Source organism: Leptodactylus fuscus, chromosome 4 (genome assembly GCF_031893055.1).
Source record: "Leptodactylus fuscus isolate aLepFus1 chromosome 4, aLepFus1.hap2, whole genome shotgun sequence".
Lineage (NCBI taxonomy): Eukaryota > Metazoa > Chordata > Amphibia > Anura > Leptodactylidae > Leptodactylus > Leptodactylus fuscus.
This window is the reverse complement of record NC_134268.1, coordinates 220069535-220141623: the sequence shown is the minus strand read 5'-3', so window position 1 is coordinate 220141623 and position 72089 is coordinate 220069535. Positions and strand designations below refer to the sequence as shown.

Below are 72089 nucleotides of genomic sequence, written 5' to 3'. Positions count from 1 at the left end.
ACTGTATATACAGCCGCCATATTGTTATATAACCTGTGCCTCATGTAGTGATTACAGGACCTACTACACCCCACTGTATATACAGCCGCCATATTGTTATATAACCTGCCTCATGTAGTGATTACAGACCCTACTACACCCCACTGTATATACAGCCGCCATATTGTTATATACCCTGCCTCATGTAGTGATTACAGACCCTACTACACCCCACTGTATATACAGCCGCCATATTGTTATATAACCTGCCTCATGTAGTGATTACAGACCCTACTACACCCCCACTGTATATACAGCCGCCATATTGTTATATAACCTGCCTCATGTAGTGATTACAGGACCTACTACACCCCACTGTATATACAGCCGCCATATTGTTATATAATGTGCCTCATGTAGTGATTACAGACCCTACTACACCCCACTGTATATACAGCCGCCATATTGTTATATAACCTGCCTCATGTAGTGATTACAGACCCTACTACACCCCACTGTATATACAGCCGACATATTGTTATATAACCAGCCTCATGTAGTGATTACAGACCCTACTACACCCCACTGTATATACAGCCGCCATATTGTTATATACCCTGCCTCATGTAGTGATTACAGGACCTACTACACCCCCACTGTATATACAGCCGCCATATTGTTATATAACCTGCCTCATGTAGTGATTACAGACCCTACTACACCCCACTGTATATACAGCCGACATATTGTTATATAACCTGCCTGATGTAGTGATTACAGACCCTACTACACCCCACTACATATACAGCCGCCATATTGTTATATAACCTGCCTCATGTAGTGATTACAGGACCTACTACACCCCCACTGTATATACAGCCGCCATATTGTCATATACCCTGCCTCATGTACTGATTACAGGACCTACTACACCCCCACTATATATACAGCCGCCATATTGTTATATAACCTGCCTCATGTAGTGATTACAGGACCTACTACACCCCACTGTATATACAGCCGCCATATTGTTATATACCCTGCCTCATGTAGTGATTACAGACCCTACTACACCCCACTGTATATACAGCCGCCATATTGGTTATATACCCTGCTCATGTAGTGATTACAGACCTACTACACCCCACTGTATATACAGCCGCCATATTGTTATATAACCTGCCTCATGTAGTGATTACAGGACCTACTACACCCCACTGTATATACAGCCGCCATATTGTTATATAACCTGCCTCATGTAGTGATTACAGACCCTACTACACCCCACTGTATATACAGCCGCCATATTGTTATATAACCTGCCTCATGTAGTGATTACAGGACCTACTACATCCCCACTGTATATACAGCCGCCATATTGTTATATACCCTGCCTCATGTAGTGATTACAGGACCTACTACACCCCACTGTATATACAGCCGCCATATTGTTATATACCCCGCCTCATGTAGTGATTACAGACCCTACTACACCCCACTGTATATACAGCCGCCATATTGTTATATAACCTGCCTCATGTAGTGATTACAGACCCTACTACACCCCCACTGTATATACAGCCGCCATATTGTTATATAACCTGCCTCATGTAGTGATTACAGACCCTACTACACCCCCACTGTATATACAGCCGCCATATTGTTATATAACCTGCCTCATGTAGTGATTACAGGACCTACTACATCCCCACTGTATATACAGCCGCCATATTGTTATATAATGTGCCTCATGTAGTGATTACAGACCCTACTACACCCCACTGTATATACAGCCGCCATATTGTTATATAACCTGCCTCATGTAGTGATTACAGGACCTACTACACCCCCACTGTATATACAGCCGCCATATTGTTATATACCCTGCCTCATGTAGTGATTACAGACCCTACTACACCCCCACTGTATATACAGCCGCCATATTGTTATATAACCTGCCTCATGTAGTGATTACAGACCCTACTACACCCCACTGTATATACAGCCGACATATTGTTATATAACCTGCCTCATGTAGTGATTACAGACCCTACTACACCCCACTGTATATACAGCCGCCATATTGTTATATAACCTGCCTGATGTAGTGATTACAGACCCTACTACACCCCACTACATATACAGCCGCCATATTGTTATATAACCTGCCTCATGTAGTGATTACAGGACCTACTACACCCCACTGTATATACAGCCGCCATATTGTTATATACCCTGCCTCATGTAGTGATTACAGACCCTACTACACCCCACTGTATATACAGCCGCCATATTGTTATATACCCTGCTCATGTAGTGATTACAGACCTACTACACCCCACTGTATATACAGCCGCCATATTGTTATATAACCTGCCTCATGTAGTGATTACAGGACCTACTACACCCCACTGTATATACAGCCGCCATATTGTTATATAACCTGCCTCATGTAGTGATTACAGACCCTACTACACCCCACTGTATATACAGCCGCCATATTGTTATATAACCTGCCTCATGTAGTGATTACAGGACCTACTACATCCCCACTGTATATACAGCCGCCATATTGTTATATACCCCGCCTCATGTAGTGATTACAGACCCTACTACACCCCACTGTATATACAGCCGCCATATTGTTATATAACCTGCCTCATGTAGTGATTACAGACCCTACTACACCCCCACTGTATATACAGCCGCCATATTGTTATATAACCTGCCTCATGTAGTGATTACAGGACCTACTACATCCCCACTGTATATACAGCCGCCATATTGTTATATAATGTGCCTCATGTAGTGATTACAGACCCTACTACACCCCACTGTATATACAGCCGCCATATTGTTATATAACCTGCCTCATGTAGTGATTACAGGACCTACTACACCCCCACTGTATATACAGCCGCCATATTGTTATATACCCTGCCTCATGTAGTGATTACAGACCCTACTACACCCCCACTGTATATACAGCCGCCATATTGTTATATAACCTGCCTCATGTAGTGATTACAGACCCTACTACACCCCACTGTATATACAGCCGACATATTGTTATATAACCTGCCTCATGTAGTGATTACAGACCCTACTACACCCCACTGTATATACAGCCGCCATATTGTTATATAACCTGCCTCATGTAGTGATTACAGACCCTACTACACCCCACTGTATATACAGCCGCCATATTGTTATATAACCTGCCTCATGTAGTGATTACAGGACCTACTACACCCCACTGTATATACAGCCGCCATATTGTTATATAACCTGCCTCATGTAGTGATTACAGACCCTACTACACCCCACTGTATATACAGCCGCCATATTGTTATATAACCTGCCTCATGTAGTGATTACAGACCCTACTACACCCCACTGTATATACAGCCGACATATTGTTATATACCCTGCCTCATGTAGTGATTACAGACCCTACTACACCCCCACTGTATATACAGCCGCCATATTGTTATATAACCTGCCTCATGTAGTGATTACAGGCCCTACTACACCCCACTGTATATACAGCCGCCATATTGTTATATACCCTGCCTCATGTACTGATTACAGGACCTACTACACCCCCACTATATATACAGCCGCCATATTGATATATAACCTGCCTGATGTAGTGATTACAGACCCTACTACACCCCACTACATATACAGCCGCCATATTGTTATATAACCTGCCTCATGTAGTGATCACAGGACCTACTACATCCCCACTGTATATACAGCCGCCATATTGTTATATACCCTGCCTCATGTACTGATTACAGGACCTACTACACCCCCACTATATATACAGCCGCCATATTGTTATATACCCTGCCTCATGTAGTGATTACAGACCCTACTACACCCCCACTGTATATACAGCCGCCATATTGTTATATAACCTGCCTCATGTAGTGATTACAGACCCTACTACACCCCACTGTATATACAGCCGACATATTGTTATATAACCTGCCTCATGTAGTGATTACAGGACCTACTACACCACCACTGTATATACAGCCGCCATATTGTTATATAACCTGCCTCATGTAGTGATTACAGGCCCTACTACACCCTCACTGTATATACAGCCGCCATATTGTTATATAACCTGCCTCATGTAGTGATTACAGACCCTACTACACCCCCACTGTATATACAGCCGCCATATTGTTATATAACCTGCCTCATGTAGTGATTACAGACCCTACTACACCCCACTGTATATACAGCCGCCATATTGTTATATAACCTGCCTCATGTAGTGATTACAGGACCTACTACACCCCACTGTATATACAGCCGCCATATTGTTATATAACCTGCCTCATGTAGTGATTGCAGACCCTACTACACCCCCACTGTATATACAGCCGCCATATTGTTATATAACCTGCCACATGTAGTGATTACAGGACCTACTACATCCCCACTGTATATACAGCCGCCATATTGTTATATAACCTGCCTCATGTAGTGATTACAGACCCTACTACACCCCACTGTATATACAGCCGACATATTGTTATATAACCTGCCTCATGTAGTGATTACAGACCCTACTACACCCCCACTGTATATACAGCCGCCATATTGTTATATACCCTGCCTCATGTACTGATTACAGGACCTACTACACCCCCACTATATATACAGCCGCCATATTGTTATATAACCTGCCTCATGTAGTGATTACAGACCCTACTACACCCCACTGTATATACAGCCGCCATATTGTTATATACCCTGCCTCATGTAGTGATTACAGACCCTACTACACCCCACTGTATATACAGCCGCCATATTGTTATATAACCTGCCTCATGTAGTGATTACAGACCCTACTACACCCCACTGTATATACAGCCGACATATTGTTATATAACCTGCCTGATGTAGTGATTACAGACCCTACTACACCCCACTACATATACAGCCGCCATATTGTTATATAACCTGCCTCATGTAGTGATTACAGGACCTACTACACCCCCACTGTATATACAGCCGCCATATTGTTATATACCCTGCCTCATGTACTGATTACAGGACCTACTACACCCCCACTATATATACAGCCGCCATATTGTTATATAACCTGCCTCATGTAGTGATTACAGGACCTACTACACCCCACTGTATATACAGCCGCCATATTGTTATATACCCTGCCTCATGTAGTGATTACAGACCCTACTACACCCCACTGTATATACAGCCGCCATATTGTTATATACCCTGCTCATGTAGTGATTACAGACCTACTACACCCCACTATATATACAGCCGCCATATTGTTATATAACCTGCCTCATGTAGTGATTACAGGACCTACTACACCCCACTGTATATACAGCCGCCATATTGTTATATAACCTGCCTCATGTAGTGATTACAGACCCTACTACACCCCACTGTATATACAGCCGCCATATTGTTATATAACCTGCCTCATGTAGTGATTACAGGACCTACTACATGCCCACTGTATATACAGCCGCCATATTGTTATATACCCCGCCTCATGTAGTGATTACAGACCCTACTACACCCCACTGTATATACAGCCGCCATATTGTTATATAACCTGCCTCATGTAGTGATTACAGACCCTACTACACCCCCACTGTATATACAGCCGCCATATTGTTATATAACCTGCCTCATGTAGTGATTACAGGACCTACTACATCCCCACTGTATATACAGCCGCCATATTGTTATATAATGTGCCTCATGTAGTGATTACAGACCCTACTACACCCCACTGTATATACAGCCGCCATATTGTTATATAACCTGCCTCATGTAGTGATTACAGGACCCTACTACACCCCCACTGTATATACAGCCGCCATATTGTTATATACCCTGCCTCATGTAGTGATTACAGACCCTACTACACCCCCACTGTATATACAGCCGCCATATTGTTATATAACCTGCCTCATGTAGTGATTACAGACCCTACTACACCCCACTGTATATACAGCCGACATATTGTTATATAACCTGCCTCATGTAGTGATTACAGACCCTACTACACCCCACTGTATATACAGCCGCCATATTGTTATATAACCTGCCTGATGTAGTGATTACAGACCCTACTACACCCCACTACATATACAGCCGCCATATTGTTATATAACCTGCCTCATGTAGTGATTACAGGACCTACTACACCCCACTGTATATACAGCCGCCATATTGTTATATACCCTGCCTCATGTAGTGATTACAGACCCTACTACACCCCACTGTATATACAGCCGCCATATTGTTATATACCCTGCTCATGTAGTGATTACAGACCTACTACACCCCACTGTATATACAGCCGCCATATTGTTATATAACCTGCCTCATGTAGTGATTACAGGACCTACTACACCCCACTGTATATACAGCCGCCATATTGTTATATAACCTGCCTCATGTAGTGATTACAGACCCTACTACACCCCACTGTATATACAGCCGCCATATTGTTATATAACCTGCCTCGTAGTGATTACAGGACCTACTACATCCCCACTGTATATACAGCCGCCATATTGTTATATACCCCGCCTCATGTAGTGATTACAGACCCTACTACACCCCACTGTATATACAGCCGCCATATTGTTATATAACCTGCCTCATGTAGTGATTACAGACCCTACTACACCCCCACTGTATATACAGCCGCCATATTGTTATATAACCTGCCTCATGTAGTGATTACAGGACCTACTACATCCCCACTGTATATACAGCCGCCATATTGTTATATAATGTGCCTCATGTAGTGATTACAGACCCTACTACACCCCACTGTATATACAGCCGCCATATTGTTATATAACCTGCCTCATGTAGTGATTACAGGACCTACTACACCCCCACTGTATATACAGCCGCCATATTGTTATATACCCTGCCTCATGTAGTGATTACAGACCCTACTACACCCCCACTGTATATACAGCCGCCATATTGTTATATAACCTGCCTCATGTAGTGATTACAGACCCTACTACACCCCACTGTATATACAGCCGACATATTGTTATATAACCTGCCTCATGTAGTGATTACAGACCCTACTACACCCCACTGTATATACAGCCGCCATATTGTTATATAACCTGCCTCATGTAGTGATTACAGACCCTACTACACCCCCACTGTATATACAGCCGCCATATTGTTATATAACCTGCCTCATGTAGTGATTACAGACCCTACTACACCCCACTGTATACACAGCCGCCATATTGTTATATAACCTGCCTCATGTAGTGATTACAGACCCTACTACACCCCACTGTATATACAGCCGCCATATTGTTATATAACCTGCCTCATGTAGTGATTACAGACCCTACTACACCCCCACTGTATATACAGCCGCCATATTGTTATATAACCTGCCTCATGTAGTGATTACAGACCCTACTACACCCCACTGTATATACAGCCGCCATATTGTTATATACCCTGCCTCATGTAGTGATTACAGGACCTACTACACCCCACTGTATATACAGCCGCCATATTGTTATATAATGTGCCTCATGTAGTGATTACAGACCCTACTACACCCCACTGTATATACAGCCGCCATATTGTTATATAACCTGCCTCATGTAGTGATTACAGACCCTACTACACCCCACTGTATATACAGCCGCCATATTGTTATATACCCTGCCTCATGTAGTGATTACAGGACCCTACTACACCCCCACTATATATACAGCCGCCATATTGTTATATACCCTGCCTCATGTAGTGATTACAGGACCTACTACACCCCACTGTATATACAGTCGCCATATTGTTATATACCCTGCCTCATGTAGTGATTACAGGACCTACTACACCCCACTGTATATACAGCCGCCATATTGTTATATAACCTGCCTCATGTACTGATTACAGGACCTACTACACCCCCACTATATATACAGCCGCCATATTGTTATATAACCTGCCTCATGTAGTGATTACAGGACCTACTACACCCCACTGTATATACAGCCGCCATATTGTTATATAACCTGCCTCATGTAGTGATTACAGACCCTACTACACCCCACTGTATATACAGCCGCCATATTGTTATATAACCTGCCTCATGTAGTGATTACAGACCCTACTACACCCCCACTGTATATACAGCCGCCATATTGTTATATACCCTGCCTCATGTAGTGATTACAGACCCTACTACACCCCACTGTATATACAGCCGCCATATTGTTATATACCCTGCTCATGTAGTGATTACAGACCTACTACACCCCACTGTATATACAGCCGCCATATTGTTATATAACCTGCTTCATGTAGTGATTACAGACCCTACTACACCCCACTGTATATACAGCCGCCATATTGTTATATAACCTGCCTCATGTAGCGATTACAGGACCCTACTACACCCCCACTGTATATACAGCCGCCATATTGTTATATAACCTGCCTCATGTAGTGATTACAGGACTTACTACACCCCACTGTATATACAGCCGCCATATTGTTATATAATGTGCCTCATGTAGTGATTACAGACCCTACTACACCCCACTGTATATACAGCCGCCATATTGTTATATAACCTGCCTCATGTAGTGATTACAGGACCTACTACACCTCCACTGTATATACAGCCGCCATATTGTTATATAACCTGCCTCATGTAGTGATTACAGACCCTACTACACCCCACTGTATATACAGCCGCCATATTGTTATATACCCTGCCTCATGTAGTGATTACAGACCCTACTACACCCCACTGTATATACAGCCGCCATATTGTTATATACCCTGCTCATGTAGTGATTACAGACCCTACTACACCCCACTGTATATACAGCCGCCATATTGTTATATAACCTGCCTCATGTAGTGATTACAGGACCTACTACACCCCACTGTATATACAGCCGCCATATTGTTATATAACCTGCCTCATGTAGTGATTACAGGACCTACTACACCCCCACTGTATATACAGCCGCCATATTGTTATATAACCTGCCTCATGTAGTGATTACAGGACCTACTACACCCCACTGTATATACAGCCGCCATATTGTTATATAACCTGCCTCATGTAGTGATTACAGGACATACTACACCCCCACTGTATATACAGCCGCCATATTGTTATATACCCTGCCTCATGTAGTGATTACAGGCCCTACTACACCCCACTGTATATACAGCCGCCATATTGTTATATAACCTGCCTCATGTAGTGATTACAGGACCTACTACACCCCACTGTATATACAGCCGCCATATTGTTATATACCCTGCCTCATGTAGTGATTACAGGACCTACTACACCCCACTGTATATACAGCCGCCATATTGTTATATAACCTGCCTCATGTAGTGATTACAGACTTTACTACATCCCCACTGTATATACAGCCGCCATATTGTTATATAACCTGCCTCATGTAGTGATTACAGGACCTACTACATCCCCACTGTATATACAGCCGCCATATTGTTATATAATGTGCCTCATGTAGTGATTACAGACCCTACTACACCCCACTGTATATACAGCCGCCATATTGTTATATAACCTGCCTCATGTAGTGATTACAGACCCTACTACACCCCACTGTATATACAGCCGACATATTGTTATATAACCTGCCTCATGTAGTGATTACAGACCCTACTACACCCCCACTGTATATACAGCCGCCATATTGTTATATACCCTGCCTCATGTAGTGATTACAGACCCTACTACACCCCCACTGTATATACAGCCGCCATATTGTTATATAACCTGCCTCATGTACTGATTACAAGACCTACTACACCCCCACTATATATACAGCCGCCATATTGTTATATAACCTGCCTCATGTAGTGATTACAGGACCTACTACACCCCACTGTATATACAGCCGCCATATTGTTATATACCCTGCCTCATGTAGTGATTACAGACCCTACTACAACCCACTGTATATACAGCCGCCATATTGTTATATACCCTGCTCATGTAGTGATTACAGACCTACTACACCCCACTGTATATACAGCCGCCATATTGTTATATAACCTGCCTCATGTAGTGATTACAGGACCTACTACACCCCACTGTATATACAGCCGCCATATTGTTATATAACCTGCTTCATGTAGTGATTACAGACCCTACTACACCCCACTGTATATACAGCCGCCATATTGTTATATAACCTGCCTCATGTAGTGATTACAGGACCTACTACATCCCCACTGTATATACAGCCGCCACATTGTTATATACCCTGCCTCATGTAGTGATTACAGACCCTACTACACCCCACTGTATATACAGCCGCCATATTGTTATATAACCTGCCTCATGTAGTGATTACAGACCCTACCACACCCCACTGTATATACAGCCGCCATATTGTTATATAATCTGCCTCATGTAGTGATTACAGACCCTACTACACCCCCACTGTATATACAGCCGCCATATTGTTATATAATGTGCCTCATGTAGTGATTACAGACCCTACTACACCCCACTGTATATACAGCCGCCATATTGTTATATAACCTGCCTCATGTAGTGATTACAGGACCTACTACACCCCACTGTATATACAGCCGCCATATTGTTATATACCCTGCCTCATGTAGTGATTACAGACCCTACTACAACCCACTGTATATACAGCCGCCATATTGTTATATACCCTGCTCATGTAGTGATTACAGACCTACTACACCCCACTGTATATACAGCCGCCATATTGTTATATAACCTGCCTCATGTAGTGATTACAGGACCTACTACATCCCCACTGTATATACAGCCGCCACATTGTTATATACCCTGCCTCATGTAGTGATTACAGACCCTACTACACCCCACTGTATATACAGCCGCCATATTGTTATATAACCTGCCTCATGTAGTGATTACAGACCCTACCACACCCCACTGTATATACAGCCGCCATATTGTTATATAATCTGCCTCATGTAGTGATTACAGACCCTACTACACCCCCACTGTATATACAGCCGCCATATTGTTATATAACCTGCCTAATGTAGTGATTACAGACCCTACTACACCCCCACTGTATATACAGCCGCCATATTGTTATATAACCTGCCTCATGTAGTGATTACAGACCCTACTACACCCCACTGTATATACAGCCGCCATATTGTTATATAACCTGCCTCATGTAGTGATTACAGGACCTACTACATCCCCACTGTATATACAGCCGCCATATTGTTATATAACCTGCCTCATGTAGTGATTACAGACCCTACTACACCCCACTGTATATACAGCCGCCATATTGTTATATAATCTGCCTCATGTAGTGATTACAGGACCTACTACATCCCCACTGTATATACAGCCGCCATATTGTTATATAATGTGCCTCATGTAGTGATTACAGACCCTACTACACCCCACTGTATATACAGCCGCCATATTGTTATATAACCTGCCTCATGTAGTGATTACAGGACCTACTACACCACCACTGTATATACAGCCGCCATATTGTTATATAACCTGCCTCATGTAGTGATTACAGGACCTACTACACCCCCACTATATATACAGCCGCCATATTGTTATATAACCTGCCTCATGTAGTGATTACAGGACCTACTACACCCCACTGTATATACAGCCGCCATATTGTTATATAACCTGCCTCATGTAGTGATTACAGGACCTACTACACCCCACTGTATATACAGCCGCCATATTGTTATATACCCTGCCTCATGTAGTGATTACAGACCCTACTACACCCCACTGTATATACAGCCGCCATATTGTTATATACCCTGCCTCATGTAGTGATTACAGACCTACTACACCCCACTGTATATACAGCCGCCATATTGTTATATACCCTGCTCATGTAGTGATTACAGGACCTACTACACCCCACTGTATATACAGCCGCCATATTGTTATATAACCTGCCTCATGTAGTGATTACAGGACCTACTACACCCCACTGTATATACAGCCGCCATATTGTTATATACCCTGCCTCATGTAGTGATTACAGGACCTACTACACCCCACTGTATATACAGCCGCCATATTGTTATATAACCTGCCTCATGTAGTGATTACAGGACCTACTACACCCCACTGTATATACAGCCGCCATATTGTTATATACCCTGCTCATGTAGTGATTACAGACCTACTATACCCCACTGTATATACAGCCGCCATATTGTTATATAACCTGCCTCATGTAGTGATTACAGACCCTACTACACCCCCACTGTATATACAGCCGCCATATTGTTATATAACCTGCCTCATGTAGTGATTACAGGACCTACTACACCCCACTGTATATACAGCCGCCATATTGTTATATAACCTGCCTCATGTAGTGATTACAGGACCTACTACACCCCACTGTATATACAGCCGCCATATTGTTATATAACCTGCTTCATGTAGTGATTACAGACCCTACTACACCCCACTGTATATACAGCCGCCATATTGTTATATAACCTGCCTCATGTAGTGATTACAGGACCTACTACACCCCACTGTATATACAGCCGCCATATTGTTATATAACCTGCTTCATGTAGTGATTACAGACCCTACTACACCCCACTGTATATACAGCCGCCATATTGTTATATAACCAGCCTCATGTAGTGATTACAGGACCTACTACACCACCACTGTATATACAGCCGCCATATTGTTATATACCCTGCCTCATGTAGTGATTACAGGACCTACTACACCCCACTGTATATACAGCCGCCATATTGTTATATACCCTGCCTCATGTAGTGATTACAGGACCTACTACACCCCACTGTATATACAGCCGCCATATTGTTATATAACCTGCCTCATGTAGTGATTACAGGACCTACTACACCCCACTGTATATACAGCCGCCATATTGTTATATAACCTGCCTCATGTAGTGATTACAGGACCTACTACACCCCCACTGTATATACAGCCGCCATATTGTTATATAACCAGCCTCATGTAGTGATTACAGGACCCACTACACCCCACTGTATATACAGCCGCCATATTGTTATATAACCTGCTTCATGTAGTGATTACAGACCCTACTACACCCCACTGTATATACAGCCGCCATATTGTTATATAACCTGCCTCATGTAGTGATTACAGACCCTACTACACCCCCACTGTATATACAGCCGCCATATTGTTATATACCCTGCCTCATGTAGTGATTACAGACCCTACTACACCCCCACTGTATATACAGCCGCCATATTGTTATATAACCTGCCTCATGTAGTGATTACAGGACCTACTACACCCCCACTATATATACAGCCGCCATATTGTTATATAACCTGCCTCATGTAGTGATTACAGGACCTACTACACCCCACTGTATATACAGCCGCCATATTGTTATATACCCTGCCTCATGTAGTGATTACAGACCCTACTACACCCCACTGTATATACAGCCGCCATATTGTTATATACCCTGCCTCATGTAGTGATTACAGGACCTACTACACCCCCACTATATATACAGCCGCCATATTGTTATATAACCTGCCTCATGTAGTGATTACAGGACCCACTACACCCCACTGTATATACAGCCGCCATATTGTTATATAATCTGCCTCATGTAGTGATTACAGACCCTACTACACCCCACTGTATATACAGCCGCCATATTGTTATATAACCTGCCTCATGTAGTGATTACAGGCCCTACTACACCCTCACTGTATATACAGCCGCCATATTGTTATATACCCTGCTCATGTAGTGATTACAGACCTACTACACCCCACTGTATATACAGCCGCCATATTGTTATATACCCTGCCTCATGTAGTGATTACAGACCTACTACACCCCACTGTATATACAGCCGCCATATTGTTATATAACCTGCCTCATGTAGTGATTACAGACCCTACTACACCCCACTGTATATACAGCCGCCATATTGTTATATAACCTGCCTCATGTAGTGATTACAGACCCTACTACACCCCACTGTATATACAGCCGCCATATTGTTATATAACCTGCCTCATGTAGTGATTACAGACCCTACTACACCCCACTGTATATACAGCCGCCATATTGTTATATAACCTGCCTCATGTAGTGATTACAGACCCTACTACACCCCACTGTATATACAGCCGCCATATTGTTATATACCCTGCTCATGTAGTGATTACAGACCTACTACACCCCCACTGTATATACAGCCGCCATATTGTTATATACCCTGCTCATGTAGTGATTACAGACCCTACTACATCCCACTGTATATACAGCCGCCATATTGTTATATAACCTGCCTCATGTAGTGATTACAGGACCTACTACACCCCCACTGTATATACAGCCGCCATATTGTTATATACCCTGCTCATGTAGTGATTACAGACCTACTACACCCCCACTGTATATACAGCCGCCATATTGTTATATACCCCGCCTCATGTAGTGATTACAGACCCTACTACACCCCCACTGTATATACAGCCGACATATTGTTATATAACCTGCCTCATGTAGTGATTACAGACCCTACTACACCCCCACTGTATATACAGCCGCCATATTGTTATATAACCTGCCTCATGTAGTGATTACAGGACCTACTACATCCCACTGTATATACAGCCGCCATATTGTTATATAACCTGCCTCATGTAGTGATTACAGGACCTACTACACCCCCACTATATATACAGCCGCCATATTGTTATATAACCTGCCTCATGTAGTGATTACAGGACCTACTACACCCCACTGTATATACAGCCGCCATATTGTTATATAACCTGCCTCATGTAGTGATTACAGGACCTACTACACCACCATTGTATATACAGCCGCCATATTGTTATACAACCTGCCTCATGTAGTGATTACAGACCCTACTACACCCCACTGTATATACAGCCGCCATATTGATATATAACCTGCCTGATGTAGTGATTACAGACCCTACTACACCCCACTACATATACAGCCGCCACATTGTTATATAACCTGCCTCATGTAGTGATTACAGGACCTACTACATCCCCACTGTATATACAGCCGCCATATTGTTATATAACCTGCCTCATGTAGTGATTACAGGACCTACTACACCACCACTGTATATACAGCCGCCATATTGTTATACAACCTGCCTCATGTAGTGATTACAGACCCTACTACACCCCACTGTATATACAGCCGCCATATTGTTATATAACCTGCCTCATGTAGTGATTACAGACCCTACTACACCACCACTGTATATACAGCCGCCATATTGTTATACACCCTGCCTTATGTAGTGATTACAGACCCTACTACACCCCACTGTATATACAGCCGCCATATTGTTATATAACCTGCCTCATGTAGTGATTACAGACCCTACTACACCCCACTGTATATACAGCCGCCATATTGTTATATAACCTGCCTCATGTAGTGATTACAGACCCTACTACACCCCACTGTATATACAGCCGCCATATTGTTATATAACCAGCCTCATGTAGTGATTACAGACCCTACTACACCCCACTGTATATACAGCCGCCATATTGTTATATAACCTGCTTCATGTAGTGATTACAGACCCTACTACACCCCCACTGTATATACAGCCGCCATATTGTTATATAACCTGCCTCATGTAGTGATTACAGACCCTACTACACCCCACTGTATATACAGCCGCCATATTGTTATATAACCTGCCTCATGTAGTGATTACAGACCCTACTACACCCCACTGTATATACAGCCGCCATATTGTTATATAATGTGCCTCATGTAGTGATTACAGGACCTACTACACCCACTGTATATACAGCCGCCATATTGTTATATACCCTGCCTTATGTAGTGATTACAGACCCTACTACACCCCACTGTATATACAGCCGCCATATTGTTATATAACCTGCCTCATGTAGTGATTACAGACCCTACTACACCCCACTGTATATACAGCCGCCATATTGTTATATAACCTGCTTCATGTAGTGATTACAGACCCTACTACACCCCACTGTATATACAGCCGCCATATTGTTATATAACCTGCCTCATGTAGTGATTACAGGACCTACTACACCCCCACTGTATATACAGCCGCCATATTGTTATATAATGTGCCTCATGTAGTGATTACAGGACCTACTACACCCACTGTATATACAGCCGCCATATTGTTATATACCCTGCCTCATGTAGTGATTACAGACCCTACTACACCACCACTGTATATACAGCCGCCATATTGTTATATACCCTGCCTCATGTAGTGATTACAGACCCTACTACACCCCCACTGTATATACAGCCGCCATATTGTTATATAACCTGCCTCATGTAGTGATTACAGACCCTACTACACCCCACTGTATATACAGCCGCCATATTGTTATATAACCTGCCTCATGTAGTGATTACAGACCCTACTACACCCCCACTGTATATACAACCGCCATATTGTTATATAACCTGCCTCATGTACTGATTACAGGACCTACTACACCCCCACTGTATATACAGCCGCCATATTGTTATATACCCTGCCTCATGTAGTGATTACAGACCCTACTACACCCCACTGTATATACAGCCGCCATATTGTTATATACCCTGCTCATGTAGTGATTACAGACCCTACTACACCCCACTGTATATACAGCCGCCATATTGTTATATAACCAGCCTCATGTAGTGATTACAGACCCTACTACACCCCCACTGTATATACAGCCGCCATATTGTTATATACCCTGCCTCATGTGCAGCCCCACTGTATAGGTGTTTGCTCTGTGCTGTGTAATGGCGGTCACACACTGTACACATCATGTCCCCACTACACACAACCCTCCCTGCTCTGTACACTGAGTATTTCCCAGTTATTTCTCCCCTCCACAGACTCAGCACAACCTCCCCCCTCTGTATACAAGGAGCAAAATGGCGACATCTCCTCAGAGCATCTCTAATATACACCACAGTACAGAGCAGCAGTCACCGCATATAATCACAGCGACACCTAGTGGTAGGAGGAACTGACTGCAGCTAATGCTCCAGTATACCCCACAGTACAGAGCAGCAGTCACAGCACAGGAGCACAACGACACCTAGTGGCGGGAGGAACTGCTGCAGCTAATGCTCCAGTATACCCCACAGTACAGAGCAGCAGTCACTGCATATAATCACAGCGACACCTAGTGGTAGGAGGAACTGACTGCAGCTAATGCTCCAGTATACCCCACAGTACAGAGCAGCAGTCACTGCACAGGAGCACAACGACACCTAGTGGCGGGAGGAACTGCTGCAGCTAATGCTCCAGTATACCCCACAGTACAGAGCAGCAGTCACTGCATATAATCACAGCGACACCTAGTGGTGGGAGAATGGACCAGCCTTACGGAGGATAGGCATATATAAAAAAAAACAAAAACACTTAATAGTCTTCAGTAGTTGATCCCTTTTTAATGGCTAACTCATAATGATGACAGATTACAATGTTTCGGAACCTCTAGGGTCCTTTCTCAAGTAAATGTAAAGCCATTTCTGAAGTAGCATGCTTCATTTCGTCCACTGGGACAGGATTTATATTGCACTCCAATGCCCGGAACGCGTCGTGCCAAATAAAGTTGTCTTCTGAATGTATAATTGGGTGAGCGCTGGTTACTGCCTATCCTCCGTAAGGCTGCTCCATTCTTCCATTTCTTCTGACCTCCCTGTGACTGTTATCAGCAGCTCCCTCCAGTACCAAATTGGTTTCTTGGTTATCACGTCCATTGGTTGTTGTGTCACACATAACCAAATCCGGTGAGCGGACGCCTGTTCTGTCTTCCTATCGTTTCCCTATATACTAAGGGTGTTACTCAAGGAACGGCTCGGTGCCGGTGGTTTTTTTCCTTTTTGTCACCTAGTGGTGGGAGGATGAACTGACTGCATACCTCCCAACTTTTTAAGAACCGAAAGAGGAAAAAACTCTGCGAATTTAGCCCCGCCCACTTTTGTGTTGACTCCGCCCACTCATTAATTTTTCATGTGCCCGCACACAGTATAATCCTCCTACAGTCACCCGTAAATTATATGTCCCCCCTCTATCTCTCCCCCAGTTTCATATACACCCTTCATCTGCCCCCAGTTTCATGTCCCCCCTCCATCTCTGCCCCCAGATTCATCTCCCCTCCATCTCTGCCCCCAGATTCATCTCCCCCCCATCTCTGAACCCAGATTCATGTCCCCTCCATTTCTGCCCCCAGATTCATGTCCCCTCCATTTCTGCCCCCAGATTCATGTCCCCTCCATTTCTGCCCCCAGATTCATGTCCCCTCCATTTCTGCCCCCAGATTCATGTCCCCTCCATCTCTGCCCCCCAGATTCATGTCCCCTCCATCTCTGTCCCCAGATTCATGTCCCCTCCATCTCTGTCACCAGATTCATGTCCCCTCCATCTCTGTCCCCAGATTCATGTCCCCTCCATCTCTGCCCCCCAGATTCTTGTCCCCTCCATCTCTGCCCCCAGATTCATGTCCCCTCCATCTCTGCCCCCCAGATTCTTGTCCCCTCCATCTCTGCCCCCAGATTCTTGTCCCCTCCATCTCTGCCCCCAGATTCATGTCCCCTCCATCTCTGCCCCCCAGATTCTTGTCCCCTCCATCTCTGCCCCCAGATTCATGTCCCCTCCATCTCTGCCCCCAGTGTCATGCCGTCCTCTCCTTCATCTGCCCCCAGTTTCACGTTCCACCTCCACATTACACTTACCTTCTCCTCGTTCCCCCGCTGCTCTCTCCCTCTCACTGGCGCACAGTTGTAGACGCGATGTGACATCATCACATCGCGTCTACAAGCCAGTAAGCCGGCGGCAGCGGCGAAACAAGGAGCTGACCTGTGTCAGCTACTTGCTTCAGCCGCGTATGTAAAGTATACGAAAAATCACCAGGCATAAATTAATACAAAATCTTTAATTCAATAAAAATACACATATAACAAAAGCACATATAACAAAAGCACATATAACAAAACAATACATATAGAAGATTCAGGGAAACTGATATACCTAAAAACAGAGGCACAAGATGGTATGGAAAGATGTTACAACGAGTATTGTAGCAGCATAAAGTGACACAGAGTACATACAATTAGCTGGGTGTGCAAGTAGAACACTGAAACCCCTTGAGGAAGATATATAATGACACATTAAGATGGCCCTGTGTAACAGTTGGTAATAAAGGGTTAATTGTGCAAAAAGGATACCTGCATGTTATAACCAAAAAGGTCAAAGACTTGCCCCAAAAATCAATTGTGCAGTATATATGCCTGCATGCAGAAAGTAACTCACATGAAAGACCTCATAGAGGGGTTAACTGTACAATATATGTGACTGCATGCATGAACCTATAGACAAAAGGACTTTTGCCCAACAATCCAGGGTTAATTCTGCATTCTATGTATCCATATGAATGGGTATGTGAGAGATTCCCCAAATACTTCCAGGGGTGAACTGCCAAGTTGCATAATCACCTCACCTAACCCTGCTAGACAATAACCCAATAAACACCATAAATCTAATGTATAAACACTACTGCTACATACCATACCGTACCGTACCGTACCGTACCAGCTGTGCCTGACACCCAACACGTGTTTCACCTAGACGGCTTTGTCAAGGGATATGGAGTCAAGTCGTCATAAGAGTATTTATAATAAACCTGAATCCCAAACAGCTGTACCTGATGTCAGAAGGATTAGATCCACCCACACAGAAAGAAAAGAAAACGCCCAATGCATTGTAAAAAAAAAAAAAAAAAATGCATTGGGCGTTTTCTTTTCTTTCTGTGTGGGTGGATCTAATCCTTCTGACATCAGGTACAGCTGTTTGGTATTCAGGTTTATTATAAATACTCTCATGACGACTTGACTCCATATTTGATCTCTGTTAAGAACCACATAAGGACCGCCGGCCGTAAAATTACGGTCAGCGGACCTGGTGCCTAAAGACCGGACTATTGCCGAAATATGTCCGGTCTTTAGGTACCATTTTGGAGGGGATTGAGGCCCCCCCATCCTTTCTGCTTACTGTATGACAGCTGCGTCTTGAAGATTGTTCAACATAGTTGTTCAGGGGAAGGATACAAAAAGTTGTCTCAGAGATTTAACCTGTGAGGAACATAGTAAGGAAATGGAAGACCACAGGGACAGTTCTTGTTAAGCCCAGAAGTGGCAGGCCAAGAAAAATATCAGAAAGGCAGAGAAGAAGAATGGTGAGAACAGTCAAGGACAATCCACAGACCACCTCCAAAGAGCTGCAGCATCATCTTGCTGCAGATGGTGTCACTGTGCATCGGTCAACTATACAGTGCACTTAGCACAAGGAGAAGCTGTATGGGAGAGTGATGAGAAAGAAGCCGTTTCTGCACGTACGCCACAAATAGAGTTGCCTGAGGTATGAAAAAGCACATTTGGACAAGCCAGCTTCATTTTGGAAGAAGGTCCTGAGGACTGATGAAACAAAGATTGAGTTGTTTGGTCATACAAAAAGGCGTTATGCATGGCGTCCAAAAAAAAACAGCATTCCAAGAAAAACACTTGCCACCCACTGTAAGATTTGGTGGAGGTTCCATCATGCTTTGGGGCTGTGTGGCCAATGCCGGCATCGGGAATCTTGTTAAAGTTGAGGGTCGCATGGATTCCACTCAGTATCAGCAGATTCTTGAAAATAATGTTCAAGAATCAGTGACGAAGTTGAAGTTACGCCGGGGATGGAGATTTCAGCAAGACAATGATCCAAAACACCGCTCCAAATCGACTCAGGCATTCATGCAGAGGAACAATTACAATGTTCTGGAATGGCCATCCCAGTCCCCAGACCTGAATATCATTGAACATCTGTGGGATGATTTGAAGCGGGCTGTCCATGCTCGGCCACCATCAAACTGAACTGAACGTGAATTGTAAAGAGGAATGGTCCAAAATCCCTTCATCCAGGATCCAGGAACTGAATAACAGCTACAGGAAGCGACTAGAGGCAAAAGGAGGAGCTACTAAATATTAAGGTCACTTTTCTGTTGAGGTGCCCAGACTTTTGCACCGGTCACATTTTGGTTTAATGCATATTGCACATTTTCTGTTAGTACAATAAACCTCATTTCTATCCTGAAATATTACTGTGTCCATCAGTTGTGTCAGTCACCGTACACATAGGGCTCACAATAATTTGCTCTCTAGCAATATGGTATATATATATATATATCTGTCGCTTGTATAGCGCTAACATATTCTGCGGCGCTTTACAGACAGTGTCAGTCTCCGTACCATATCGGGCTCACAATCTCAGTGTCCTAGTGACACTATGGCGCGGAGGTTTTATACCAGTGAGGAGGGTTACGCCATTCTTTGGTCCGATGCATCAGATGCGTCTGACACTAAAACATTTGTAGACAATGACAATAGAAGTGTCACTTCAGATTTGTCTTCAGGGGACGTTCTTCCTGATGACATTGACCCTTCAGATGGTGAAGGTGCAGGAACTAGCAGTGCGGCAGCAGACAGTGACACTTCCCACTAGTTGATGTGCGTTCCCTCCAGTGGGCACCTGCTCCATCTTTTGCCCCCAGAGTGCCCCCATTTACTGCATCTCCTGGTATAACAGTGGTGATTCCCAATTTACCCACATGAACTACTTTAGTTTATTTATAAGCGACGGCCTCCTCAATGAAATTGTCCTTCACACTAACTTATACGTTACCCAGTACATAACACAGAAACCTTCCTCTGCCCATGCCAAAGATTGGACACCCACAGATCTGGCGGAAATGAAAACATTTGGGGGCCTCACCCTAAATATGGGTATTGTAAAAAAGCCCTCAATCAGGTCATATTGGTCAAAAAGTCCCGCACAGTCAACCCCAATATATTCTTGTTCTGTACACTTGTATTGTGACAACTTTTATTCAGGTGTGGCCCTATTTAGTCACTTGCATCGTGCAAGCACAGGAGCATGTGCAACCATGTGCAAAAACCCAATTGGTTTTCCGCAGCAGCTAGTGGGGGAGGGCAGACAAAAGGGGGAGTCCTGTTCTTAGGCTTGTGAAGAGTTAATGGCGGTGAAATACAGAGATCAGAGAGATGTCTATGTGTTCAGCACAATATATCCCACAGGAACAACGGCCGTGAGGGAAAGAGGGGCCACAGCAGACAAACATAGGCCGATAAGTGTGTCCGAGTACAATAAACTCATGGGGGGGATTTAAGGGATCAGATCTTACAGCCCTATTTAGTAAAACGAAAAACGAAAACCTGGTACAAAAAAAGTGGCCATTTACCTCATTCAAATTGGAATCCAAAATGCCTTTCTACTTTATAAAAAGAAGGGAGGCAGCGACAAATACCTGGATTTTCAGGAGGAAATAACTCACAGCCTCATTTTTGACCCCATAGAGAACCCCGAGTCTGAAGAGGTCAAACGACTAACAAAGGCATTGTATCAGTCTACTACCCCCAACAACAACACGAGCTAATACGCAAAAAACCCCACCGTGTCTGCTCCAAAAATGGGCGAGGCAGAGATCCCCGTTCCCATTGTCCCCATGCCCCTCACAACCAGGCCGCTGTATTGTTCCTTGTTATGAGAGATACCGAACTGTTCTTCACTATTAGAATGACATATTCCACTTCTAATGTTGTGTTTGCCACCAAGCCCCATCTTTTGCATAAACCTGCAAATTCCTATTGTTATAAACTCTAAATTCCCTAAATTATACCCCTAGGTGAATACATTGGGGAGCAAAAATGCTAATTAAATTTTTTGCATCTTTTTCAACATTTCACAAAAAATCGGGAAACTAAGAAGACGCGAAAGCACTTACTGAATGCCTGCAAACTATTCTAGCAAAATCTGGCCTACAAATTCCAATTAGCGCTCCATCCGCTCTGAGAGCGACCGTGTGCCCGTACATTAGGGTGCCAGCACATATGGGGTATTGTCGTGTTCGGGAGAAATCGTGTAACAAAATGTGGGGTGCAGTTTCTCCTTTAACCCTTAGTAAATGTGTAAATTCCAGGGCTAAATGAATATATTAGTGACAGAAACTGAAAAATGTAAATTTGACCTTCATTTTGTTTTAATTGCTGTGAAATGCTGAAAGGGTTAAGAAACTTTCTACCTGCTGTTTTGGGTTCTTTCAGGGGTGCAGTTTTGAGAATGGGGTGACTTATGGGGGGGGGGGGTTATTATAGAGGCCTTTCAAGTTCCCTTCAGAACTGATCTGGTCCCTTGAAAAATGTGTGTTGGAAATATTCTTGAAAATTTTGAAAATTACTGCTTGACTTGTAAGTCTTATAATATCTGAAAAAAATGAAACAGTGATTAAAATGTGATTGCTACATAAATCAGAGACATGGATAATTAGATTTATGAAACATTTTGGGTTGTATGACTTTCTATTTGAAAGGCTTGCAATTTCAAAGTTTGAAAACTGCATTTTTTTTTCCAAATTTTTCACCAAATTTCCTATTTTTTCATAATCAAAGACAAAACATATCGACCAAAATTCACTTCTGACATGAAGTACAATGTGTTACGAAAAAACAATATCAGAATCACTTGTGTAAGTTAAAGCGTCTCAAAGTTATTGCCATTTAAAGTGACATGTCAGTTTTGAAAAAAAAAGGCCTGGTCCTTAAGGGGTTAAAGAGATAAAGGCATAGATCACATCATGGAGAGCAATCAATACTGGATTTTTGTAATCCTCGACCCCCGGTATAAGAAAAAAATATCGTCCTTCGTTCTGGTAGGGGAGGGGAAAAATCGCATAAATGATTGCCACAAGCACCTGGTGCAGAATATGATGGAAATGTTTCCGTAAACCCTGGCTGGCGGCAGAGAGGAGATTTCCCCCAAAGAGGCTAACAACTGCCATCTGGTCCACAACCACCAGGGCAACACTGAACAAGGTCTGGGACACGATAATGCCCCCCCCCCCCCCCCCGGCAAACTGCCGCCACTGAGGGGCCTAGTGTCACCAGGAGGGACAAGTATAGGCGCATGTTGCGTGAGTACCTGGCCGACCCCAGCCCTGTCCTCTCCGATCCCTCCGCGCCTTACACGTATTGGGTGTAGAAGTTGGACCTGTGGCCCTTGGGGTGAGTGGAGGCTTCCCCCAGCTGAGGTTTGGGAGAGGTTGGCGAGGGGGTGCAAGTACGCCCTGCAGTTAGCCTTTTTGGTGGCATAGAGTGTACACAATGAACCCCAATTATCACTTGCTGAGCCACTCTTCTACTTGTAACCACATGATAGCACCTGCGTGTCTAGGCTCTCTTGAGTTAGAGATAGATTGGGGCCCCCCCTGCATTATAAGTTTATGCCCCATTCAGCCTCAGCCCATAAACAGAGATGTTATTTTGTGCCCATTAGTTCCAATTCAGCCGTGCCACCCCCAGGATTAATTCTTTTACCCCCCTCTTGTAGTTGTCACTTGCCCCAGCAGCGTATACAGTGTCAGGCCCACCATTCAGCTTCAGCCCAGAGATGTTATTGTGTATTTAGCTGTATACCACTTGTATTTGGAAGTGGAATACAACCAGGAAAGTTGGATTCAGCGTATATGGCCTGACAGATTTGCTGTGTATACCACTTAGGTGTTTGGGGGGTATACACTGAGGAAAGCTGGGTTGAGCGTCTATGGCCGGACTGAATTGCTGTGTAATTGACCTCCAACGGCCTGATATTCGGTCAAACGCCGTTCGCTCATCTCTACTCCCTACTGATCATCAGGTGTTTGTGGAAACTTCTAGGCCATTGCAATAATATACAAATCGTTTTGTAAGCGTAAATGTATATATATATATATTATATTATGGATTGGATTTTGCATCTTTAGTGAGTATTCTGCTGATCATTTGTCATGTTTGCGGGTATTCTATCCATCAGAGCTGAGTCTTTTTCTACAATACGTCTGGAGTCCGGGTCATTTGCAGAGTTTCGGCGGTATTATTATAAACCAATCATGTGTCTTTGTGATGCCGGCGCATCTTAGCTGCGCGCTCAGTCACGTGACCTATTCTTTCTAGAAGCGGGAGGGTCTCCTATCATGGTTTGTTTCATATAGGGATCAGTGATTTGTTTAGGAGATTTTCTGTAGAATTTTTCTTTTTTTAATCAATATTTTTATTCTTGCTGCAGGTTTTTATTTTGTATTTGGCACACACGGGGTTAATATGACATTGTGGGTGAAGATTTGAGTTCCACGGGCGCTTTTACACGCGTTAGTCCGTGAGGGAGGGGCTTGGTGTCCTATAACACGTCGGCTTTTCACGGATCTACATTTTTCCTGTTTGTAACATGGGAACTTATTATTCATGCGCAATATCAATTATTACATTAACCCCTTCAGTACCGGGCCAGTTTGTGGTCCAGGACCGGACACATTTAAGGGATTTTTTGTACGTGCGGTTTTCTCGTACATCTCAGTCAACTCATTTTTGCGTCTTTTTTTTGGGACGCATCGGGCTTTATTTTTCTGTTTTTATTTTCGAATGTGTTTTAATTTTTTTTTATATCCGGGAAAATATAAACAAGATAGGAGGGAAATTGTGTCTTGTTTTCACTTTTCTTTTTTTTTTATTTAACCCCTTAAGGACGCAGGGTACTTTGGGCCTTAAAGAGGTATTCCCACGTCACATACTCACCAGTCTTCACTGCTGTAAAATCTTCTTTCTTCCTGGTTTCTTGTATCATTTGGTGGGCGGGGTTTCACAGGCAACCTGCCATTTAGCTCCGCCCCAAATTATCGTGTACCTCCCCCAACCACATAGCGTGATCCTATGGGGCGGCTGAAGGGCCTGTGATGTCATCAAAGGTCCTTAAACACTATATGTACAATATTGAACTATGAAGTACAGGCAGGAGCAACTCCATTCTGTGTTACATACAGAGACTGCCTGTCTCTGCCATAATGAACACAATTGTATTAGCTAGCCTGATAACTGGGAGAACAGAAGACGTTCAGAAATGAAAGCAGCTCCTCTCCCCTATCTGAGAGCAGGATCTAGGTCACGTGGTTCAGACACAGGAATAGCTAGATACACAGGCTCGCTCCCTGCACTTAGCCCCTCCTCCCTCCCCCCTGAGAGCAGCAGATACATCACTTGACTTTTGAGCAGATAAGTCAAGGGCTGTGTCAACAATGAATTGAATAAAGTAAGATAGTGGACAAACAAAGCAGTTTTGCTGAAGCAGTGTATTTAGGAAAAGTCTTACATTCACATTAACAGGCAGTATAGATAGGATCCTTGTGATGGGACAACCCCTTTAAAGAGGACCTTTCACCATATCCAGGCACATGCAGTGTTATATACTGCCGGAAAGCTGACAGTGCGCTGAATTCAGTGCACTGTCGGCTTTCCCGATCTGTGCCCGGTGTGAAGAGCTTACGGCCTGGTACCGTAGCTCTTCTATGGTCAGAAGGGCGTTTCTGACCATTATCCAGAGACGTCCTTCTGCCTCGTGGCGCCAATCGCGCTGTGCTGTGGAGCCGGGAGGAACGCCCCCTCCCTCTGTTCACACAGCTTGTCCGTAGACGAGCATTATCAGGAGAGGGAGGGGGCGTTCCTCCCGGCTCCACAGCACAGCGCGATTGGCGCCGCGAGGCAGAAGGACGTCTCTGGCTAATGGTCAGAAACGCCCTTCTGACTGTAAAGCGCTACAGTACCGGGACCGATAGCGCTTTACACCGGGCACGGATCGGGAAAGCCGACAGTGCGCTGAATTCAGCGCACTGTCAGCTTTCTGGCAGTATATAACACTGCCTGTGCCCGGATATGGTGAAAGGTCCTCTTTAAGGCTCAGACCCTGTTTTTCAAATATGACATCTTTTGCTTTATATGAGGATGGCTCCATAATGCATTTACCTATCCAGGTGATTCCAAGATTGTTTTCTCGTGACACCTTGTACTTTATGTTGGTGATAAATGTTGGTCATTATGCTTTTGTTTGTTAAAAAAAAGGACAAAATACTGAAAATTTCATAAAATTATCAATTTTGAAAGTTTCTGATATTCTTGTAAAAAAACTTACAGTCCTATTAAACAAAATTCTTCCTAATTAACATTCTCCATGTGACTACTTTATATCGTCTGTTTCTTCAATGTCCTTGTACTTTCCTAGGATGTTAGAAGGCCGATAACTTTAGTAGCAAATTGTCAGATTTTCAAGAAAATTTCAAGATTTTGTATTCTAGGGACCTATTCAGTGGTGAAGTGACTCTGAGGGGCCGATAGAATAGAAAACTCCCATAAATGAACCCATTTTAGAAACTTTAGTCTTCAAACTATTCAGAATTGTATATAGGAACTTTATTAACCCTTTAGGTGTTCCACAGGAATTCATGCAAAATGGAGGTGAAATTTCCAAATGTCACTTTTTTATACTTATTTTCTATTTTAAACCACATTTTTTTGTAACAAAGAAGGGGTTAACAGCAAAACCTTCCCTAATATTTATCACTCTGTTTCTGCAGTCTGTAGAAGTATCCCGTATAACTCTTTTCTTGCTGGATAAAAAAAACAAAATCAATTCTGGAATTGCATTTTCCTTTTTAAATGTTTTTCCGCTCGCCGTACAGTATAAGTAAAAGGCTCTGCGGGTCAGTACGGTTACAGCGTAGAGTGTACAGTATAAGTAACATGTGACCTTTATTCTGTGGGTCGGTACGGTTACGGCGTGCAGTGTACAGTATAAGTAACATGTGTCCTTTATTCTGTGGGTCAGTACAGTTACGGCGTGCAGAGTACACTATAAGTAACATGTGACCTTTATTCTGCGGGTCGGTACGGTTACAGCGTAGAGTGTACAGTATAAGTAACATGTGACCTTTATTCTGTGGGTCAGTACGGTTACAGCGTGCAGTGTACAGTATAAGTAACATGTGTCCTTTATTCTGCGGGTCGGTACAGTTACGGCGTGCAGTGTACAGTATAAGTAACATGTGACCTTTATTCTGCGGGTCGGTACAGTTACGGCGTGCAGTGTACAGTATAAGTAACATGTGACCTTTATTCTGCGGGTCGGTACGGTTACAGCGTACAGTGTACAGTATAAGTAACATGTGACCTTTATTCTGCGGGTCGGTACGTTTACAGCGTGCAGTGTACAGTATAAGTAACATGTGTCCTTTATTCTGCGGGTCAGTACGGTTACAGCGTAGAGTGTACAGTATAAGTAACATGTGACCTTTATTCTGTGGGTCGGTACGGTTACAGCGTGCAGTGTACAGTATAAGTAACATGTTACCTTTATTCTGTGGGTCGGTACGGTTACGGCGTGCAGTGTACAGTATAAGTAACATGTGTCCTTTATTCTGCGGGTCAGTACGGTTACAGCGTGCAGTGTACAGTATAAGTAACATGTGACCTTTATTCTGTGGGTCGGTACGGTTACGGCGTGCAGTGTACAGTATAAGTAACATGTGACCTTTATTCTGTGGGTCGGTACGGTTACGGCATGCAGTTTACAGTATAAGTAACATGTGATCTTTATTCTGCGGGTCGGTACGGTTACAGCATGCAGTGTACAGTATAAGTAACATGTGACCTTTATTCTGCGGGTCGGTACGGTTACAGCGTAGAGTGTACAGTATAAGTAACATGTGACCTTTATTCTGTGGGTCAGTACGGTTACAGCGTGCAGTGTACAGTATAAGTAACATGTGTCCTTTATTCTGCGGGTCGGTACAGTTACGGCGTGCAGTGTACAGTATAAGTAACATGTGACCTTTATTCTGCGGGTCGGTACAGTTACGGCGTGCAGTGTACAGTATAAGTAACATGTGACCTTTATTCTGCGGGTCGGTACGGTTACAGCGTACAGTGTACAGTATAAGTAACATGTGACCTTTATTCTGCGGGTCGGTACGGTTACAGCGTGCAGTGTACAGTATAAGTAACATGTGTCCTTTATTCTGCGGGTCAGTACGGTTACAGCGTAGAGTGTACAGTATAAGTAACATGTGACCTTTATTCTGTGGGTCGGTACGGTTACAGCGTGCAGTGTACAGTATAAGTAACATGTGACCTTTATTCTGTGGGTCGGTACGGTTACGGTGTGCAGTGTACAGTATAAGTAACATGTGACCTTTATTCTGCGGGTCTGTACAGTTACGGCGTGCAGTGTACAGTATAAGTAACATGTGTCCTTTATTCTGCGGGTCAGTACGGTTACAGCGTGCAGTGTACAGTATAAGTAACATGTGACCTTTATTCTGTGGGTCGGTACGGTTACGGCGTGCAGTGTACAGTATAAGTAACATGTGACCTTTATTCTGCGGGTCGGTACGGTTACGGCGTGCAGTGTACAGTATAAGTAACATGTGACCTTTATTCTGTGGGTCGGTACGGTTACGGCGTGCAGTGTACAGTATAAGTAACATGTGACCTTTATTCTGTGGGTCGGTACGGTTACGGCATGCAGTTTACAGTATAAGTAACATGTAATCTTTATTCTGCGGGTCGGTACGGTTACAGCATGCAGTGTACAGTATAAGTAACATGTGACCTTTATTCTGCGGGTCGGTACGGTTACAGCGTGCAGTGTACAGTATAAGTAACATGTGACCTTTATTCTGCGGGTCGGTACGTTTACGGCGTGCAGTGTACAGTATAAGTAACATGTGTCCTTTATTCCGCGGGTCAGTACGGTTACAGCGTGCAGTGTACAGTATAAGTAACATGTGACCTTTATTCTGTGGGTCGGTACGGTTACGGCGTGCAGTGTACAGTATAAGTAACGTGACCTTTATTCTGCGGGTCGGTACGGTTACGGCGTGCAGTGTACAGTATAAGTAACATGTGACCTTTATTCTGTGGGTCGGTACGGTTACGGCGTGCAGTGTACAGTATAAGTAACATGTGACCTTTATTCTGTGGGTCGGTACGGTTACGGCGTGCAGTTTACAGTATAAGTAACATGTGATCTTTATTCTGCGGGTCGGTACGGTTACAGCATGCAGTGTACAGTATAAGTAACATGTGACCTTTATTCTGCGGGTCGGTACGGTTACAGCGTGCAGTGTACAGTATAAGTAACATGTGACCTTTATTCTGCGGGTCGGTACGTTTACGGCGTGCAGTGTACAGTATAAGTAACATGTGTCCTTTATTCCGCGGGTCAGTACGGTTACAGCGTGCAGTGTACAGTATAAGTAACATGTGACCTTTATTCTGCGGGTCGGTACGGTTACGGCGTGCAGCGTACAATATATGTAACGTGACCTTTATTCTGCGGGTCGGTATGGTTACAGCGTGCAGTGTACAGTATAAGTAACATGTGTCCTTTATTCTGCGGGTCGGTACGGTTACGGCATGCAGTGTACAGTATAAGTAACATGTGACCTTTATTCTGCAGGTCGGTACGGTTACGGCGTGCAGTGTACAGTATAAGTAACATGTGACCTTTATTCTGCGGGTCGGTACGGTTACAGCGTGCAGTGTACAGTATAAGTAACATGTGACCTTTATTCTGCGGGTAGGTACGTTTACGGCGTGCAGTGTACAGTATAAGTAACATGTGTCCTTTATTCTGCGGGTCGGTACGGTTACGGCATGCAGTGTACAGTATAAGTAACATGTGACCTTTATTCTGCGGGTCGGTACGGTTACGGCGTGCAGTGTACAGTATAAGTAACATGTGACCTTTATTCTGCGGGTCAGTACGGTTACAGCGTGCAGTGTACAGTATAAGTAACATGTGACCTTTATTCTGCGGGTCGGTACGTTTACGGCGTGCAGTGTACAGTATAAGTAACATGTGTCCTTTATTCCGCGGGTCAGTACGGTTACAGCGTGCAGTGTACAGTATAAGTAACATGTGACCTTTATTCTGCGGGTCGGTACGGTTACGGCGTGCAGCGTACAATATATGTAACGTGACCTTTATTCTGCGGGTCGGTATGGTTACAGCGTGCAGTGTACAGTATAAGTAACATGTGTCCTTTATTCTGCGGGTCGGTACGGTTACGGCATGCAGTGTACAGTATAAGTAACATGTGACCTTTATTCTGCGGGTCGGTACGGTTACGGCGTGCAGTGTACAGTATAAGTAACATGTGACCTTTATTCTGCGGGTCGGTACGGTTACAGCGTGCAGTGTACAGTATAAGTAACATGTGACCTTTATTCTGCGGGTAGGTACGTTTACGGCGTGCAGTGTACAGTATAAGTAACATGTGTCCTTTATTCTGCGGGTCGGTACGGTTACGGCATGCAGTGTACAGTATAAGTAACATGTGACCTTTATTCTGCGGGTCGGTACGGTTACGGCGTGCAGTGTACAGTATAAGTAACATGTGACCTTTATTCTGCGGGTCGGTACGGTTACAGCGTGCAGTGTACAGTATAAGTAACATGTGACCTTTATTCTGCGGGTCGGTACGTTTACGGCGTGCAGTGTACAGTATAAGTAACATGTGTCCTTTATTCCGCGGGTCAGTACGGTTACAGCGTGCAGTGTACAGTATAAGTAACATGTGACCTTTATTCTGCGGGTCGGTACGGTTACAGCGTGCAGTGTACAGTATAAGTAACATGTGACCTTTAGTCTGCGGGTCGGTACGGTTACGGCGTGCAGTGTACAGTATAAGTAATATGTGACCGTTATTCTGCGGGTCGGTACGGTTACGGCGTGCAGTGTACAGTATAAGTAACATGTGACCTTTATTCTGTGGGTCGGTACGGTTACAGCGTGCAGTGTACAGTATAAGTAACATGTGACCTTTATTCTGCGGGTCGGTACGGTTACAGCGTGCAGTGTACACTATAAGTAACATGTGACCTTTATTCTGAGGGTCGGTACGGTTACGGCGTGCAGTGTACAGTATAAGTAACATGTGACCTTTATTCTGCGGGTCGGTACGGTTACGGCGTGCAGTGTACAGTATAAGTAACATGTGGCCTTTATTCTGCGGGTCGGTACGGTTACGGCATGCAGTGTACAGTATAAGTAACATGTGTCCTTTATTCCGCGGGTCAGTACGGTTACAGCGTGCAGTGTACAGTATAAGTAACATGTGACCTTTATTCTGCGGGTCGGTACGGTTACAGCGTGCAGTGTACAGTATAAGTAACATGTGACCTTTAGTCTGCGGGTCGGTACGGTTACGGCGTGCAGTGTACAGTATAAGTAATATGTGACCGTTATTCTGCGGGTCGGTACGGTTACGGCGTGCAGTGTACAGTATAAGTAACATGTGACCTTTATTCTGTGGGTCGGTACGGTTACAGCATGCAGTGTACAGTATAAGTAACATGTGACCTTTATTCTGCGGGTCGGTACGGTTACGGCGTGCAGTGTACAGTATAAGTAACATGTTACCTTTATTCTGCGGGTCGGTACGGTTACAGCGTGCAGTGTACAGTATAAGTAACATGTGACCTTTATTCTGCGGGTCAGTACGGTTACAGCGTGCAGTGTACAGTATAAGAAACATGTTACCTTTATTCTGCGGGTCGGTACGGTTACGGTGTGCAGTGTACAGTATAAGTAACATGTTACCTTTATTCTGCGGGTCGGTACGGTTACGGTGTGCAGTGTACAGTATAAGTAACATGTGACCTTTATTCTGCGGGTCGGTACGGTTACGGCGTGCAGTGTACAGTATAAGTAACATGTGACCTTTATTCTGCGGGTCGGTACGGTTACAGCGTGCAGTGTACAGTATAAGTAACATGTGACCTTTATTCTGCGGGTCGGTACGGTTACAGCGTGCAGTGTACAGTATAAGTAACGTGGCCTTTATTCTGCGGGTCGGTACGGTTACAGCGTGCAGTGTACAGTATAAGTAACATGTGACCTTTATTCTGCGGGTCGGTACGGTTACAGCGTGCAGTGTACAGTATAAGTAACGTGGCCTTTATTCTGCGGGTCGGTACGGTTACAGCGTGCAGTGTACAGTATAAGTAACGTGGCCTTTATTCTGCGGGTCGGTACGGTTACGGTGTGCATTGTACAGTATAAGTAACATGTGACCTTTATTCTGCGGGTCGGTACGGTTACGGTGTGCAGTGTACAGTATAAGTAACATGTGACCTTTATTCTGCGGGTCGGTACGGTTATGGTGTGCAGTGTACAGTATAAGTAACATGTGACCTTTATTCTGCGGGTCGGTACGGTTACGGCGTGCAGTGTACAGTATAAGTAACATGTGTCCTTTATTCTGCGGGTCGGTACGGTTACAGCGTGCAGTGTACAGTATAAGTAACGTGGCCTTTATTCTGCGGGTCAGTACGGTTACAGCGTGCAGTGTACAGTATAAGTAACATGTGACTGTTATTCTGCGGGTCGGTACGGTTACGGCGTGCAGTGTACAGTATAAGTAACATGTGACCTTTATTCTGCGGGTCGGTACGGTTACGGCGTGCAGTGTACAGTATAAGTAACATGTGACCTTTATTCTGCGGGTCGGTACGGTTACAGCGTGCAGTGTACAGTATAAGTAACATGTGACCTTTATTCTGCGGGTCGGTACAGTTACGGCGTGCAGTGTACAGTATAAGTAACGTGGCCTTTATTCTGCGGGTCGGTACGGTTACGGTGTGCAGTGTACAGTATAAGTAACATGTGGCCTTTATTCTGCGGGTCGGTATGGTTACGGCGTGCACTGTACAGTATAAGTAACATGTGACCTTTATTCTGCGGGTCGGTACGGTTACGGCGTGCAGTGTACAGTATAAGTAACATGTGACCTTTATTCTGCGGGTCGGTACGGTTACAGCGTGCAGTGTACAGTATAAGTAACGTGGCCTTTATTCTGCGGGTCGGTACGGTTACGGTGTGCAGTGTACAGTATAAGTAACATGTGACCTTTATTCTGCGGGTCGGTACGGTTACGGCGTGCAGTGTACAGTATAAGTAACATGTGACCTTTATTCTGCGGGTCGGTACGGTTACGGCGTGCAGTGTACACTATAAGTAACATGTGACCATTATTCTGAGGGTCGGTACGGTTACGGCGTGCAGTGTACAGTATAGGTAACATGTGACCTTTATTCTGCGGGTCGGTACGGTTACGGTGTGCAGTGTACAGTATAAGTAATATGTGACCGTTATTCTGCGGGTCAGTACGGTTACAGCGTGCAGTGTACAGTATAAGTAACATGTGACCTTTATTCTGCGGGTCGGTACGGTTACGGCGTGCAGCGTACAGTATAAGTAACATGTGACCTTTATTCTGCAGGTCGGTACGGTTACGGCGTGCAGTGTACAGTATAGGTAACATGTGACCTTTATTCTGCGGGTCGGTACGGTTACGGTGTGCAGTGTACAGTATAAGTAATATGTGACCTTTATTCTGCAGGTCGGTACGGATACGGAGTGCAGTGTACAGTATAAGTAACATGTGACCTTTATTCTGTGGGTCGGTACGGTTACGGCGTGCAGTGTACAGTATAAGTAACATGTGACCTTTATTCTGCGGGTCGGTACGGTTACGGCGTGCAGTGTACAGTATAAGTAACATGTTACCTTTATTCTGCGGGTCGGTACGGTTACAGCGTGCAGTGTACAGTATAAGTAACATGTGACCTTTATTCTGCGGGTCAGTACGGTTACAGCGTGCAGTGTACAGTATAAGTAACACGTTACCTTTATTCTGCGGGTCGGTACGGTTACGGTGTGCAGTGTACAGTATAAGTAACATGTTACCTTTATTCTGCGGGTCGGTACGGTTACGGTGTGCAGTGTACAGTATAAGTAACATGTGACCTTTATTCTGCGGGTCGGTACGGTTACGGCGTGCAGTGTACAGTATAAGTAACATGTGACCTTTATTCTGCGGGTCGGTACGGTTACAGCGTGCAGTGTACAGTATAAGTAACATGTGACCTTTATTCTGCGGGTCGGTACGGTTACAGCGTGCAGTGTACAGTATAAGTAACGTGGCCTTTATTCTGCGGGTCGGTACGGTTACGGCGTGCAGTGTACAGTATAAGTAACATGTGACCTTTATTCTGCGGGTCGGTACGGTTACAGCGTGCAGTGTACAGTATAAGTAACGTGGCCTTTATTCTGCGGGTCGGTACGGTTACAGCGTGCAGTGTACAGTATAAGTAACGTGGCCTTTATTCTGCGGGTCGGTACGGTTACGGTGTGCAGTGTACAGTATAAGTAACATGTGACCTTTATTCTGCGGGTCGGTATGGTTACGGCATGCAGTGTACAGTATAAGTAACATGTGACCTTTATTCTGCGGGTCGGTACGGTTACGGCGTGCAGTGTACAGTATAAGTAACATGTGTCCTTTATTCTGCGGGTCGGTACGGTTACAGCGTGCAGTGTACAGTATAAGTAACGTGGCCTTTATTCTGCGGGTCGGTACGGTTACAGCGTGCAGTGTACAGTATAAGTAACATGTGACTGTTATTCTGCGGGTCGGTACGGTTACGGCGTGCAGTGTACAGTATAAGTAACATGTGACCTTTATTCTGCGGGTCGGTACGGTTACGGCGTGCAGTATACAGTATAAGTAACATGTAACCTTTATTCTGCGGGTCGGTACGGTTACAGCGTGCAGTGTACAGTATAAGTAACATGTGACCTTTATTCTGCGGGTCGGTACGGTTACGGTGTGCAGTGTACAGTATAAGTAACATGTGGCCTTTATTCTGCGGGTCGGTACGGTTACGGCGTGCACTGTACAGTATAAGTAACATGTGACCTTTATTCTGCGGGTCGGTACGGTTACGGCGTGCAGTGTACAGTATAAGTAACGTGGCCTTTATTCTGCGGGTCGGTACGGTTACGGCGATACCTCATTTATATAATTTTTTTATGCGTTAGTAATTTTGCAGAACAAAAACCCATTTGGGGACATAAATCAATGTTTTTTTGCATCGCCATCTTCTGAGAGGCGTAACATTGTTATTTTTTGGTTGACAGAGTTGGTTGAGGGCTTATTTTTTTGCGGGATGACCTCTGCTTTTTATTGGTACTGTTGTGGGGTAGATATGACTTTTTATAGAATATTTTGTAAGGTGACAAGGCAAAAAATTATCATTTCTGGCGGTTTTTTTCTTCCGACGTTTACTGTATAGGTGAAATAATGTTTTTGTTTTATTGTACAGGTTGTTATGGACGCGGCGATACCAAATATGCTTAGTTTTTATTATTTTTTGTGGGTTATTGGGGTTTTGGGGGGGGGTTTACCTCCCTCGACCTCCTTACCAAAAACGGCTTGTCCTGGATAACCCCTTTAATCGCCATTGTCCTTGTTGCCCCTAGCAACCAATCAGAGCTTAGCATTCATTTTTCCTAAGCAGTTTATAGAATGAAAGCAGCGCTGTGATTGGTCACTCAGACCCCTCTGCACATGTTTTTTTTTTCTCTCACAATTCAAAGGCCCGTCCTGTGGGCGGAGTCAGCTGCAGGCCCCCTCAACTCGCCAAGCATCATGGGACTTGTAGTTTACTGAACGCTTCCGCCACCTATTGCCTGAGACGTACAAAATAAAATGACGATATTTCGAGTAGAAAATCATCCATCGGTAGTCTGTGTATTATATGAATACAATTCTTTCAGGTAACTGACCTCTAAGCGTCACCTAACCAGAGATATGTGCCGTACGTGTGTGTGTCCGTGTCAGGCATAGAGGCGGACAGCCTCGGCGGGGTCCTGGCAGCGCCTGAATCTCTCGGTGGCTTCTGGGAGACGATCTTTCCGCAGTCGGCCCTGGGACAGACAAGATGGGTGAGTGAGGCTCTGCGGCGTGGTGCGGCCACCGGGCGGCCGGAGAGCGGGCTGCGGGGCCCCGGACAGCCCGGGAAGGAGGCGGCTCTGCCCGCTAGTCATCAGCAGCGCGGCCGGGGCTGGGAGAGCGGTGAGGGCAGAAGCTGAGGCCGCCATGAGGCTGCGGTGTGGGGGGAGCGGGCGCCATGTTAGGCCGCGCGGCATCAGCCCTGTCCCCGGCCGCCCTGCTGGTGTAATCTAGCGGCCGGCTCTGAGGCCTGAGTTCTGTAACTTCCCCCTCATTGTGTCACTGGTTACAGGGATCAGCCATAGTCGGATATACTCCGCGTGTAGTGTTACATTCTGAGGGTTTCTATTCTGCTGCTCATGTTTTTGTAAAATTTCCTAAATTCAGATATCTTATGGGGTTATGTGACGTATCCTCCCTCTATAATGTCATATGATACCTGGTCACTATACACAGGTTATTGGATAGGTCTGATCACTAATTTGGGGGGTGGGGGCTGCCAGATGACGAGTACAGGGGTCCTGTGTGACTGGAGCAGGGATGTGCATGCTCGGCCAGGCTTCACTTCTATGGGACTTGTAGAATGGCAGTATCTCTTCCTTAGGCGTGCATGCTCGGCCAGACTTTGCTCACTTCTCTGGGACTTGTCCATATCTCTTCCTTAGACGTGCATGCTCGGCCAGACTTTGCTCACTTCTGTGGGACTTGTCCGTATCTCTTCCTTAGACGTCCATGCTCAGCCAGACTTTGCTTACTTCTGTGTGATTTGTCCATATCTCTTCCTTAGACTTGCATGCTCGGCCAGGCTTTGCTCACTTCTGTGGGACTTGTCCGTATCTCTTCCTTAGACGTGCATGCTCGGCCAGACTTTGCTCACTTCTGTGTGATTTGTCCATATCTCTTCCTTAGACGTGCATGCTCGGCCAGGCTTTGCTTACTTCTGTGGGACTTGTCCGTATCTCTTCCTTAGACATGCATGCTCGGCCAGCACTCTATTCACATCACCGCTCTGTTTACACAGGACACTTAGGGCTCCTAGTCTTGCCAACTGTCCCAGCAGTTATTAAAGGGGTCATCGATTGCTGATCAGGGGTGTCTGACACCAGGGACCCTCTTGATACAGTAGCCATGCTCCTAAGGACTAGTCATCAGCTAAGCATGGAGGACCCCTTTAATTCTACAAATCTCCTCTTCGTGGTGCCCAAACTTTCCATGTGCAACTTGTCTGACTTTGCAAACCCCCTCAGTTCCCCATTATCAGCAGGTCCTGTAATGAGGTATCCCCTCGCCCGTTAACACCCGAGTTTCCCAATGGTGGGAATATTAAAGGATTATCTTATCACATGATCACTGCAGCCAATCACAGGCTTAAAGGAGTTTTCTGGCCCCAAATTGATTTTATTTTCTCCTACTGATCCACGGGATAGGTTATGATAGGGGATCTGTGGGGTCTGAGACCTGGACTGTGCATAGATCATATGTTGTAGCCTCTGGGTGTCAGTGTGCAGTACCCCTTCTATACAATTAATGGGGAGGGGGGGCTGCAGTTTCCCATAATCACCTGTACAGTGGACTGGGATGCTGAATATGAGCAGCCTACATGCACTCCCTGCCATCTGTATGGGCTCGGGGTGTAGCGCCCCCCACACATCACTTACTGAAGTGCAGGGACTAGCTAGGAACCAGGGAAGACCCTACAGTTGGTCATAAGCTGATCTGTGGGAGCCCACTGACCCTGAGAATGGAAGGGGCTGCAGCAATGAGTCTACAGTGCTGATCCAGCTGTGGCCCCTTCATTCCTGGAGGCCGAACCCCACACATTATATATAGAATGGCATATCTAGGTCGGGGTTCCCGATGATCATAGGTGCATTTGCGCAAACGGCAAAATACGAATAACTTGAGGAAAATATTAGGGTCTGCCGGTGTAGATATCTAATAATGTGGGCAGATGGATGGGACCCGTTGTACATGCCCAGTATTTCTTATTGGGGGTGAGGCCATTCTCAGAGTCCCCCTCCTCACGCAGAACACATGCACTCTTGTCTTATTGCTTCATATCTTCATGTTTTCTCTTGTTTCTCAGGCAAGTGCCGTGGTCTTCGTACAGCCAGAAAGCTCCGCAATCACCGCCGCGAGCAGAAATGGCACGATAAGCAGTACAAGAAGGCTAACCTGGGCACTGCCCTCAAGGCTAACCCCTTCGGAGGCGCTTCCCACGCCAAAGGCATCGTCCTGGAAAAAGTGTAAGTGTTGTCTAAGGCCTTGTGTGCCGCAGTGACCCGACTGTCCAGAGGGTAAACCTTCCTGTCGCTGCTGATATTTGGCTGCGGCGCTGCGCCTACCCCGGTGTCCTCCATACTTACTCACATCCGATCTCCTCTTTCAGAGGTGTTGAGGCCAAACAGCCCAACTCTGCCATCAGGAAGTGCGTCAGAGTGCAACTCATCAAGAACGGCAAGAAGATCACCGCCTTCGTACCCAATGACGGCTGCTTGAACTTTATTGAGGTAAAGACGGGGCGGCCCATTACACAATAGTCTGTAGGGGTTACTGCAGTGCTGGGAATCTTCTTACTTATATTTAGGGGGGGGGGGGGGGGGGTGCATGTCATCAGCAGGGATGGCTGAGTGAAGAAACTTCTGGCACCTTGCTGTGTTCTGCAGATCTAATCGGGGGATTCTCATCTGAGTAAGGGTACGATCACACTCCCGTTATTCCATGTCCGTTGCTCTTATCTGTCACAGGACAGCACAGCAATGAGCACGAATAACTGTAGTGTGAGTGTAGCCTATGGCTTAATAATGCAGCAAGTGCACGATCACAGCTTTGTCCCCCCCACACAGCCCCTTTATTGATATCAGATGACTGACTGTCCTTAATTCTGCACACAGTGGGGGGCATTTATTAAGACTGGTGAAGACCTCTTAAAGGGGTTGTCCAGGCCCTGACGGTAATTGATACTTACGACCTATATATATACTGTATGGATCTACCGCTAAACCCCATAGTGGTGGCACCTTCACCTGCAGCCTCGATCCCATTCATTTGACTAGAAGGGCTGCTTATAGTGGTCGAAACCCCTGGTCAGGATGGGGGCTGGGTACCCAGGCTTACTTTCAGATCATGGACAGCCCCTTTAATAATTCAGATGTACACTGAGGACTTACATCAGTATGGCCTGTTCATACACTGGGTCAGTCTGTCAGCACTGCATTGGCTCACTGTGCAGGGCATATGCCTCCCTTTGTCAGGTGGATGTGCTGTAAGTTGCGACCATTATCCGGTGTGAGAGTCTGACTGGATGTTACATCTAATGTGATCACTGACCTCTCGCCTTTGTCTTAGGAAAACGATGAAGTTTTGGTGGCTGGATTCGGTCGGGCCGGTCACGCCGTCGGTGATATTCCCGGTGTCAGGTTCAAGGTCGTAAAAGTAGCCAACGTATCCCTGCTGGCCTTGTACAAAGGGAAGAAGGAGAGACCAAGATCATAAAGTCTTCTGCCCTGCCCGTGTTCAATAAACAAGTTTCACAAAGTCTGGCGCGTCGCTGGTTTATTCATTGCTTACTATGAGATCTGTGGTGCTTGGTTTGCGTTGTGAATGTAAACTCTGCATCACAGGCCGCTGCTATAGGTGAACATCTGGTCATAACGCTCTGGGTATCCTGCAAAGCAGGGAGTGCGTCTATATCTGTCTGGTGAACTCAGATGGTACATTACTATAGTAGAGTCTTCTGTGGATGGATACAGTCTACTAAGGGGTTAAAGAGGACCTTTCACCATATCTGGGCACATGCAGTGTTATATACTGCCGGAAAGCTGACAGTGCGCTGAGTTCAGTGCACTGTCGGCTTTCCCGATCTCTGCCCGGTGTGAAGAGCTTATGGTCCGGTACCGTAGCTCTTCTATGGTCAGAAGGGTGTTTCTGACCATTAGCCAGAGACGTCCTTCTTCCTCGCGGCGCCTATGACGCTGTGCTGTGGAGCGGGGAGGAACGCCCCCCTCCCCTCCTGATAATACTCGTCTATGGACGAGCGCTGTGAGCAGAGGGAGGGGGCGTTCCTCCCCGCTCCACAGCGCGATAGGCGCCGCGAGGCAGAAGGACGTCTCTGGCTAATGGTCAGAAACGCCCTTCTGACCATAGAAGAGCTACGGTACCGGCACCGTAAGCTCTTCACACCGGGCAGAGATCTGGAAAGCCGTCAGTGCACTGAATTCAGCGCACTGTCAGCTTTCTGGCAGTATATAACACTGCATGTGCCTGGATATGGCGAAAGGTCCTCTTTAAGCACTATTGCTAAGACAGTAGGACAGCTCGCTGGGCTTTTTCCTGCATTGGTCATACAAGATAGTTCATATTCACACAACAGTGAGAAATAGCTTCTTTTTTTTTGTGTGTGTTAAATCAGGGGTCCTCAAACTTTTTAAACAGTTTGCCAGTTCACTGTCCCTCGGAGCATTGGAGGGCCGAAATATAGTTTAAAGGGATTCTACCATAAAATCACATTTTTTTTTTTTTTTCTCAATAACACGTAGGAATAGCTTTAAGAAAGTCTCTTCTTCTCCAACCTTTAGATGTCTTTCTTAAGGCTATTCCTATGTGTTATTGAGAAAAAATGGAGATGAATGCAACCATAGGGTGGAGGGGGACACTCAATTTTCATTCTCAGGGGGCGTATACACTTGTGCTCGGTGTCTGGTGTATGCATCCCGTCGGGTTTCCATCTTCAGTCCCTGTTCAGTTTTTTTTTTTTTTTTAGCCGGACACAAAGTCAGACATGCAGGACTTTTTGTATGGCTTAAAAAAAACCAAAAACTATTTCCCCCTCAGACAGGCCACAGGTGGACACTGGTGGTCACCTTTACAAACCCATTCAATTGATGACTGCCGGGTTTTCGTCCCCTGTCCAGTTTCGCTGGGACTGAAGATGGAAACCCGACGGAATGCATACACCAGACACCGAGCACAAGTGTGAACGCCCCTGCGGTGTTATCTATCCTACAGTAAGATATACAGGTAGGGTCTGTCCAGGAAGGCAGCAGGCCCTAAACCTGACCAGTGAGACCACTGCTGAGCGGCACAGCAAACTGGAGTACTGTAGTGGCTTTGCTTACTGTAATTTGGGCTGCAACGTGACCTGACTGACGAAGTGACAGAGGGGCACAGTTGACTGTATTGGGCCAGGCCATGGAGACAGCGCGCTTCACTTTACCTATTGGAGGGCACCGCTCCTGATGTCTGTGCGACCTGCTCTGCCTCCAGTGTTCGCCTGTCACATAACATGTATGCGATGTAAGGAGGATACTGGAGGCAAATCAAGCCACGCAGACATAAGGAACGGTGCATCCTCCTTACATCGCATACAAGCGGTGTGGCAGGAGGACACAGGCGGACACCGGAGGCAGAGCAGGTCGCACAGACATCAGGAGCGGTGCCCTCCAATAGGTAAAGTGAAGCGCTGCTGTCTCCATGGCTTGGCCCGATCTCCCCAGGAGCTTCATTATAAATGCACGCTTGTCAGCGGGCCGGACAGAAGTGCTTGGCGGGCCGCAGATTGAGGACCCTTGTGTTAAATGAACAAGTATATTCCAGTCACGCGATTTCCATTGTGTGAGACTCCAAATAAGTTGTTCTGCAACTGTTGTGTCATTGCCTCAATTTGACACCAAAGAAGGACTAAACATACAGTACAGACCTAAAGTTTGGCCGCACCTCCTCATTCAAAGAATTTTCTGTATTTCCATGACTCTGACAATTGTAGATTCACACTAAAGGCATCAAAACTCAGAAGTAACACATGTGGAACTATATACTGAACAAAAAAGTGTAAAACAAATGAAAATCTGTCTAATGGTGAGTTCACACTGAGTAAACGGCAGCTTATTCTGAACGTAAAACACATTCAGAATCGGCGGCGTATAAAGCAGTTCCCATTCATTTCTATGGGAGCCGGCATACGAGCGCTCCTCATAGAAATGAATGGGCTCCTTTTTTCACTACGAGCGCTCCCATTAAAGTGAATGGGAAGTGCCTGCGTGTACGGCTAGCTCTGCTCCTTCAGAGCCGTACACGCAGCGCTTCCCATTCACTTCAATGGGAGCGCTCGTATGCCGGCTCCCATAGAAATGAATGGGAACTGCTTTATACGCTGCTGATTCTGAATGTGTTTTACGTTCAGAATAAGCTGCCGTTTACTCAGTGTGAACTCACCCTTATATTCTCGGTTCCTTTTGCTTTGATTCCTGCTTTGCACACTCTTGGCTTTGTCTTGATGAGCTTCATGAGATAGTCACCACAAATGGTCTTCCAACAGTCTTGTAGGAGTTCCCAGAGATGCTTAGCACTTGTTGGCCCTTTTGCCTTCACTCTGTGGTCCAGCTCACCCCAAACCACCTCCATTGGGTTCAGGTCTGGTGACTGTGGAGGCCGGGTCATATGGTGTAGCCCCCCATCACTCTCCTTCTTGGTCACATAGCTCTTACCTAGCCTGGAGGTGTTTGGGGGTCATTGTCCTGTTGAAAAAGAAATGATGGTCCAACTAAACACAAACCGGATGGAATAGCATGCCGCTGCAGGATGCTGTGGTAGCCATGCTGGTTCAATATGCCTTCAATTTTGAAATAAATCCCCAACACCATTGTCACCAGCTTGGCCCCCCCACACCATCACACCTCCTCCTCCATGCTTCACAGTGGGAACCAGGCATGTAGAGTCCATCCATTCACCTGCTCCCAGAGATCGTCCCTGCAACTCTGAGGATGAGTCACCCCGAGACAGGCAGACCAAGGCCTCAAGGTGAGTTACATGGGGTGTCCGGGCATCCTGCTGCCAGGCTATAGGGTAGGTGGAGAGGATGTGATGTGTCCTGGTGCAGGATATGGGGGTTCAGAGCACAGATTGTTGATCTCCCCCCATAACACGATATTGGGGCTCCTTTGGCATGTTCGTGTATTGCCCTGTGTTGCCGGACATAGCGCTTACCCTCCTCTCCCATATAACTCTGCTTTATGAGGGGGCCGTCCACAGGGTCAGTAATTGTCTGTCTTTCTGGAACCTCCAATGATCACAAGAATAGGGGTCCTGTGCTGCCCCCTACCCCGCCGTTTGGTAGCGTCCATAGTACATTTGCTCCACTAGTCCATTCATTCTTATGGGACTGACAGAGAGGACTGGACGTGACAAGTGCTAGATTATTTTTTCTGTTCCCATAGACTAGTGGAGAAGCTCATACACGATCGCTGCTCCATTTATATGGGGGGGGGGGATATGGGACCCTTATTCTCCTAATTCCTGGTGGTCTCTGATCACATCACCCACCTTATGACTAGGGTGAAGATTTACCAAGTCTCATACACCTGCTGCAAAAAGTGCAACTCTCAAAGTGGGGCAGTGTATGCAGCGGGATATTACTGAGGCTCTGAGCTATTACATTGTACACAGCTGCTGTGACACTACAACTCCCAGCATGCTCCTTTCACTTCTGTGGGAGTTCCGAGAACAGCGGAGCCAGTGTGCATGCTGGGGGTTGTAGTTCCACAACAGCTGGTGCGCCAAAGGATGCCGACCCCTGGAGTAGTGTGAAGGCAACAGCAGAACTGCAGCAAAGATTACAGCAAACTGACCCATGTCCAGTGGATTTCTTCCTTGAGGGATTGACAAACATGGCGCAGTCCGAGCCTCGTACCTGACGTTCGATCACATTGTATCCGCATTCTGCGACTGTTTTGCACACTGACGGTGACCTGTAAACCACGTCTGTATGGGGATTGTAGAATCTGCAGTCACGTCCTAATTTTGCTCGGGATCACCTGTAGATCTGCACTTTTTGATTCATATGTTTTTGGCTCTGCTCTCGGTCATGTGACTTATAACCCCTTGGGCGCCAGGGTCACTCTGGACAAGGGCATTGGATGGCTTCCAGTCCTGGCCGCTCCGCTGGGAGCAGATTCCTGTCCACTCGTTTGGTGATTTAGTCGTCTGACTTTCCATAACCGGAACTGTTCGGCGCTGACTCTTCCATCCTGACGTAGATTTGTTTTTAAACAAAGAGAGAAAACACCAAGTGGCCAATAGTGTAGTATTTCAATAACCCAAAGGTATTAAACAAATAAGACAGGTCCCTCACCTGACCTGGTTGTGTATACACAACCCTTAGAAGGCGTCGGAACCGATCAACAGAGGGCTCCTGTCTGTGTGAGGATGGTTGCAGCTGCAATAAATTCCAGGGCACCCTAAGGTGTACAGTAGCAATAGAAGAAGGACCAGACAAGGCCCCGCCAGGAGACCAAGTCTCAGGAATTGCGCTTCCACCACAATGTAATAAGAATTGGCTTTATTTAGCAGGACACTACGCGTTTCGGGCTTCGCACAGCCCTTTTTCAAGTGTAACAAGCTATATTGCCGTGTGAGATGCATGCATGGACACTAGCCAATGGCCTCTATCAGATTTTAAGCTTTGCCCAATTTCAACCAAGTGACCCTTCATGTTCTTCATCACCCGGTTGCAGACGTATTTAGGAAAGTAGACACATTGGGGCGAATTTATGGAGATCACCGCCCGCCCTATGTATAAATAGTCACAGGCCCCCTCCTAAATTCTGCGCCTCCTCTGTCGCACCGCGGGCCCGTCCTGGTATCTTCGCCAGCCTGGAAACTGGTGTAAATGATGTAAAATCTACCGCCACTCCCAGGCCGCTCTCACGAGGTTGGTGCAGAAGTAATAACCTTCCCCGACTGGGGCAGATTTATCAAAAAAGTCTAAAACTGCCCAGATTACCCCTAGCAACCAATTACAGCCCATAGCAACCAATCTCCGTTTTCGTATGTCAAGAGCAGAATACATAATGAAAGCTGCGCTGTGATTGGTTGTTATGGGTAACTAAGACTGTTCTTACATTGTAATAATCTGCCCCACTGACTTGTATCAGGGCCTGGACGGCTAAAAATCGGACAAGTGACTGCACCCGCGGGGGCCGAATTATTACCATAGGCTGAAAGCGAAACTGCAACCAATCACAGCACATAGCGACCAATCACAGTGCAGCTTTCATTTTTCAGGAGGAGAATACAAGATGAAAGCTGCGCTGTGATTGGTTGCTATGTGTTGTGACTGGTTGTTCTGTTCCGTGAAGTCACAATTGGGCTTATAGTTCTTACACCCGCACCTTGTACACCGACCTTCAAACCGAAGATGGACCTCCTAAGGAAAGTAATGCCTTTTATCCCACTCACATACACACTATACACACTCTACACACACACAAAACACACACAATTCATACACACCTCAACCCGTCCACTATTATATCTCATGTACACATTATACACACCTAACATAGACACAATACACACACCTCACACACGCACATTATACAAACACCTTCTACAAAGCTAACATGTAATTTATACACACACATTATACATATTATACACACATACATATTATACACACATTATACACATACACAGTATACATATTATACACACATTATACATATTATACATATTATATACATTATACACACATACACATTATACATATTATACACACATTATACATATTATATACATTATACATATTATACACATTATACACACATACACATTATACACACCTAACATAGACACAATACACACACCTCACACACGCACATTATACAAACACCGTCTACAAAGCTAACATGTAATTTATACACACACATTATACATATTATACACACATACACAGTATACATATTATACACATTATATACATATTATACACACATACACATTATACATATTATACACACATTATATACATATTATACACACATACACATTATACATATTATACACATTATATACATATTATACACACATTATACATATTATATATATTATACATATTATACACATTATATATATTATACATATTATACACCCTATATACACATTATACATATTATACACCTTATACATAAACACATTATACACATTATACATATTATACACATTATACACATTATATATTATACACATTATACATATTATACACACATTATACATATTATAAATATTATACACATTATACATATACATGTTATATACACATTATACATATTATACACGTTATATACACATTATACATATTATATATTATACATATTATACACATTATACACATTATACATATTATACATATTATACACATTATACATATTATATATATTATACACATTATATATATTATACATATTATATACATTATACATATTATACACATTATACATATTATACACGTTATATACATATTATACACATTATACATATTATATATATTATACATATTATACACACATTATACATATTATACATATTATATATTATACACATTATACACATTACACATATTATAGATATTATACATATTATATATTATACACATTATACATATTATATATATTATAAACATTATACATATTATACACATTATACATATTATACACATTATATATATTATATATTATACACATTATACATATTATATATATTATACACCTTATACATATTATATATATTATACACATTATACATATTATATATATTATACATATTATACACGTTATATACACATTATAAATATTATACATATTATATATATTATACATATTATACACGTTATATACACATTATACATATTATACATATTATATATATTATACACACATTATACATATTATACATATTATATATTATACACATTATACATATTATACACATTATACACATTATACACATTATACACATTATATATTATACACATTATACATATTATACACATTATACATATTATATATATTATACATATTATACATATTATATATATTATACATATTATGCATATTATACACATTATACATATTATATATATTATACACATTATACATATTATATATATTATACACATTATACATATTATACACATTATACACATTATACATATTATACACATTATATATTATACACATTATACATATTATGCATATTATACACATTATACATATTATATATATTATACACATTATACATATTATATATATTATACATATTATGCATATTATACACATTATACATATTATATATATTATACACATTATACATATTATATATATTATACACATTATACATATTATACACATTATACACATTATACATATTATACACATTATACATATTATATATATTATACACATTATACACATTATACATATTATATATATTATACACATTATACAGATTATACATATTATATATTATACACATCATACATATTATATATATTATACACATTATACATATTATATATATTATACACATTATACAGATTATACATATTATACACCTTATACATATTATATATATTATACACCTTATACATATACACATTATACATATTATACACATTATACACATTATATATTATACATATTATACATATTATACACATTATACACACATAATACATATTATACACATTATACATATTATACACACATTATACACACATTATATACACCTTATACACACACAATAAGGAGGCATTGCATCACTGAGGTCCATGTAAACGGCGCTGATTACGTAATCAATCAGCTCGTGCGAGCTCCTAAGGGGGCCTGATATCACGTGGCGTTGATCACGTGTCGCAGAATCTAGGCAGGCACAGCCTTGTCCACCTCCTTTTGGGTCCTGTCCGCTGAGGGAAGTCCACCCGCTCTGCGCATGCTCCTTCCTTTCCTGCTCAGGCCTTCGAAAAAGCTGCAGAGGTGAGCGGATACCGGGGCTTTGTAATCCGTCCTAGATGGCGGCCATCCGGGGACTGCCGGTACCTGTAATTAATACATTGTGTACCGGCAGTGAGGAGGGACCGGGGCCGCCATATATGTGTGAGGTGTAGCGGTAATAGGCAGAGGGAAGGCTGCGGCCTGCGGGGCCCCCGAGTACCGGGTGGGATGTGTTTGTGGTATCACTGGCTAGTGTTATACCGGGTGTGTATATAATCTATGTATGTAAGGGTATATACTGTATGTGCTGGGGGATGGGATGTGCTATGTACATGGTACGGATGTACAGTATGTACATATAGATGTGTATGGGCTGTATATAGTATGTACAGTGGGTATATATGGATGTGTCTGGGCTGTATATATGGTATATATGGTGTGCAGTACCCCTCCTATACAATTAATGGGGAGGGGGGGCTGCAGTTCCCCATAATCACCTGTATACAGTGGACTGGGATGCTGAATATGAGCAGCCTACATGCACTCCCTGCCATCTGTATGGGCTCGGGGTGTAGGGCCCCCCACACATCACTTACTGATGAAGTGCAGGGACTAGCTAGGAACCAGGGAAGACCCTACAGTTGGTCATAAGATGATCTGTGGGAGCCCACTGACCCTGAGAATGGAAGGGGTTGCAGCAATGAGTCTACAGTGCTGATCCAGCTGTGGCCCCTTCATTCTTGGAGGCTGAACCCTACACATTATATATAGAATGGCATATCTAGGTTGGGGTTCCCGATGATCATAGGTGGGGCGCAAACGGCAAAATACGAATAACTTGAGGAAAATATTAGGCTCTGCCGGTGTAGATATCTAATAATGTGGGCAGATGGATGGGACCCGTTGTACATGCCCAGTATTTCTTATTGGGGGTGAGGCCGTTCTCAGAGTCCCCCTCCTCATGCAGAACACATGCACTCTTGTCTTATTGCTTCATATCTTCATGTTTTCTCTTGTTTCTCAGGCAAGTGCCGTGGTCTTCGTACAGCCAGAAAGCTCCGCAATCACCGCCGCGAGCAGAAATGGCACGATAAGCAGTACAAGAAGGCTAACCTGGGCACTGCCCTCAAGGCTAACCCCTTCGGAGGCGCTTCCCACGCCAAAGGCATCGTCCTGGAAAAAGTGTAAGTGTTGTCTAAGGCCTTGTGTGCCGCAGTGACCCGACTGTCCAGAGGGTAAACCTTCCTGTCGCTGCTGATATTTGGCTGCGGCGCTGCGCCTACCCCGGTGTCCTCCATACTTACTCACATCCGATCTCCTCTTTCAGAGGTGTTGAGGCCAAACAGCCCAACTCTGCCATCAGGAAGTGCGTCAGAGTGCAACTCATCAAGAACGGCAAGAAGATCACCGCCTTCGTACCCAATGACGGCTGCTTGAACTTTATTGAGGTAAAGTCGGGGCGGCCCATTACACAATAGTCTGTAGGGGTTACTGCAGTGCTGGGAATCTTCTTACTTATACTTAGGGGGGGGGGGGTGCATGTCATCAGCAGGGATGGCTGAGTGAAGAAACTTCTGGCACCTTGCTGTGTTCTGCAGATCTAATCGGGGGATTCTCATCTGAGTAAGGGTACGATCACACTCCCGTTATTCCATGTCCGTTGCTCTTATCTGTCACAGGACAGCACAGCAATGAGCACGAATAACTGTAGTGTGAGTGTAGCCTATGGCTTAATAATGCAGCAAGTGCACGATCACAGCTTTGTCTCCCCCACACAGCCCCTTTATTGATATCAGATGACTGACTGTCCTTAATTCTGCACACAGTGGGGGGCATTTATTAAGACTGGTGAAGACCTCTTAAAGGGGTTGTCCAGGCCCTGACGGTAATTGATACTTACGACCTATATATATACTGTATGGACCTACCGCTAAACCCCGTAGTGGTGGCACCTTCACCTGCAGCCTCGATCCCATTCATTTGACTAGAAGGGCTGCTTATAGTGGTCGAAACCCCTGGTCAGGATGGGGGCTGGGTACCCAGGCTTACCTTCAGATCATGGACAGCCCCTTTAATAATTCAGATGTACACTGAGGACTTACATCAGTATGGCCTGTTCATACACTGGGTCAGTCTGTCAGCACTGCATTGGCTCACTGTGCAGGGCATATGCCTCCCTTTGTCAGGTGGATGTGCTGTAAGTTGCGACCATTATCCAGTGTGAGAGTCTGACTGGATGTTACATCTAATGTGATCACTGACCTCTCGCCTTTGTCTTAGGAAAACGATGAAGTTTTGGTGGCTGGATTCGGTCGGGCCGGTCACGCCGTCGGTGATATTCCCGGTGTCAGGTTCAAGGTCGTAAAAGTAGCCAACGTATCCCTGCTGGCCTTGTACAAAGGGAAGAAGGAGAGACCAAGATCATAAAGTCTTCTGCCCTGCCCGTGTTCAATAAACAAGTTTCACAAAGTCTGGCGCGTCGCTGGTTTATTCATTGCTTACTATGAGATCTGTGGTGCTTGGTTTGTGTTGCGAATGTAAACTCTGCATCACAGGCCGCTGCTATAGGTGAACATCTGCTCATGAATAGGGTTGAACCGATCTTGAGATTTAAGGATCGTTTTTAAAATCCGATTTCCGATCATTTTCCAGCTGATCCCAATGCAAGTCAATGGGATTTTTTTTAATGATCGAAGAATGGATTTTAAAAATGATCCTATTCATTACACAGCATGGAGTCCAAATTCTGAACGCTTTAATTTTTGGAGTCCATGCTGTGTAGTGATTAAAAAAAAAAATCCCTCGGCTACCTCACAATGGTGGTCTATGGAGACCGCTAGTGATCTTTTTCTTCAGGCGGATTCCGCGGCAGCACCCTCCGGCACATTCATTTTGGGCCTACTCCGGAGCGGGAAGCAGCAGCTGACAGTCGTATTTTGGTCCCGATTTTGACGCGAAAAAATCTTGACCGAAATCCGCTATTCCGTGCCCGTGTGAACTAGGGCTTTGGGAATATTTAGTCACTGCTAAGATAGCGGGACAGTCTCTAACGTATGTACCAAATTATTTTTTGAGCCTCATTCATTCCAAGGTGCTGTATACAGTATACATGAAATAATTGCAACAGTAAGTGCCCAACTGGTACAGAGATAGAAGGTCCTGGCCGCAAGAGCTTACACTCTATCCCCTACACACCAGACTAGATTTCCATGCTAGACCTACAGTAGATATTGTGTATATCTAATGTCAAGATGACGTCTTCTCAATTTCCCCGGACTGCCATGATGATATATAGAGGTGACTTAAATTCAGTCGAGAATACAGGAGAGTTCTGCGCTGATCAGACGGTGCCAATGTTAGAATCCACACCAGTTATGTCCTTGGACTTACTGGTAATGTCTTCTATTAGGAGTTCCCATTTGTTGTCTTCATTTGCCCAGACCGCCATGACTTCTTAAAGGGATTCTACCATTAAACTACCTTTTTTTTTTTCTAATGAACACGTCGGAATAGCCTTAAGAAAGGCTATTCATCTCCTACCTTTAGATGTGGTCTCTGCCGTTCCGTAGAAGTACCAGTTTTAACTGGTATGCAAATGAGCTCTCCGCAGCAATGAGGGCGGGCCCCAGCGCTGAAAGGCCGATGAGCGCATCCCCATTGCTGCCCGAGAGCTCTTTCCTGCGCCGCCTCCTTCTGCAGCAACTCCGCCTCTTCTGGCTTCTCTTGCTCTTGTAGTTCTATACAGGAGCATAGAGAGGCCACCCCAAAATGGCCATTTTGGGGTAGCCGCTCTTTCAGTTCAATACAGGAGCTGACCGGTGGCCATTTTGGGGTAGCCGCTCTTGCAGTTCAATACAGGAGCTGACCAGCGGCCATTTTGGGGTAGCTGCTCTTGCAGTTCAATACAGGAGCCGGCGGGCGGCCATTTTGGGGTAGCCGCTCTTGCAGTTCAATACAGGAGCTGACCAGCGGCCATTTTGGGGTAGCCGCTCTTGCAGTTCAATACAGGAGCCGGCGGGCGGCCATTTTGAGGTAGCCACTCTTGCAATTCAATACAGGAGCTGGCCGGCGGCCATTTTGGGGTAGCCGCTCTTGCAGTTCAATACAGGAGCCAGCGGGCGGCCATTTTGGGGTAGCTGCTCTTGCAGTTCAATACAGGAGCCGGCGGGTGGCCATTTTGGGGTAGCTGCTCTTGCAGTTCAATACAGGAGCTGGCCGGCGGCCATTTTGGGGTGGCCTCTCTATGCTCCTGTATAGAACTGCAAGAGAAACCAGAAGAGGCGGAGTTGCTGCAGAAGAAGGAGCCGGCGTAGGAAAGAGCTCTGGGCAGCAATGGGGATGCGCTCATCGGTGTTTCAGCGCTGGGGCCCGCCCTCATTGCTGTGGAGAGCTCATTTGCATACCGGTTAAAACTGGTATTTCTACGGAACAGCGCGGCGGAGACCACGTCTAAAGGTAGGAGAAGAATAGCCTTTCTTAAGGCTATTCCGACGTGGTAATTAGAAAAAAAGGTAGTTTAATGGTAGAATCCCTTTAAATTCAGTACCACGGAGTATAGTGGAATGTTTTGCACTGATCACATGGTGTTGCACTCGGCATACACATGAGTTATACTGATGGACTCGTAGGTGATGTCATCTCTCGATTGGAGTTCTGTTTCCTTATTTTCTCCATTTGCCCAGACCGCCGTGATCACTTCTTCCGTGCTATAGAGCATGGCAGTGATCAGGGGGCTTCAAATTAATTTTTGCTGAGGGTCACATCAAGCTTTTGTTTGCACTTTAAGGGGCTGTAGGTAATTCTCTGTATAAACCCAGCTCTGCCAGTTACGTGGTTACATTTATAGCCCTAGCATTGTGAGGAAATGTGCAGCGTCGCCTAGAGGTGGCAGAAGGGATTGGCCTGGTTGGGGGGCCTGGATGGTTGAGTAAATTAACCACACACACACACAAAAAAAAAAAAAAAACACGTGCTACTGAACAAGAACCATTTGTCCTATACTAAATCGAGTGTGCCGATTCCGAAGTCAGGATTGTTGTAACACGTCAGGAAATTTTGCTAGGCATAAGTATACCTAAATTAAGGGGGTATTCCCACGTCGCATACTCACCAGTCTTCGTTGCTGTAAAATCTTCTGTCTTCCTGCTTTGTTGCGTCATTGGTGGGCGGGGTTACATATGCAAGATGCTGCTGGCCCTGCGTGCACGCTCATAGATAGTGAGACCAGTGTAGCCTTCACAGTGCCAATACAGACCCGGCATCCGCTGTAATAGAGAGGCGGATGCCGGGGAGGGTTAGACGCCGGCACAGGTGCCTGCAACATCGCTATGTGCCTGCCCTGCATGAAGCCAGCAGCGGCAAGAATTTTGTATGGAATAAAGAGTCAAGAAAAGTTTTTTACAACGTACACGGCTGTGCTGGATACCTTTTTTACCTTTGGATTTATTGGTTTCTCCTCCGGGCCGTGGGAGTGTATATCCGAGCAAAGCTGCAGAAAGGAAATTCAAATGGGAGTACAACCAGAAGATATATGACTGCAGTTGGGCTGAGTATTATTTCTTTTTTTCCCCTTTCCTATTGACTTATTGCATTACCGGTCTACTCGTGACCCTATATATACTGGCAGTCTTCTGAAAAATGATTATATGTTAATCTTTACAATGAAGATATAACTTGGTTTACTCTTTTGATATTTACGTCACACACGTGTCCCAAAGATATTAATAATATAAAGAATTTTTACATTGCACACCTCAATGGATATAATGGAATCAGATGTTGATAATGACATAAACCGCAAGAAAAGATTAATGGAGGTTTTTAGTGATTATGTGGAGGATGAGGAAGAGGATGTCGAATGTGAACAAGTTATTCTCAAGTTACAAAAGCAACTAACATTAGAGCTGAAGACTTGGTGGGACTTTAAAACTTTAACTATGTATTTAGAGAAACAGATGATCCCGAGAGGTCTTAGACTCAGCAAGTTTCCTACTTTTGTTTATGGTGAAAATTTTAGAAAACAGTGGGAAGAAGTTTTGACAGATTGCTCATATAAATTAATGTCACTTATTACTACCCATGAGGAAGAGAAACTTACGTCACTTAAGGCTGATATAATCAAAACCAGGGAGGAGTTGAAGAAATTTAAATTTACACAAGAACAGGATAATCTTTATAAGAAAGTGAAAACTCAGATGGATAAATTAGAAGAAAACATTGTAGACATAAAGAAGAAGAAATTTCAAAGGGACAAATTGGATTATGACAATGGACATGTCTATAGATGGCAAACTAATAAATTTTCAACGCCAAAGTCGATTTTAAAAAGGAATTCTGATTATAAAAATCGTAACAATTTGAAAAGGAAAGTATCCTTTAGCTCCTCAGACAGAGAAACTGAAATCTCTGATATTGACTCCAACTCTCTCTATGACAGTTTTTTAGACGAAACAAATGTGGATGGAAGCAAATACAGAAAAACACCAAGATCCAGGAAGAACTTGAGAGAACCAAATCCAAAGAGAACAAAAAATCAATACACAGAGCAGGACGAAAACATAAGTGTAAACAAAAGGAAGACACGTTATCAAACAAGGAGAAATTACAACTAAAAGGGAATACAGTACATACAGTTGCTACAGAAAAGAACTTTACAAGTGTTCTGAATCTTTCCTCCCAAACATTATCAGAGGCTTGTCTGAAATTGTTATCTAAGGGGTTAAGTTTTGTCCCGATGGAACATTTCAACCTATTTGACACATTACTTGATGTTAATAAGTTAGTACATTTATTGACAATCAAACGGCATTTTCTAGAATCGGGGGTGGAAACAAACTTAACAGAAATTGAAAAAAACACTGATATGGGGGTTAATGAATATAGTAATCTCACATTCAGGGAACAATGCTGTCTTTTAGAATTGACTAATCTTAATTCAGAAGATAATCTTAGACTAGAAGGGTTTAATCCAAGAGTAGATATTAAGAATCCGGAATTCTACCCTATTAAGTCGAGATCCCTGATATTAGATAGCTTTCAGACAGCCATTGAAAAAGATATTACAGAGTTATACTATACGCACAGAAATAAGATATATGGTGATAACTTAGACAGGGAGGAGAGGATAGCACTAAAGGAATTGCGGGATAATGATGAAATAGTTGTGAAAACAGCAGATAAAGGAGGGAGTGTTGTGGTGTTGAATAAGAAAGATTATTTAGATTCTGCTTATCAAATTCTTAATGATACAGAGACATATAGACCATTGGATGGGGACCCTACCAGTGTGTTTGCGGAGAAATTAAAAAATCTGTTGGCAGAAGGTGTCAATCAGGGCATATTTACAGAAAAGGAATACAAATATTTACTAGTACAACATCCAGTTACACCCATTTTTCATGGGTTGCCGAAGGTGCACAAGGGGATTGTTCCCCCTCCACTGAGACCCATCATCTCAGGAATTAATTCCCTAAACGAGCGTTTATGCAGGTGGGTTGACCAACTTTTACAACCTTTGGTCATTAAAACACCGGGCTATTTAAAAGATACGAAGGAAGTTATAAAAACTTTAGATGGGTTTCAGTGGAGGGAGAATTTTTGTTGGATTAGCTGTGATGTTACAGCCTTATATTCTTCCATCCCACATTCAGTGGCGTTAAATGCACTTTCATATTTTCTGTACACATATTCTGATTTTGATCCAGAATACAATGAATATGTGGTACAAGTAGTAGAACATCTTTTACAACACAACTATTTTATGTTTATGGGCAAATATTATTTGCAAGTAAAAGGGGCACCCATGGGGGCTTGTTTCTCCCCCTCCTTGGCAAACATTACCATGGCGTGGTGGGAGGAGAAACATTTGTACAGTAGTTTGAATCCCTTTAAAGATCGCATACACTGGTATGGCCGATTTATTGATGATTGTCTCCTTATTTGGATTGATGATGTTCGTGATGTGCAGAAATTTATGGATTATATTAACAACAATGTATACAACTTAAGGTTCACCTTCAATATTGGGGGTGAATCCATAGATTTCTTGGACATCACATTGAAGGGGGACAGCATTAGTGGTAAAGTGACATCTACTAATTATAGGAAACCACACGCAGGTAACACCTTGCTGCATGCTCAGAGCATGCACCCTAGGCATACCAAGAAGTCATTACCGGTTGGGGAATTCCTAAGAGTTAGGAGAAATTGTACCTCTCAGGAAATGTTCAACAAAGAAGCAGCTGTAATTACAGATAGACTTAAACAAAGGGATTATCCCACTTGGTCTATTAAAAGAGCTAAACATATAGCCTCAAATACGGACAGAAAAGAATTGCTTTATGGAGTAAAATCATGTGTAAAAAATAAAAAACGTGCTGGAATACATTTCACAACTAGATATAGTTTACAATATGAAAATATAGTTAAGATCATAAAAAATAACATGTCAATTTTGAATCAAGATGCACTTTTAAAAGACATCATCAAGGAGGGTTGTGATTTTGTATCATTAAGGGGAAAAACCATAGGCAATCATGTATCACCTAGTCTGATGGTAGACAAAGATAAGATGAAATCTGAAACGTGGCTCCATATTAGGGGTTTCCACAAGTGTGGTTTGAGCAGATGTGGTGTATGTAAAATGACAATTAATACTACCTGCTTTAACAGTGTAGATTCAAAACAACAATTCAAAATAATGAGTTTTATAAACTGTATGAGTAACCATGTCATCTATATGATTTCCTGTGAATTTTGTAATCTACACTATATTGGCAGGACAGTTAGAGCTCTAAAAACACGTATATCAGAGCATATACAGGACATAACAAACGTTAACAGCTTGCGAAGTACGGGAGTGTCCAGGCATTTTAAGGAACATCATGGCGGAGATATATCAGGTTTTAAGTTCAAAGGAATAGAAGTAGTGAATAAAATGACTAGGGGGGGTAACTGGGAGCACCAATTAAGAATCAGGGAAGTCTATTGGATCTTCAAGATTGGTACCCGTTACCCCTTGGGTACGAACCAGAGGAATGATGTAGCTTATATTTATCAACTTTAGGAATTGCTCCTCTATCCCTGTTTTCGCAACGCTGTCAATAAGGATAACGGGAGTTTAACCTTGTTTTTTCATTCCTGTTTATACAATATTGCCTTATCGGTAAATAAATCAGTGTTTAGGAGATCAATCTTTGAAATATTATGGAGTAGCTTGTATCACTGTTGAAAAGTATATAGACAGATAGATACAGTTATGATAACTTGTTTCATATCTATTGATTCTCATAAAACCTTTTACTTACCTCTTTCTAGCAGAGTTATCATTGAATTGAAAGCTCAACCAATCAAATGGGAGCATGGTGATCACGTGACCTAGCTTTGAGCATGTGCGCTTCAATCCAGCAAGTCATCGTGGCCATCTTTGTTGTGGGAATAGCACAATGAGGAATATAGGAGGAAAAGGGCATTATTTTCCATCTTTGATATCATGAAAACTCCACGAAGCATTCGGATAATTTGGAAACTTCTCAACTCGAGTTCTACACATCCACTGTAGTTTTGGAATATGGACTTTATGTGAACTAAGACGTTTTCTATCACATGGAGCAGATTGCTAGTAAAATAAATCGTGATGACTTTAGAGAAATCGCATTCTCAGATCTCTACTCCGAAATCAATATCTTGTGATAATATTTTGTATATGTTTTTCATATGTTAGGATTATGTCCAATTAAATATATATGTATCTTGATCGAAGTTTAGGTAGGGGGTATGGTTTTAATGTAAGGTGTGGTTATGTTTGAATGACCTTGTTCACATTTGTACTCCGTAACCAACAACGCAAAAAGGGTAATTAACTGCATTAATTGTAGGTGTGTGGTTGATTGGTGGGACTACAAATACAAAGGTTCATTTGGTGCAAGACAGGCTTTGAGAAAGGAACAAGATTTCCGAAACGCGTCAGTCTGGACGCACATTTTAAAACGACACGTGTGTTTGATGTATTTATTTTATTTGGAATTTTGTATGGAATAAAGAGTCAAGAAAAGTTTTTTTACAACGTACACGGCTGTGCTGGATACCTTTTTTACCTTTGGATTTATGACCAGATAAGTCAAGGGATGTGTCCCAAAAAAATGAATAAAGTGATATAGCGGACAAACAAAGCAGTTCTGCTGAAGCAGTGTATTTAGGAAAAGTCTTACATTCACATTAACAAGCAGTATAGATAGGATCCTTGTGATGGGACAACCCCTTTAACAAGCAGTATAGATAGGATCCTCGTGATGGGACAACCCTTTAAGCACTTGGAAAGCATTGAACAATTTCGAACAGAACGAGGTTTACGCCAACAATTTCCAGATCTACACTAAAGTTTTCTTAGTAAACAGTATAGGAAAATGTAATGGGGTGACAAAATGTCAAAAAGTCTCATTTTTCAGTTTAAAGGGATTCTACCATTAAAAAACTTTTTTTTCTAGGTAACACGTCGGAATAGCCTTTAGAAAGGCTATTTGTCTCCTACCCTTAGAAGTGCTCTCACCACACCGTTCGTTAGAAATACCGGTTTGTACCGGTATGCTAATTTGTTCTCTCGCAGCAATGGGGGCGTCCCCAACGCTGCCTGAGAACAGGATCCTGCGCCGCCTCTATCTTCTTCTGCATCCTCCCCTTCCTTCTTCGGCTTGACGTCGGACGACTGCGCAGTACGCTCTGCGCATGCAGTACTGCGCATGCACGAAATTGCGGTGTCGGCACTATGGCCGCGGGCATGCGCACTACGTTCGGCGAAATCTTCACCTAACAGAGCGTACTGCGCAGGCGTCCGACGTCAAGCCGAAGAAGGAAGGGGAGGATCCTGTTCTCGGGCAGCGGTGGGGATGCCGCCATCACATTTTCAATGCTGGGGGACGCCCCCATTGCTGCGAGAGAACTAATTAGCATACCGGTACAAACCGGTATTTCTAACGAACAGCGCGGCGGAGATCACTTCTAAAGGTAGGAGACGAATAGCCTTTCTAAAGGCTATTCCGATGTGTTACCTAGAAAAAAAAGTTTTTTAATGGTAGACTCCCTTTAAGTCTTACTTGAGCAAGACCCAGGACTGTTATATGGGCTTCCGGCATCTGCTTTTGCCTCTGTGAATGGTCAGATTTCCCATCCCATAGAATCCCTATCAGGTTAGGATTCCAGCGGCCTTGATATCTGTTCTCCATTGTAGAAATATCTTTATGGATCCTCTCTCCGTGTTCGTCACTTACGTGTCCCAAATTGGGTGGGAAAAAAGTGAAGATGGGAATGTAAGAAATGTATTTCCATTGACATTGGGCAGCCGAGTTCTTCCTATGCTATAAGCCTGGTGTCTAGTAGAGATGAGCGAGTGCTGTTTGGATCAGCCGATCCGAACAGCACGCTCGCATAGAAATGAATCGACACGGGGGTTAAGCCGGCCGGCCGCCGTCAAAGTGGAAGTACCAGGTGCATCCATTCATTTCTATGGAGCGTGCTGTTTGGATCGGCTGATCCCAACAGTACTCGCTCATCTCTAGTTTCTACTAATTCAGCAGAGTCTTCAGCTCGTCTGTTCCTGGGGAAGTTCTGCACTATGAGCACAAATACATCCCGAGCTGCAGGTCCAGAGGTCGAGTTTTGTTCTGAATGTGTCATCGCATTAGTTTGTTGATTTTGGGGGCCAATAAAAATTCCGGCCCTTATTTTAGTCTCAGTGCTAAACTTCTTCATTTCCATCACCATCAAGTGCAATGACAACATTGTCCATTGAACCAGGTTTAATGTGAAGCGCTGGAAGATAAACTTGTAGTGGATGGAGCAGGGACTTGTGTTGTACATTGTACTGGCCACCTGTGCGCTCGGCTCTGAGAGGCCACTGTCTACTATTGTAATGATCATTGTCATCACGACTGTTCCATAGGCACAAGAACCACATCTGCTTTGTGTCCCCGAACTGTAGGCCAAGCAGCGGCGCTACCACTGTCAGGTCAGCACAGATTGTCCGCTTATGTTCTGCGTATTTGACCATTTCCATTTAGCCCCCATACACCAGGACCATGTGACCATCTAACTCCATCATAAGACCAGTTACATCAGTACAGACACAGACATCGCTTTCCATTGCATAGTATGCAGATAACTTGGAGTGTCGATGATGAAAGTGTGAAGTGTTGGTGCCGGACGGGTCTGGGGATGTCCATCGGAATATTTCCAATATATAATGCATCGATATTAAATGGATAGGCTTTACATGTATAACTTAAAATCTAGAAGTGTAAGGAAAATTCCGAGTTCATATTTGGAATCAGCGCGCTCATTTTAGTGTAAATCACTAGAGATGAGCGAGTACTGTTGGGATCAGCCGATCCGAACAGCACGCTCCATAGAAATGAATGGATGCACCTGGTACTTCCGCTTTGACGTCGGCCGGCTGCTTAACCCCCCGCGTGCCGGCTACGTCCATTCATTTCTATGCGAGCGTGCTGTTCGGATCGGCTGATCCCTACAGTACTCGCTCATCTCTATAAATCACATGTTTCTCTCAGTAGCAAAATCATTGTTGTGCGGTGTTGGCCTAATACCATGCAATTCTAAAAAAAAAGAAATGCGACGTGCTTCATGGCAGATGTGACCCTGCGCCTTGTGTTATAGAGTATACAGGAGAGTATGGCAATGATCAGTCACAGTACACACCAGTTATGTCCAGTGACTTGGGTGACGTCTTCTCAACCGGAGTTTTCTTTCCTCATCTCATTTTACCAAGACCGCAATGATGACTTCTTCCATCTTTAGGCATCATTTCCAGAGCTGTATGAGCGGCATTACCACTACACAGTGTACAGAGCACTATGAGCGGCATTACCACTACACAGTGTACAGAGCTGTATGAGCGGCATTACCACTACACAGTGTACAGAGCTGTATGAGCGGCATTACCACTACACAGTGTACAGAGCTGTATGAGCGGCATTACTACTACACAGTGTACAGAGCTGTATGAGCAACATTACCACTACACTGTATACAGAGCTGTATATGAGGGGCAATACCTCTACACAGTGTACAGAGCTGTATGACTGACATTACTATATAGTGTACAGAGCTGTATGAGCAGTATTACCACTACACAGTGTACAGAGCTGTATGAGCAACATTACCACTACACAGTGTACAGAGCTGTATGAGCGGCATTACCACTACACAGTGTACAGAGCTGTATGACTGACATTACTATATAGTGTACAGAGCTGTATGAGCAGTATTACCACTACACAGTGTACAGAGCTGTATGAGTGGCATTACCACTACACAGTGTACAGAGCTGTATGACTGACATTACTATATAGTGTACAGAGCTGTATGAGCAGTATTACCACTACACAGTGTACAGAGCTGTATGAGCGGCATTACCACTACACAGTGTACAGAGCTGTATGAGCGGCATTACTACTACACAGTGTACAGAGCTGTATGAGCAACATTACCACTACACTGTATACAGAGCTGTATATGAGGGGCAATACCTCTACACAGTGTACAGAGCTGTATGACTGACATTACTATATAGTGTACAGAGCTGTATGAGCAGTATTACCACTACACAGTGTACAGAGCTGTATGAGCAACATTACCACTACACAGTGTACAGAGCTGTATGAGCGGCATTACCACTACACAGTGTACAGAGCTGTATGACTGACATTACTATATAGTGTACAGAGCTGTATGAGCAGTATTACCACTACACAGTGTACAGAGCTGTATGAGTGGCATTACCACTACACAGTGTACAGAGCTGTATGAGCGGCATTACCACTACACAGTGTACAGAGCTGTATGAGCAGCATTACCACTACACTGTATACAGAGCTGTATATGAGGGGCGATGCCACTACACAGTGTACAGAGCTGTCTGTCTCTGTTCACTGTACAGAGAACAGTAGATTTCAGGTGGTGTTGGAGTTATTTGGGATATAAAATGGAGACCCCTTTAAGCTTTTCTCGGGGCACGGTCACTGTTCTTTTCTCTCCTTGGCTACACCTTCAGATATTTTAACTTTTCTCCAATGGGATCTGCTCCGATTCTTGGTAAATAGTAAAAATCCAGCTGTGCAGGCGCCACACGACATACGTGATAGAACTTCACAGATTCTGTTGTTATTTCACTGCCGTCACTTCTGATGGGAAAAAGTGGCTGCAAAATGACAAATGTCACCGGGGCTAAGAGCTGACTCATGTGGGTGGGGTTCTTCTTTACCATCAGATGTTGTATGGTCATATATAATCGCAACGTCACCCCGCTATACTTAATGGTCAGCAGGGTTTGCAGCAGCAGTAAAGTGGATGAACCCCACACCGTACAGTCAACACATATGGTGTGTAGTATAAATAGTGATGACCAGGACAAAGGAGAATCCATTAGACTACAGACTCATACAGAATATAATGCCTTCTTTACTGTCCTCCACATAGTATAATGCTCTCTTTACTGGTCTCCACATAGTATAATACTCTCTTTACTGTCCTCCACATAATATAATGCTCTCTTTACTGTCCTCCACATAGTATAATGCTCTCCTTACTGGTCTCCACATAGTATAATGCTTTCTTTACCGATCTCTACATAGTATAATGCTCTCTTTACTGTCCTCCACATAGTATGATGCTCTCTTTACTGGCCTCTATATAGTATAAAACTCTCTTTACTGTCCTCCACATAGTATAATACTCTCTTTACTGTCCTTCTCATAGTATAATACTTTCTTTACTGGTCTCCACATAGTATAATGCTCTCTTTACTGGTCTCCACATAGTATAATACTCTCTTTACTGGCCTCTATATAGTATAAAACTCTCTTTACTATCCTCCACATAGTATAATACTCTCTTTACTGGTCTCCACATAGTATAATACTCTCTTTACTGTCCTTCTCATAGTATAATACTTTGTTTACTGGTCTCCACATAGTATAATACTCTCTTTACTGTCCTTCTCATAGTATAATACTCTCTTTACTGGTCTCCACATAGTATAATACTCTCTTTACTGGTCTCCACATAGTATAATACTCTCTTTACTGGTCTCCACATAGTATAATACTCTCTGTACTGTCCTTCCCATAGTATAATACTCTCTTTACTGGCCTCTATATAGTATAATACTTTCTTTACTGGTCTCCACATAGTATAATACTCTCTTTACTGTCCTTCTCATAGTATAATACTTTCTTTACTGTCCTCCACATAGTATAATGTTCTCCTTACTGGTCTCCACATAGTATAATACTCTATTTACTGGTCTCCACATAGTATAATACTTTCTTTACTGTCCTCCACATAGTATAATACTCTCTTTACTGGCCTCTATATAGTATAATGCTCTCTTTACTGGCCTTCTCATAGTATAATACTTTCTTTACTGGTCTCCACATAGTATAATGCTCTCCTTACTGGTCTCCACATAGTATAATGCTCTCCTTACTGGTCTCCACATAGTATAATACTCTCTGTACTGGCCTCTATATAGTATAATGCTCTCTTTACTGGCCTTCTCATAGTATAATACTTTCTTTACTGTCCTCCACATAGTATAATGTTCTCCTTACTGGTCTCCACATAGTATAATACTCTATTTACTGGTCTCCACATAGTATAATACTTTCTTTACTGTCCTCCACATAGTATAATACTCTCTTTACTGGCCTCTATATAGTATAATGCTCTCTTTACTGGCCTTCTCATAGTATAATACTTTCTTTACTGGTCTCCACATAGTATAATGCTCTCCTTACTGGTCTCCACATAGTATAATGCTCTCCTTACTGGTCTCCACATAGTATAATACTCTCTGTACTGGCCTCTATATAGTATAATGCTCTCTTTACTGGCCTTCTCATAGTATAATACTTTCTTTACTGGTCTCCACATAGTATAATGCTCTCCTTACTGGTCTCCACATAGTATAATACTCTCTTTACTGTCCTCCACATAGTATAATACTCTCTTTACTGGTCTCCACACAGTATAATACTCTATTTACTGGATTCCACATAGTATAATGCTTTCTTTAATGCTCTCCACATAGTATAATGCCCGGGCCCACTGTCAGCATTATTGGGGCACTAGATACAGGAGCTATGTATACCATGTGCTTCTACCTATATACATGTCATTACTGGCAGCCTCTCCACCTGTGATGGGACTACATGTACCAGCAGCTCTCCCGTTACATAGCCCCCCACCCCGGCCGCAGCAGTGTCAGGTCTGTGGGGCGCACACCCCTCTGTGCCCAGTCCAATTTCACCACTAAGGAGGCCCCGCGTCACTGGGGTCCATGGAAACGGCACTGATGACGTAATCAGTCAGCGCGTGCGAGCTCCTAAGGGGGCCTGAACGATCACGTGTCGCAGAATCTAGGCAGGCACAGCCTTGGCCACCTCCTTTTGGGTCCTGTCCGCTGAGGGAAGTCCACCCGCTCTGCGCATGCTCCTTCCTTTCCTGCTCAGGCCTTCGAGAAAGCTGCAGAGGTGAGCGGATACCGGGGCTTTGTAATCCGTCCTAGATGGCGGCCATCCGGGGACTGCCGGTACCTGTAACTAATACATTGTGTACCGGCAGTGAGGAGGGACCGGGGCCGCCATATATGTGTGAGGTGTAGCGGTAATAGGCAGAGGGAAGGCTGCGGCCTGCGGGGCCCCCGAGTACCGGGCGGGATGTGCTCGTGCTTATTAACCCCTCCGTGGTATCACTGAGTAGTGTTATACCGGGGCATTAGTGTCTCCTGGGGTGTATATACTGTACGTATATCTGTATATAGGGTGTATATACTGTATGTGCTATGTACATGGTAGGGGTGTACAGTATGTACATATAGATGTGTATGGGCTGTATATAGTATGTATTGTGGGTATATATAGGTGTGTATGGGCTGTATATAGTATGTATTGTGGGTATATATAGATGTGTATGGGCTGTATATAGTATGTATTGTGGTTATATATAGGTGTGTATGGGCTGTATATAGTATGTGTTGTGGGTATATATAGGTGTGTATGGGCTGTATATAGTATGTGTTGTGGGTATATATAGGTGTGTATGGGCTGTATATAGTATGTATTGTGGGTATATATAGGTGTGTATGGGCTGTATATATGTTAGTGTGTATCTACTTTTCATATATATAGTTACTATATGTATGTACAGTTATATATAGTTATGTCTGGGCTGTATATAGTATGTATTGTGGGTATATATAGATGTGTATGGGCTGTGTATTGTGGGTATATATGGATGTGTCTGTATTGTATATATGTTAGTGTATATCTACTTTTCTTATATATAGTTACTATATGTATGTACAGTTGTTATATAGAGATGTCTGGGCTGTATATATCTACAGTGGGTATATATGGCTATGTCTGGGCTGTATATATGTACAGTGGGTATATACGGCTGTGTCTGGGCTGTATATATGTACAGTGGGTATATACGGATGTGTCTGGGCTGTATATATCTACAGTGGGTATATATGGCTATGTCTGGGCTGTATATATGTACAGTGGGTATATACGGCTGTGTCTGGGCTGTATATATGTACAGTGGGTATATACGGATGTGTCTGGGCTGTATATATGTACAGAGGGTATATACGGCTGTGTCTGGGCTGTATATATGTACAGTGGGTATATACGGATGTGTCTGGGCTGTATATATGTACAGTGGGTATATACGGATGTGTCTGGGCTGTATATATGTACAGTGGTTATATACGGATGTGTCTGGGCTGTATATATGTACAGAGGGTATATACGGCTGTGTCTGGGCTGTATATATGTACAGTGGGTATATACGGCTGTGTCTGGGCTGTATATATGTACAGTGGTTATATACGGCTGTGTCTGGGCTGTATATATGTACAGTGGGTATATACAGGTGTGTCTGGGCTGTATATATGTACAGTGGGTATATACAGGTGTGTCTGGGCTGTATATATGTACAGTGGGTATATACAGATGTCTGGGCTGTATATATGTACAGTGGGTATATACAGGTGTGTCTGGGCTGTATATATGTACAGTGGGTATATACAGATGTGTCTGGGCTGTATATATGTACAGTGGGTATATACAGATGTGTCTGGGCTGTATATATGTACAGTGGGTATATACAGATGTGTCTGGGCTGTATATATGTACAGTGGGTATATATGGTGATTATATGTCTGGGCTTTGAATGTATATAGATCAGTGCTATAAACCTTCCATATACACTGATGATTATTATTGTTTATTTATATAGCACCATTAACCCCATGGTGCTCTGTACATTATTATATTAATCCCATGGTGCTCTGTACATTATTATATTAATCCCATGGTGCTCTGTACATTATTATATTAATCCCATGGTGCTCTGTACATTATTATATTAATCCCATGGTGCTGTACATTTGAGGGTTACATACAATACACAGAATATACAGGTACATATAATACTAACAATGACTGACTGGCACAGTGGGGTAGAGGGCCCTGCCCGCGAGGGCTTACAATCTATGGGGGGAGGGGGGTAGAGACAGAAGGAAAGGGGGAGACTGTACAGATGGTGGTGCGGTGATAGGGTGATAGCGGCCTTTTTGAATCCTGTGATTGTGGGGGTCAGTCTTATGTGTCTTGGTAAGGAGTTCCAGAGTATGGGGGATGCACGGGAGAAATCTTGGAGACGGTTGTGTGAGGAGCGGATGAGGGCAGAGCGGAGTAGGAGGTCATTGGAGGATCTGAGGTTACGTGTGGGCAGGTAGCGGGAGATGAGGTCAGAGATATATGGAGGGGACAGGTGAGGATGAGGTCAGAGATATATGGAGGGGACAGGTGAGGATGAGGTCAGAGATATATGGAGGGGACAGGTGAGGATGAGGTCAGAGATATATGGAGGGGACAGGTGAGGATGAGGTCAGAGATATATGGAGGGGACAGGTGAGGATGAGGTCAGAGATATATGGAGGGGACAGGTGAGGTCAGAGATATATGGAGGGGACAGGTGAGGATGAGGTCAGAGATATATGGAGGGGACAGGTGAGGATGAGGTCAGAGATATATGGAGGGGACAGGTGAGGATGAGGTCAGAGATATATGGAGGGGACAGGTTGTGGATGAGGTCAGAGATATATGGAGGGGGCAGGTTGTGGATGAGGTTGGAGATATATGGAGGGGACAGGTTGTGGATGAGGTCGGAGATATATGGAGGGGACAGGTTGTGGATGAGGTCGGAGATATATGGAGGGGACAGGTTGTGGATGAGGTCGGAGATATATGGAGGGGACAGGTGAGGATGAGGTCGGAGATATATGGAGGGGACAGGTTGTGGATGAGGTCGGAGATATATGGAGGGGACAGGTGAGGATGAGGTCAGAGATATATGGAGGGGACAGGGTGTGGATGAGGTCGGAGATATATGGAGGGGACAGGTGAGGTCGGAGATATATGGAGGGGACAGGTTGTGGATGAGGTCGGAGATATATGGAGGGGACAGGTTGTGGATGAGGTCAGAGATATATGGAGGGGACAGGTTGTGGATGGCTTTGTATGTTAGTGTTAGTAGCCTGAACTCAATTCGCTGGGCTATGAGTAACCAGTGGAGGGACTGGCAGAGGGGAGCAGCTGATGAAGATCGGGGGGTGAGGTGGATTAAGGTGGACTGGAGGGGGGCGAGGGTGTTAGCCGGGAGTCCATGGAGAAGGGTGTTGCAGTAATCTAGGCGGGAGACTAGGAGGGCCTGGACGAGCATCTTAGTAGTTTCCGGGGTGAGGAAGGAGCGGATTCGGTGGATGTTCTTGAGTTGGAGGCGACAGGAGGTGTTGAGGGTTTGAATATGTGACTTTAAGGATAGGTCGGGGTTGAGGATGATCAAAGCGGTGCCCCCTCCCCCTATGTGTGTCACTCCTGCACCCCATTCCTGTGCGCCCCCCTTCCTCTGTGCCATGTTATGCTATCATTAACTCCTTCGGGGCTGGTTTGGGGTTTTTCTAGCCCCAGCAATGCCTGTTTATAGTGATGACCTGTGCTCAGGATAGACAGTCAGTATCTGTGCTGTGGGGGCTGATCCTGGATCCCGCACTGATCAGCTGCCTCCAGATGTGACACAAGCTCTGCTTCTATTCCAGTAATGGGACCAGACCTACTGCTCCCCACTAGTATAGTATACAGCTCCCGCCTCTGTATACTGCAGCTGCTCTTGGCTGGTTACTTTCTAATAGCTGAGTTTCCTCATTGATGTGGGATCCGGGTCTCCATCTCCGCTGATCTAATACTGAGGACCGATCCTTTAGTATCCTTTCTCTTTGCGTCTTGGACCTTTTATTGATACAACAGTTGTCTTTGTATTTTTGGTCCCCCTTCCCCCATAACACCCTTGTGCTCCAGTGATGTATGAAGGTGGAGGAACAGGTTTAAGGCCTTTAGTGGCTGCTGGAAAAAAAATAAGTCTTGTCAATCACTAAAGGGTTAATAAGTGGTCAGTTGTCAGGGAGGACTTGTGCAGGAAACTCAATTCAGGCGGTGTGATGTGTGCAAACTGTAAGTGCAGCGTATACTGTGCGGCGTGTATATATATATATATATATATATATATATATATATATATATATATATATATATATATATGTGTATATATGAGCCCCCAGAACATCAATAACTTATTCCCGTTCCCTTCTCAGATGTTGATGCCCAAGAAGGATCGTATCGCCATCTATGAGCTCCTCTTCAAGGAGGGTGTCATGGTGGCCAAGAAAGACGTCCACATGCCCAAGCATCCTGAGCTCGCAGACAAGAATGTGCCCAACCTCCACGTCATGAAGGCCATGCAGGTAAGTGCACAGCGGTATACATATATACTGTGCTAGAGCCGGGAGGTGCCAGTTACTCTTCCTGACCCTTGTCTTTGTCTCCCTGCAGTCCCTGAAGTCTCGCGGCTATGTGAAGGAGCAGTTTGCCTGGCGCCACTTCTACTGGTACCTGACCAATGAGGGCATCCAGTACCTGCGGGATTTCCTGCACCTGCCCCCAGAGATCGTCCCTGCAACTCTGAGGAGGAGTCGCCCCGAGACTGGCAGACCAAGGCCTAAAGGTGAGTTACATGGGGTGTCCGGGCATCCTGCTGCCAGGCTATAGGGTATGGGACTATACTAGTGGAGTGGATGTGACGTGCCCTGGTGCAGGATATGGGGGTTCAGAGCACAGATTGTTGATCTCCCCCCATAACACGATATTGGGGCTCCTTTGGCATGTTCGTGTATTGCCCTGTGTTGCCGGAGATAGAGCTTACCCTCCTCTCCCATATAACTCTGCTTTATGAGGGGGCCGTCCACAGGGTCAGTAATTGTCTGTTTACTGGAACCTCCAATGATCACAAGAATAGGGGACCTGTGCTGCCCCCTACCCCGCCGTTCAGTAGCGTCCATAGTCCATTTGCTCCACTAGTCCATTCATTCTTATTGGACTGGACATGAGAAGTGATAGATTATTTTCTGTTGTTCCCATAGACTGGTGGAGAAGCTCATACACGATCGCTGCTCCATTTATATGGGGGGGGGGGATATGGGACCCTTATTCTCCTAATTCCTGGTGGTCTCTAATCACATCACCCACCTTATGACTAGGGTGAAGATTTACCAAGTCTCATACACCTGCTGCAAAAAGTGCAACTCTCAAAGTGGGGCAGTGTATGCAGCGGGATATTACTGAGGCTCTGAGCTATTACATTGTACACTGCTGCTGTGACACTACAACTCCCAGCATGCTCCTTTCACTTCTGTGGGAGTTCCAAGAACAGCGGAGCCAGTGTGCATGCTGGGGGTTGTAGTTCCACAACAGCTGGTGCGCCAAAGGATGCCGACCCCTGGAGTAGTGTGAAGGCAACAGCAGAACTGCAGCAAAGATTACAGCAAACTGACCCATGTCCAGTGGATTTCTTCCTCTTCACAAACATGGCGCAGTCCGAGCCTTGTACCTGACGTTCGATCACATTGTATCCGCATTCTGCGACTGTTTTGCACACTGACGGTGACCTGTAAACCACGTCTGTATGGGGATTGTAGAATCTGCAGTCACGTCGTAGTTTTGCTCAGTATCACCTGTAGATTGCACTTTTTGGTTCGTGTTTTTTTGGCACAAATGTATTACCTGTGACATACAGCTGACCGATCTCTGCTCCCAGTCATGTGACTTATAACCCCTTGGGCGCCAGGGTCACTCTGGACAAGGGCATTGGATGGCCTCCAGTCCTGGCCGCTCCGCTGGGAGCAGATTCCTGTCCACTCGTTTGGTGATTTAGTCGTCTGACTTTCCATAACCAGAACTATTCGGCGCTGACTCTTCCGTCCTGACGTAGATTTGTTTTTATTTTTCTTTAGGTCTGGAGGGTGAACGTCCCGCACGCTTGTCTCGTGGTGAGGCAGACAGAGACACATACAGACGCAGCGCTGCCCCACGTAAGTGTCCGCTGGAAGGACGATGGATAAAATGATGGTTAATTCCCACTTTAGGGTCTGGATAACACATTGAATTTTTTATTTATTTTTATTTTTTTATTTTATTTTTTTGCAGCCGGTGCAGACAAGAAGGCCGAAGCCGGCGCTGGAGCCGCTACAGAATTCCAGTTTGTAAGTTCACTTTTACTATAGATTTCTATAGGCTGTGTCCAAATGGCATTTTCCATAAATTGAGCCCAAAATGTGTCCATAGGGTTACAGGAGCCTGATGGAGGCCGTTGGGTAGTGTCCATTAGTATGAGGGGGATGGGATGTCTGGATTCTGCCATAGACTACACCATACTATAGGCTTTATACTCATGGCTGACAGATGCCGCATCCCTTATGGCACTTTAGTAAGGATTGTAGGTGGGATCTGTAACCCTTTCACAGCCAGGACCTTACTATTCTTCTCTTCTTTTGCAGAGAGGAGGCTTTGGACGCGGCCGTGGACAGCAACCCCCTCAGTGATGCGGCTATCCTTCATTTGTCAATAAAACCATTTTTCCCACACAATTTTCTGCTCTTTCTTTCCGTACAAGGTCTTGGTGTCAGGAGGATCAGGGTTTTGTGTGGTTAAAGGGGTATCTATTCTTGGGATCGGTGATCAATTGAAGATCCTTGGAGGGGGGGGGGGGTCCGACACGTATCGGCTCCCTGAGTGCTGCAGCCATGCCATGTGGCTTGTTCACAGCGCAGCCCCATTCAGATGATTGAGCTGAGCTGTAATACCAAGCACAACCACTATGTGGTGCTGGGGTGAGGAGACTGCAGTGCTCGCTCGTACAGCTGATCAGTGAGGGTGCTAGGTGTCTAACCTCTAACTATCTGCATTTGATGGTGTATACCAGGGATAGGTCATTGGTTACCAAACTTGTATATACTGCTGTGGATATAACGTGAATAACAGGACTCACTATGGAGGCTGCAGGCACTCGCCATAAAGGAAACTTCAAGCTATACGGCCATTACAGGAACACTAAGCCACTGCC

The 72089-nt window shown here is 44.3% G+C and overlaps 3 protein-coding genes across 4 annotated transcripts in view; all 3 read left to right on the top strand.

Annotated features, from left to right (window-relative positions):
- Positions 1–40330, top strand: part of LOC142201021 (small ribosomal subunit protein uS12) — a 61761-nt gene extending 21431 nt beyond the window's left edge. Inside the window, exons 1-4 of one of the 2 annotated variants that reach the window (XM_075271828.1) lie at positions 36655–36785; positions 38879–39038; positions 39182–39302; positions 40141–40330. In XM_075271828.1, coding sequence (XP_075127929.1) covers positions 36782–36785; positions 38879–39038; positions 39182–39302; positions 40141–40287 — 432 coding nt within the window. In that variant the 5' untranslated portion in view covers positions 36655–36781 and the 3' untranslated portion in view covers positions 40288–40330. Of the gene's footprint in view, positions 1–36654; positions 36786–38878; positions 39039–39181; positions 39303–40140 lie in introns of those variants that run through there. The other variant, XM_075271829.1, reaches the window with a different exon arrangement.
- A 3223-nt stretch (positions 40331–43553) lies between these two features.
- Positions 43554–51027, top strand: LOC142201197 (small ribosomal subunit protein uS12-like). The gene is made up of 4 exons (XM_075272025.1): positions 43554–43590; positions 49582–49741; positions 49885–50005; positions 50838–51027. The coding sequence occupies exons 1-4, from the start codon at positions 43554–43556 to the stop codon at positions 50982–50984; spliced, it is 465 nt and encodes a 154-aa protein (XP_075128126.1). The 3' UTR covers positions 50985–51027.
- Positions 51028–65001: 13974 nt separating this feature from the next.
- Positions 65002–71613, top strand: RPS10 (ribosomal protein S10). Its single transcript, XM_075269911.1, has 6 exons — positions 65002–65098; positions 69286–69435; positions 69524–69695; positions 70981–71058; positions 71174–71229; positions 71524–71613. Exons 2-6 carry the CDS (start codon positions 69286–69288, stop codon positions 71566–71568), a joined length of 501 nt encoding a protein of 166 aa, XP_075126012.1. The 5' UTR covers positions 65002–65098; the 3' UTR covers positions 71569–71613.
- Positions 71614–72089: the final 476 nt, after the last annotated feature.

Excerpts from the sequence above, each read along its gene's own strand:
- RPS10 (XM_075269911.1), top strand. The coding sequence starts at position 69,286 with ATGTTGATGCCCAAGAAGGATCGTATCGCCATCTATGAGCTCCTCTTC. Across the intron at positions 71,059-71,173 it reads CAGACGCAGCGCTGCCCCAC|CCGGTGCAGACAAGAAGGCC; the intron begins GTAAGTGTCCGC and ends ATTTTTTTGCAG. Across the intron at positions 71,230-71,523 it reads CCGCTACAGAATTCCAGTTT|AGAGGAGGCTTTGGACGCGG; the intron begins GTAAGTTCACTT and ends CTTCTTTTGCAG.
- LOC142201197 (XM_075272025.1), top strand. The coding sequence starts at position 43,554 with ATGAGTCACCCCGAGACAGGCAGACCAAGGCCTCAAG. Across the intron at positions 43,591-49,581 it reads AGGCAGACCAAGGCCTCAAG|GCAAGTGCCGTGGTCTTCGT; the intron begins GTGAGTTACATG and ends CTTGTTTCTCAG. Across the intron at positions 49,742-49,884 it reads GGCATCGTCCTGGAAAAAGT|AGGTGTTGAGGCCAAACAGC; the intron begins GTAAGTGTTGTC and ends CTCCTCTTTCAG.